The sequence below is a fragment of the Pristis pectinata genome, chromosome 35 (genome assembly GCF_009764475.1).
Source record: "Pristis pectinata isolate sPriPec2 chromosome 35, sPriPec2.1.pri, whole genome shotgun sequence".
NCBI classification, from domain to species: domain Eukaryota; kingdom Metazoa; phylum Chordata; class Chondrichthyes; order Rhinopristiformes; family Pristidae; genus Pristis; species Pristis pectinata.
Window position 1 is genome coordinate 9,304,452 of NC_067439.1, and position 60,948 is coordinate 9,365,399.

Consider the following 60,948-nt stretch of genomic DNA (forward strand, 5'->3'; position numbering starts at 1 on the left):
ATGAGGAGGAATTTCTTCAGCCAGAGGGTGGTGAATCTGTGGAATTCATTGCCACAGAGGGCTGTGGAGGCCAAGTCATTGGGTGTATTTAACGCAGAAATTGATAGGTCCTTGATTGGTACGGGTGTTAAGGGTTACCAGGAGAAGGTGGGAGAATGGGGTTACACAGAAAATCAGCCATGATTGAATGGCAGAGCAGACTCGATGGGCTGAATGGCCTAATTCTGCTCCTATACCTTATGGTGTTATGGGAGTCAATTACCTCACAGATCCAAGATGACCTTGGAGTGACTAGTCTCTGCAGTGTCCAACCTGGAAGCACTTTACGTAGTGTGGACACTTACTTTCACTCCCCCACAATCACCATGTTTCAACATCTCAGGGAGTTCGGATTACATTTGTCTGTGACATTTCCTGGATCTGGGATGACTGTGCTGTTTCAGGGAAATGGTGCCAATCACATGCTCTCCTTCATTGTTCACGGTCCTGTTAAACATAGAAGCAGCTTCTTATCATCATAGATATTTCATGTCTGGTCTGGTTTGGTCAGATAATGGATATCTGGTTCAGTCGATTTTGTAAGTGCCGTCCTGTCATAAGTATAAACAAAGCTAATTCCATTCCTCTGATGGATGGATTCCTCTGGGGTTGATCCAGCTGGTGGATGAATGCTATTCTGGTAATGGGAGATGGGGACTCGCTGTAATCCTCAGTAACACATGACTAGCAGCTCCACTCTACCCTGGAAGAACACTACTAATGATAGCCCAGCCCTTAGCAATCTGCTGCATTAAACAAAAGGAATTTTACAGGAGTACATACGTACAATTTAATTAAATTAAGAATATTTAATTTCCTTTCCAAATACTACAGGAATTAACAGCAATTTTTCACAGATTGAGTCTTCTTGTAACTGCACTTGTCCATGGTAGCACAGGGCCTCTGATTACAACTGTGTGAGTTCAATTCCCATTGCAGACATTAGAGTATTACAACCCAGACTGACAATCCAGTGTGGTGGTGAAGCAAAAGACAACTTTTGGATAAGAACCCTGCCCTGCTATACTCTTCCAAGTGGTCATAAACAGTCACGTGCAATTATTACAAAGGTGGGCAGGCCAGTCAGTTATCCCCTGAGACCAGACTATGCTTATTCCTTACTGAACAATACTGAAGCAAATCATCACATTACTGTCATTGGGATCTTGCTGAGTGCCAACTGACTGCTGCATTTCTTACAACAGTGAGTAATGCATTAGTTGTAACGTGCTTTGCCACATCCAGAAATTGTTGTAAGAAGTGCCACATAAATGCAAGCCTGTCCTATCAGTGTCTGAAGGTAACAGCAACGGGTGATACTTGTTAGCACTATCTGAGACTATAATGTAAGTCAGTCTTTGTTCCCATTCATGGTCTCTTTGGTAAATTGTTGTAACTGTTGTAATGACTGATGGTGCTTGACGGGGTGCATGTTCTTGGATACACTTGTACGAGAAAATGATTCACAAGAGGCTAAATAGAGACATAGGTTAGAGTCATAGACTCTTCACCAGAGAAATAGACCCTTTGGCCCACTGAGACCGTGCTGACCATCAACCACCCATTTACTCCGTTCCTACATTAATCTCACTTTTATACTCCCCACGTCCTCATCAACTCCCCCCACCCACCCTGCACACTCATGGTAATTTACAGCAGTGGATTAACCTACCAACCCGCACATCTTTGGAATGTGGAAGGAAATCAGAGCACCCAGGGAAATCCCACACAGTCACAGGGAGAACGTGCAAACTCCACACAGACAGCACCGAAGGTCAGGACCCAGGTCCCTGGCACTGGGAGGCAGTGGCTCTACCAGCCGCACCACTATGCTGCCCACAACTTTGCTGTAGCATCAGTTTGTGGGCATTGAGACAGTTGGGCAGGTAATGGCTCAGAGAACATCTCTGCATTTTATGGTAGGATATCAAAGCCCCAGGATCAACCATCAGCCTCTGACAGTTGAGGCATTAACCCACGGCACTGATAGTAGAGACTTCCACTCTAATTGCTGTTCATAGTGTTTGTCAAGAGTGGGTCTGATTTTAAGAGTTTGGATATCAGGGTTTGACCTCTCATATGCTAAAAGATGAACGTTTGAACTCTGATCTCCCAATCTATCTTGTTGTGGTCCTTGCAATTGATTTGTCCATCTGCACTGCACTTTCTCTATAACTGGAACAGTATATTCTGCAATCTACCTCGATGTACTTATGCATGGCATGATCTGTCTGAATGGCATGCAAACAAAAGCCTTTATCTCAGTATATGTGAAAATAATAAATCAATATCAAATCAGAAACTTCAGCTGTTGTTCAGGGATGACGTGTTTCAATGGTCAGCACTTTTGTGAATTTTAGGCCAGTAATTCACATAAAGAATAGTGCAGTGGTAAGTCACAAAAGGTTTTGAATGCGACCCACCAGAATGAGTCAACACCTCCAGGAGGGAAAGTGTGGAAGGGAGGTGAAAGAAGGGTGGGGATTCTTCTTTGGAATTCACACAATGCCAAACCCTAGAAAACCCTGAAGGAACATGAATCACAAACACATTTAGAGAAGACAAACCCTAAAGAGAAAGGAGAAATATATTGTTACATTAACCCCTTTTCATGTGAAATTTTCACTGTTCTTTGCTTCAGTTTTTACAGTATGTTAACAGCAAGTACGGTAGACTCCAAATCACAGAATCAGGCATGATTGCAACATGAACGAGGCCATTTGGTCTGTCTATTTTGTACTAGCTTTATGTAAAATCAATGCAATTCCCGCTTTCCCACCTACCCAAATCCCTGCAAATTCTTTCTATTCAGATACTTATCCACCTCCCCTCTGAACACTACAATTGAATCTCTCTCCACCAGCTAGGAACTCCAGATCTCAACACTCACTGCATCCCATTCTTTACCTCATGTTAGTTTTGTCAATCACCTTCATGCTATGACCCTAGTTCTTGACACCACCACCCCCTCCTTCACCAAAAGGCACAGTTTCTCACTGCCTAAACCATGATTTTAAATACTTCCATCAGATCCCCCCACAATCTCCTCTGATCCCAGGAAAACAATCCCAACTTCTCCAGTTCTCATCCCCAGAATCATTTTGATAAATCCCTTCTACACAGGCTTCAAGGTTCTTGCATCTTAAAGTGCCATGCCCAGAAGCAGACATTATACTCCAACTGTGATCCAACCGGTGTTTTATGAAGGTTCAGTGTGGTTTCCTTGCTCTTGTACACGCCTTGCCTCTGTTTACAAAACCCAGGACCCCGTACGACTTTCTCAACCTGCTCTGCCACTTTCAATAAACTGAGCACATATACTCCCACATATACTGGAATTGTGCCAACCATGAATCACTGCTCAGAAGCAGACATTTTGTGCTCAAGACTTGATCCTTCAGTGAAATAATGACAAATGTCGCATGGTCGGAAATGCCTGTCCCAAAAATTTATAAGAACTTGTTGGCTCCACGAGTATCAGTCGGTTCAGAGTGCAGGTTCTACTGCTGCCTCACAGCTCCAGTAACCCAGGTTCAATTCTGACGTCAGATGCTGTCTGTGCGGAATTTGCACTTTCTCCCTGTTACTGTGTGGGTTTCCCCCGGGTGCTCGGGTTTCCTCCCACATCCCAAGGACGTGTGGGTCAGTAGGTTCACTGTGCACAGTAAATTGCCCCCGTGCAATGGGTGGTAGGAAAATCAAGATTGGAGAGGGTGGGGGGATGGAGTTGATGGGCATGTGAGAGGGAATAGATTATAGGCTGTTCCAGGGTAACGAACAGATTCTATTTTTATGGGCATCCATAACTCAGTTTTGTCCGTAAGTCGGAAAATACACAAAAATCACTTGTTATAGTAACCATACCTCCACAGTATTGTAGTGAATGGCATCAAAACCACATTAAACTGATAAGAAAAAACAATTACTAAAAGTGGAGAGAGAGCGAGAGAGAGAGAGAGAGAGAGAGAGAGAGAGTGAGAGAGAGAGAGAGAGAGAGAGAGCTCATCCGTATGTAGGGGTGTCCATAAATTGGGCATTCATAACCCGGGGATGACTTGTACAAGGAAATAAGGGAGGAATAGGACTGATAGGAGTGCACTGAGAGCCAGCATACACTCCATGGCTGAATGGCCTCTTTCTACGTCATATGAGAATATGTTTCACAATAAAACTTGAAGTGCAACTTGCCGTTGGTTGATGGTGAAGCAAAATTGAACTTCAGTTGGTCAGGGTACTTGTGACTTCAGGAAGATGCATTGACAATAAACAGACTTGCAGACACTCCCACATTTACCCAAGTATTACATGTGTGTGTACTACACTAACTGCATCTTTTCACACCAGTTGCCTTTTGGTTCCTGTGGATGTGCAGCAGGACTCAGTTTGATGGTCCTGCTTTGGTGTAAAAAGCACACCATTACAGATATCAGAAAGTTGGGCTAAACATAGAAAGTGCCACAAATACTCAGCATTAGTGGAGGGAGAAACAGGGTTAAATGTTTCACGTCAGTGACCCTTTGTCACAATAGCCAGAGATAAAAAAAGGTTACAAAGAAGGGGAGGTGAATTAAGTGGTCCTGATACAGGGTTTCAACCCGAAACGTTGACAATTCCTCTCCTCCCATAGATGCTGCTCAACCCACTGAGTTTTTCCAGCAGATTGTTCGTTGCTTCAGATCCCAGCACTTGCAGTCTCTTGTGTCTCCAGTGAGAATAAGATAAGATATCCTTATTAGTCACGTACCCTCCACTCTCTGTGTAAAAAAATTTACCCCTGACGTCCCCTTTTTACTTTCCTCCAATCACCTTAAAATTATGTCCCCTCATGTTAGACATTGTCTCCCTGGGAAAAAGTCTCTGACTGTCCACTCGATCTATGCCTCTTATCACCTTGTACACCTCTATCAAGTCACCTCCCATCCTCCTTCTCTCTAAAGAGAAAAGCCCTAGGACACTCAACCTATCCTCACAAGACATGCTCTCCAATCCAGGCAGCATCCTGGTAAATCTCCTCTGCACCCTCTCTAAAGCTTCCACATCCTTCCCATAATGAGGTGACCAGAACTGAACACAATATTGAGCCTCACTGGAACAGAGCAGGAACTTCATGACACAGAAATCAGAGTGGGAATGAGATGTGGAACTCATGGCACTGGAAGTTCAGGATTGCCCTTGCAGCCTGAAGCAGAGTGGTCACCCAATCTGTGTCTGATTTCCTCGATGTAGGGGAGATGACATCACGAGCAGTGAGTGCCGTACACTGGGTTGGAAGGAGGGTGACTAATCACTGCTTCACCCGAACTGTTAGGTGTGGCTGAAAGAAATGAGGTAACCGTGCAGCTGGTGAATCCTCTGCAGTTGTGTGTAGGCGTATCTTGGTGATGGACGGGTGAACCAGAAGTTCCTGCAGAGAACGGTGTCTTTGGAATGCTAACAGCGAGGGGAGAGGAATGCGTGTCTGGTGGTGACATCATGTTGAAAGTGTCTAACGTTATGAAGGATGGTCCGGTGAATGTGGGTGGTGGTGGGGTGGACGGTGAGGAAAAGGGGAACCCTATCCTTGACCTAGTTGGGAGGAGAGGGGTTGAGAGCAGAAATGTAGGAAGTGGAGGAGATGTGGTTGAGGTCATTCTCAGATATGGCAGAGGGGAATGAAGAACGTTATGTGGGATATGGCATATGGCAAAGAAAGAGCCATTTGGCCCAAACAGTCCATGATGGTGTTTGTGCTCCATTTGAATTTAATCCCATCTTTTCTCAGCTGAAGCTATAGTGTGATCCCTTTGTCCCTTCTCCATTGTGCTTATCCACCCTCCCCTGAAATGCACCGATGTTATTCACTGCAACCACTCCCGGTGGGAGCACGTTGCACATTCTCACCACTCTGTGCTTGAAGGAGTGTGGTGGCGGAGGGGTCTGGCTGAGCCACTGCTCAGGGGAGGAGTGAAAGACCTCAAGTGTAGGGTAGAGGTTTAGAGGGAGTGGGCATTCATGGTGAAAACGAGTCAATTGAGGCCAGGGAATTGGAACTGTTGGGCAGAAGGCAATGTAAGTGCGAGGGACTGGATAATGGGAGAAAGGATGTAGTCAAGGTAAGAAGAAGTAATTTCTGTGGTGGGTCCATTGATCTAGGGAAGACGTAGTAGTGGGCCATGAAGTTGGAGACGGTGAAGGGAAAATCTCCAGAGGAAATGACTGTTTGGAAAACAGTGGCCTAATGTTCAGAGGGGGAGCTGGCATTTGGCCACCACAAGGTAGAGGTTGATGTACCACACAACAACATCACTGTCTTTGTCAGTGGGTTTGATGACAATGTTGGGGTTGGTCCTTAGTGAGCAGAGTGCAGAGAGTTCAGAGGGGGGTAGGTTAGAGTGAGTAAGAGGAGCGGAAAAATTGAGACGATCCATGTTGTGTCAACAGAAGGGGGTCAAAGGTCAGAGCACTCAAGACCCGCACTCTCTAAAAGATCAGGAAAACCAAACTTCAGCCCCCGAATGCCCCATAGCAGTTCTTAGCCAAATGTTTTTGAAGTATAGTTATTTTGTGATAGAGAAGTGGTGATAAAATGACCAGAAATTTTATTTGTGAATCTGGTTGAAGGATAAATATTGCCTAGTTCCTTGCGAATTCCCTATTGGGTATTTTGGTGACTGTCTCTGAAGGCCTCTGGTTGTACTTTTTCCCAAAAGGGGGAACATTTTTCCCAAAAGGGGGAACAAGAGGGGGCAGGCACGGTAATGTAGCAGTTAGTATAACGCTATTACAGCACCAGCAACCCAGGTTCAATTCCAGCCACTGTCTATAAGGAGATTGTACATTCTCCCCGTGTCTGCGTGGGTTTCCTCCAGGTGCTCTGGTTTCCTCCCACATTCCAAAGACGTACGGGTTAAGAAGTTGTGGGCATGCTATGTTGGCGCTGGAAGCGTGGCAACACTTGCGGGCTGCCCCCAGAACACTCTACGCAAAAGATGCATTTCACTATGTGTTTCGATGCACATGTGACTAATAAAGATAACTTATCTCTTATTTTCTTCATACCTGTTCTACAAAAGCCATTTCTCATGTTAAAGATCACCACTAAGTCACCTGGCAGCCTCAGAAGAAAAGGCCCATATCGGTAGCACCGATATGAAAAGTGACATCACCAGAGGAATGCATCGGAGGTGGAGAAACTGGGAGAATGGAATGGAGTCCGTTCAGGAAGCAGGGCGGAAGGAGTGCAGTCGAAAATAGCTTGTTGTGGTTACTGGTCACTAACCAGTCCCCTGAAATGCAGAGAGCAGAATAGAGGAAGAGGAAAGTTGCAGCTGGACTAGTGTCATAGAGTTACACAGCACAGAAACAGGCCCTTCAGCCCAACTGGTCCATGCTGACCAAGTTGTCAACTTGAGCCAGTCCTATTTCCCTGCGTTTGGCCCATATCCCTCTAAACCTTTCCAATCCACGTACCTGTCGAAGAGAAACAAGGGACTGTAGATGCTGGGATCTCGGTGAAAAAACAACAGGATGCTGGAGGAACTCAGAAGGCCAGGCAGCATCCGTGGAGAAAAGCAGGCGGTCAACGTTTCAGGTCAGGACCCTTCTTCAGGACTGAAGATAGGAAAAGGGGAACCCCAATGTATAGGAGGGAGAAACAGAGCAGTGATAGGTGGACTATAGAGGGGAGGCGGGATGGGCACAAGGTGGTGATAGGTAGATGCAGGTAAGAGATAGTGACAGGCAGGTGCCTGGGAGGAGGGGAGAGCAGATCCATCAGGGGAAGGGTCAAAGGTAAGGAGGCAGGTACCCCCTGGGGGCAGGGGAGGAGGGGGAAATAGGCGAGGAGAAAAAAGAGAGATAGGCTAGGAAAGGGAATAAAAGAAGATGTATGGCGGTGGGGTAGGGGTTTGGTTTACTTAAAGTGGGAGAATTCGATCTAAGTGTCTTTTAAACTCTGTAATTGTACCCACCTCTACCACTTCCTCTGGCAGCTCGTTCCATTTACCCACCACCCTCTGTGTGAAAAAGTTGCCCCTCAGGTCCTTGTTAAATCTTTTGCCTCTCACCTTAAAACTATGCCCTCTAGTTTTAGGCTCCTGTACACTGGGACAAAGACCGAGATCATTCACCTCATGATTTTATACAGGTCACCCCTCCTACCCTCTGGGGAAAACAGTCCCAGCCAATCCAGTCTCTCCTTATAGCTCAAGCCCTCCAGTCCCGGTAACATCCTCGTGAATCTTTCCTGTGCCCTCTCCAGCTTAATGACATCCTTCCTATCCCCAGGTGACCAGAAGCTCCGCACAGTATTCCAAGTGTAGTTTTGTACAGCTGTAATATGACGTCCCAACCCTTGTTGAATAAAGAGGTCAGGGCAAGAACCTGAACAGGACTGAAACAAAGAGTGTTCCAGTATCCCATAAAGACACAGGCATAGCTGGGACCCACATGGGTCCTTTTATTTGAGTGAAAGGAGAAGTTGTTCAATATCAGGGACAAGTTCCAAGTGCAAGGTCAGATAGGGGTAGGACATATACAACAAATGGTTGCACTGGTGAGGAATCGTGCAAGGGAAGACTGACACCAGCAGGGAGATGTGCCAGCAAGGAGTGGCGCATGTGACATAAAAGCAAAATACCGCAGATGATGGAAATCCGAAATGAAAAAGAAGTGCTGGAGCTACTTTGCGAGTTAGGCAGCATCTGGGGAGAGAAAAACATGGTTAACACTTCTGGCCGATGACCTTTCATGAGAACTGGGACTAAACAGGTTTAAGATCCTGGGATAGGAGAGAGGGGAAAGAACAAGAGGAAAGGTCTGTGATAGGGTGGGAGAGAGTGAAGGAGGAGAGGGTGACAGCACAAAGGCAACACACACCCAGAGGAGGAGACACAAGGAATGATTATCTGAACATAACAAAGGACGCAGGAGTACAGTGGGCCACTTGGCCCCTTGAGTCCTGCTCTGTCATTTATGGCAGATCTTCTATCTCAACACCATTTTCCTCTTCAATCTCCATACCCCTTCATTCTTCTAATATCCAAAAAAAGTTCAGTTTCAGTCTTGAATGAAATCAATAAATGAGTCTCCACAGCCGCCCAGGGTAGAGACTTCCAAACATTAACCACCTTACAAGTGAAATTTCTGCTCCTTTCAGGACTAAGTGGCTTACCTCTTACTTTGAGACTGTGACTTCTAGATCTAGGGTCCTTATCCAGGGAACCATCCTCCCTTACCTACCCTTTGGAGCCTGAACTTTGTAGGTTTCAATGACAATATGTCATCCTTCTACTTAAGAATAGAATCATTCCATGCAATCTCTCCGCATAGACAGACTGCTGACCCAGGAACCGGTCCGGTGAGTTTTCAGTGTGCTCCATCTACAGCAAGTACAGTAAAACTCCTGGCTCACGCATGAGTCCGGAATGTGAGGCAGGAGTCTGGAGTATAAGCAGGGTGTCCGGCCAAAGTCAGGGGTCTGGGACCAAGGTCTGGACTGCGTGCAGCCAGAGACAGGGTTGGGGTCCAGAGCAGCAGGGGTCAGACATGTGGGTAGGTTCGCAGCTGGAACCTTGGCTGGTATGTTCCCACTCCCTTTAAACTCACCGGGTTCACTGGAAAATATTACTGTGTACCATGCAAAATAAAACTGTGTTTAAGTACTAAAGTGTAACATCCAATAGTCTGGAAAATCTGCTGGGTCACCACAACCAGTCTTGACAGTGCTGGATTATCGGAGTTTTACTGTATATCTTTTTCTTGGGTAAGGAGAACAGAACTGTACAGATACTCTGGCTGCTGCCTCACCAGTGCCCCATATAATGTAGTCAACAGCTTTAGTCTTAGATCCATTAGCAATAGCCAACGTACCTCCCTGAGGGCCCACTGCACAAAATTACCGACGAATGTGGAAGAAATGCTGGAACTAGCTGAAACTGTCCAACTCAATATGCCTTGTCGGAGATGATGCTGCTCCTCATGTTTAAAATGAATGTCAGTAGATCACCATAGGTATCCACAGTAGCAGAATTAAAGTGACAGGTCACTGGAGGTTCGTTGGCAAACTGAATGCTGGTGTTCTGTATTTGCATTTGATCTCCACAGAGCAGAGGGGACCGTGAGCACTGAATAATCCACTAAACTGTAAAGAGAAAGTTAATCACAGCTTCATCTGGAAAGACTCTTCGGACAGCAGGGAGGGAGGAGGTGATGGGATTGACCATGCCTCTGACAAGAAATGACACCAGCACAGGAGGAGCACTAGTAGGGGCTGGTACCAACAGGAGGTGGCAATGGCTGTGAGTAATTGGTGGGTGGCACTCACAGGAAATGACACTGAAAGGGAGTGACACTGGCAGGGAGTGTGAAACTGGGAGGAAATAACACTAGGAGGGAGTGATACGGGGAGAGAGTGAAACTGGAAGGGAGTGAGATCAGCAGGGAATAACACTGGCAGTGTGTGGCGCTGGGTGGGAGTGACACCAACAAACTGTTAAGTGTATTTCTCACTTACTGACAGTTACATGAAGGGATAGACAAAAAGCATCATTTTTTCAGATGATGTTCACCAGATTGAGAATCACCCAAAGATAAGATATCTTTATTAGTTACATGTACATCGAAACACACAGTGAAATGCATCTTTTGCATAGAGTGTTCTGGGGGCAGCCCGCAAGTGTCGCCACGACCCAGGTCACTGGCGCTGTAATAGCGTTACGCTAACCCCTACACCACCGTGCCTGCCCCTTTCAAGGTCCATGTGGATATTCTTTCCATAAGCTGTTTGAGGATGTGGATATCTGAGGTCAATGGCCTCAAACTGATCAACCCATGTCATTGATTTTGTGTGTGTGTGTGTGTGTGTGTGTGTGTGTGTGTGTGTGTGTGTGTGTGTGTGTGCGCGCGCGCGCGCGTATGTATGTATATATGTGAGTGTGTGTTTTATCTGCATTAGACTCACCTTTCTGAAATTGCCTCATGTTGTCTAGTCCTCAATGTGAGACGTGTTCATACATGTAATCAGTTTTTCACCAGTAGAAGGAATCACTGTGGGACAGTTTGGAACTGAAACAGTAACAAGGAGATACCTGATACCGTGACCAGTGGAGCACTAAAACCTCTGTTGCTTGTGATATATATAAATGACTTGGACAAAATGTAGGTTGGCTGATTAGTCAGCTTGCAGATGACACAAAAGTTGACAGAGCTGTGGACAGTGAGAGAGGTTGTCAAAGGATACAGCAGGATATCGATCAGTTGGAAAAATGGCAGATGGAGTTTAATCCAGACAGGTGTGAAGTGTTGCACTTTGAGGGGTCAAATGTAAGAGGAAAGTGTACAGTAAATCAAAGTCAAGTTTATTGTCATGTGCACAAGTCCATGTGTGCACAGGTGCAATGAAAAAGTTACTTGCAGCAGTATCACAGGCACATAGCATCAGATAAGCAGCATTCACAAGAAAAAGATAAATTAAACGCAAATGATACAAAAATTTTACAAGAAAATAAAACACAATTAGAACAAAAAAAACCAAAGTCAGTTTTAGTGCAAAGTGATCAGAGTGGTCACAGTGTTGCTATAAACTGTAGTAGTGATTAGTGTTTTCCTGGTTGGTTCAAGAACTGAATGTCAGCACCATTAGGAACATTGATGTGCAGAGGAATCTTGGTATGCGGGTTCATAGCACCCTGAGAGCGGCAACACAAGTGGATAGTGTAATATAGAAGGCATACAGCATGCTTTCCTTCATCACTAGGGGCATGAGTATAAAAGTTGCTAAGTCATGATGCAGCTGTATAGAACTTTATACAGCTTAGGTTACATTTGGAGTATGGTGTTTAGCTTTGTTCACTGCATTACAGGAAGGATGTGGAGGCTTTGAGGGTGCAGAAGAGAGTCACTAGTATGTTCTGTATTAGAATGTATTAGCTATATGGAGAGGTTGCACAAACTTTGGTTGTTTTCTCTGGAGCATTGGAGGCTCAGGGGCAACCTGATAGAAGTTTATAAAATTAAGAGAGGCATGGATATTGTTGATAGTGAGAGTCATTTTCACTGATTGGAAATGTAAAATACTAGAGAGAATAGCTTTAAGGTGAGAGGGGGAAAGTTTAAAGGAGATGTGCGGGGCAAGTTTTTTTACACACAGAGTGGTGGGTGTCTGGAACGGGCTGCCAGGGGAAGTGGTGGAGGCAAACATAATAGCAATTTAAACAGATATATGAAAGCATTTAGACAGACACATGGACATGTAGGGAATGGAGGGATACAGACCATGTGCAGGCAGATGGGATTAGTTTAAATTGGCATCATGGTCAACACAGACATGGTGGGCCAAAGGGCCTGTTCCTGTGCTGTACTGTTCTATGTTCTATCAGTTCTATGTTCTAATATATTCTACTGTTTTTTGTTCTATCAGTTCTAATATGCAAAATCAAGATAGTAAAGGTTGGAACCATTGGAGAGATTGAGAAACGACAGTTTCGGGTGCATGTCCTTTCATCAGGACCAGAAGCTGGTGCCGGGGCAGGGAAACAGAAGCCGTGGAGAAAACAGAGGGGAAGCTCTGTTTGAGAGTCAGGGTGTGGGTTTACCAGCAGTGGGACACTTGCCCCCTCTTGCGCTTGTTACCCTTATCCTTTAAGGTTCTTACTTTCACCAGTAACTGCCCCTTTGATTTGGCCCACACTCCTCAGTCTCCCGGACTGGGATTACGCCAGTGGACTTTAGGTTTCCCAAAAAGAGAGTGCATGTTATATGTTATTGAAGGAATCGTAACACTTAACACTATGATAAAAGTCCTGGTGTGTGTAATTAGGTGTTAGCATACTTTGGGAGTAAATTATGTTTGACCAAGGGTGCAGGAATAGGTAGTTTAGAGTTCAAAGTGTTGAGCTTGTTTTAGGCAATGTATGTATAAGGGGCATGGGATCCAGCTGCTTACAAACAGGGGACTAATTTCATTGCTGTCTGACTGCCTGGCTATTTATTTTGGAAGTATGGATTTTAAGTCTATCTGTATTTATCTAAATTGCAATTGATTTTGACTGTTTATTAAATGGATTTGCATTTTTTCAATCCGTATCTCTCTGTCCTTTTTCCCTAAAGGGGTGGCCAGTTTATATTTGCTGGAAGATCTGAAATCCCAGGGTGGAGGTATACATTAGGGATAGGGCAGGGGGTAAGGTGCCAGTCTGCAGGCAGTCGGGCAATTGTCCCTCTTGTGTTTGTTATTCTTGTCACCCAAAACCATTAGCCTCACCGTGATAGTGACTGGCATTTAATGTGATGCTGATTATAATTAACAGTCACACACACACACACACACACACACACTCACACACACACATACATACAGATATACTTACACTCTCACACACACACACACACACTCTCTCTCTCTCTCTCTCTCTCTCTCTCTCTCTCAATGCCAACACTTGGGGCAGCACAGTGGTGTAGTGGTTAATGCTGCTGCCTCACAGCTCCCATAACCCGGGTTCGATCCTGACTTCTTGTTCTCTCTGTGTGGAGTTTGCATGCTCTCCCTGTGACCCCTGGATGATCTGGTTTCCTCCCACGTCCCATAAATGTGCTGTATGGTAGTTAATTGGTCACTGTGAACTGCCTCTGGTGTAGGTGGTGACAGGAGAACCGGGGGAGTCGAGGGGTATGTGAGAGGAAAAAGTAGAATTAGTCAAACTAATGGCCAGAGAGTCCACTTCCATGCTGTCTGACTGACTGACTGACTTCCTGAACTGATGGCTGTTATGAAACTATAATTCTATTTACAGCAGTCTCAAGGGTAGAATTGGTGACAAGTGTCACCAGCTCTCATCAAATGACCTTCCATTACAACCACCCTGTCAATCAGCCCTTAGATAAGTAGAGTGTTCAGAAATGTTTAATAAAATGTCCATATGTATATCCCAGACATTGCCCATAACTCCCTACTTTTGTATTCAACTCCTCCAGCAACAAACAATAACACCTTGTTAGTCTTATATTCTAAATTCTTCTCGTCTCATTCTCTCATCTTCTAAATAATATACTTCATTTTTTTATTTTACCTACTAAAACGGTCAATTTTACAATTTCCCACCTTTTGCCCCCTCACATATCGTTTCTGTCTCTGCAGCTTCCTTATGTCTTCTTCACCACACTCTCCTACCTAGCCTTGTTATCAGCCGTCACACACCAACACCAAATAAAGATCATTTCTGCCTATTTTCGGTTTCCTGTTAAATTGATAAATTAGTTTATTATTGTCACATGTACCGGGGTACAGTGAAAAACTTTGTATTGCATGCCATCCATACAGATCACTTCATCACATCAGTGCATTGAGGTAGTACAAGGGAAAAGCAATAACAGAATGCAGAATAAAGTGTTACAGTTACAGAGAAAGTGCAGTGCAGGCAGACAATAAGGTGCAAGGCCATAATAAGGTAGATTGTGAAGTCGCGAGTCCATTTTATCGTACAAGGGGACTGTTCAATAGTCTTATAACCCTGGGATAGAAGCCCTCCTTGAGCCTGGTGGTACGTGCTTTCAGGCTTTTATATCTTCTGCCCGCTGGAAGGGGGAGAAGAGAGAATGTTTAAGGTGGGTGGGGTCTTTGATTTGCTTTACCGAGGCAGCGAGAAGTGTAGACAAAGTCAATGGAGGGGAGGCTGCTTTTTGTTAACTCAATCCAAGCCAAAATGTTACCAGCTACATCAGCCCTGACTTCTGGAAGTCTAACTGCACTACATCAACTTATCCCCTTTTAATGCAGCTCGTGTTATTTCTTCAAAGAACTCCAGTAAATGATTATTTCCCTTATACAAAGCAATGTAGACCTTGACAATCTAAAAAAAAATGCAGATGCTGGAAATCTAAAATAAAAACAAAATGTTGGAAACACCTAGCAGGTCAGGCAGCAACTGTGGAGGAAGAAATGCGGTAGATGTGACAATATAAACCAATTACATTTTAGGTCCAGGACCTATCATTAGAGAGAAAACAAGTCGGTTTTAAATTACAGAAAGGGCAAAGGGGAGGGATGGAGAGGGCAAAAGGGGAATATCTCTTAAAAAAAGAAACAAGAACTCAGCGGGTCGAGCAGCATCTGTGGAGGCAAAGTGAAGGTCAACCTCTCCGGTCGAGATCCTACATCAGTACAGTAGTCCAAGACAGGAGAGACTGCAGACACTGGAATCTGGAGCAACACACAATCTGCGGGAGGGACTCAGCGTGTCGAGCAGCATCTGTGGGGGGAGAGGAATCATCGACGTTTCGGTTCAAAGCCTTGCATCAGTGTAGCAATCTCTTGTGTCTCCATCTCTGAGACACTTAATTACCCAAAATTCTACTGCTTTCTACATCTTTAATAACAGCTTCTAACATTTTCTCAGGAAATGTTAAACTGACTTGTGCTATTTCCAGCATTGGTCACCTTATTGCACTGCACTTCCTCTGTATCTGTGACACTTTACTCTGTACTGTTATTGTTTTTACCTGTACTACCTCGATGCACTCTGTACTAACTCAATGTAACTGCACTGTGTAATGAATTGACCTTTACGAACGGTATGCAAGACAAGTTTTTCACTGTATCTCGGTGCAAGTGACAATAATAAACCAATACCAACCTGCAGTGTTTCTTTATGGTCATAACACGGAGCCTGGTATAGTAGCCGGTACGTTCTCCGACGGCTGCTGAACTAGCCTGCGGCACCAGTCAAGACAAATAACAAGCACTCGACGGGTTACAGAGAGAGGAGTCATAGTTTCAGTCGCTGCACCTCTCGCTGCAACAGTCTCCACCCACGGTGGGAGGCGACACACAACCCCTTTTCTATCACAGAAGTTGCAGAACGGCCCCAGTTCCCTTGCAGGAACGTCTGCAAGCTGACAGGACTGTGAACCTTCGCCAGGGTGAGGCCGGCCTACTATGGAACTCCTTGTCACCGGGCTGATCATCGCTGTGACTGCGGTCCTCCTAGTTTACTCGTGGGGGAACAAGGTGAAGCACAGCCGGCTCCCTCCGGGTCCTCCTGCCCTCCCGTTCATTGGGAACTCTCTGCACATAGACAAGCGAGCTCCTGATCGATCTCTCATTCAGGTAAGACGCCCGAAGCTGCGGTTACTTCTGTGAATTTTTCCTGAATTGCCTGGAGGTTTGTTTCAGTTTTGTACCATTCCGGATAGACGGATAGATAGAAAGCAAAATATCACTGCGATGCTAAGACACCATGCACCTCCTTCGAAAGCAACCTTCCTTTAAACAGAGCTGCTCAGGGTAAAATGTGCCTGGTTCGGTGTTACCGCTCATTAAAGCAGTCACTAGCCACGTCCAGCTAACCTGGTGTGACACGAAGTATTTTTCTGGTTGTATGTTTAGGATACAGACTGTTAAGACTCCCCATTTTTAAACCGAACTTAAGTTGATTTCTTGCTGGGAGCTGCCCCATTACCGTTTTGTGCGAAGATCGGCTCCAAGGTAATATTCTGGCTGCAAATTCCGCTGGAAACGTGCCAGCGGGAAAAACAGGTTATCAGAAATTATTGGAATTTACTGCCCAAAATGCTTTCCTATTATTTAGTCCCTTGGGATCGGGGATGACTTGCCTCCATCCCAGTTACAGAGCCATATAGCAAGGAAACAGGCCCCTCGACCCAACTCGTCCATGCTGACCAAGATGCCCACCTAAGCTAGTCCCATTTGCCCGTGTTTGGCCCGTATCCCTCTAAACCTTTCCTATCCATGTACTTATCCAAATACTGTATTGTGCCTCCTTCAACCACTTCCCCTGGCAGTTCATTCCATATACCCACCACCCTCTGTGTGAAGAAGTTGCCCCTCAGGTCCCTTGTAAATCTCCCCCCCCCCCCCCCCCCTCACAAACCTATGCTCTCTAGATTTTGGTTCCCTTTCCTTGGGAAAAAAGACTGTGCATTCACCCTATCTATGCCCCTCATGATCTTATACACCTGTATAAGGTCACCCGTCAGTCTCCAACACTCCATGGAATAAAGTCCTAGCCTGCCCAACCTCTCCCGATAACTCTGGCCCTCGAGTCCTGGCAACATTCTCGTAAAATCTGAGGGTTCTGATGAGGGACCTCCAAGCACTGCTCCAGCTGGGATGTGGGAGTGCAGGACAGGTGGGTGGGTGGTTTGGGAGGTGGTTCCCCCATTTAAGCCGGATCCCAGGAGCTCCTGATGAATGCACTGGAGCTTCTCAGCTCCATCCCGAATGTTCCTTCCCCACTTTGAGCCATGAGGAGCCACGGATTCCCAGGAGTCAGTGAGGTGTTGTGTCCCTTTTTACAGAGGCTTTGAGCACATCCATGAATCTTTTGCTCTCTCTGACTGGTAAACTCTTCCCATGTCAGAGCTTGGAACAGTGTATTTGCTTTAGGAGTCTGTGGTTGGGCACCTGAGCGAAGTCACTGACTGAGAGTAATTAGTGCAGGGTGAGGAGACTGACACTGGTTCACTAATTCTGTGGTGCTGCAAAGGATAAGTAAGATATCTTTATTGGTCACATGTACATTGAAACACACAGTGAAATGCATCTTTTGCGTAGAGTGTTCTGGGGGCAGCCCACAAGTGTCTCCACGCTTCCAGCGCCAAAATAGCATGCCCACAACTTCCAACCCATACGTCCTTGGAATGTGGGAGGAAACCGGAGCACTCAGAAGAAACCCACACAGACACGGGGAGAACGTATAACCTCCTTACAGACAGAGGCCAGAATTGAACCTGGGTCGCTGGCGCTGTAATAGCATTATGCTAACTGCTATGCAGTATTGTTGGTATTGCCTCACTACTTTGAGATCCCTGCTGTATGCATCCAAGACCCTGAAGCATACAGGAGGGTCATGGCTGCCCATAGACCATGAGATTTGAGACCTTGATCATTTCCTCACAAGGCCAAAGGCTCTGCAGGCACACTGACGGTAATGGTGAATTACATCCTTAGTGTCTGAAGGCACCAAGAACAGGCTCCATGTTTCCAGGGCCTCATCATGGACTTTCATTATTTGTGGTTACCGGTGGAGAACCTTGGTCCTGTGGATGTGGAGCATAAGGCCCTTTATCTCATATGCCTCAGCGAACAGGTCAACAGTGGCTTGGATCCCGATCTCGGAATGCACACGTGTCATCAGAGTGGTGCAGCTTGATCACTAGAGCTGTGGTGACCTGGGTTCTGGAGTGGAGATGAATACGTTGAACAGATCCCAACTGTCCTGTAGGTTCGCTGCACTCCGGCGGGAAAGCCAACTGGAACTGAGGTACGGAAGCATGAAGAGAAATTGTGGCGACATTCGTTAGGCTGCAGCTTCCAGCAAGCCTTATCTCCATGCTCCTTCCTTCCTTATTCAAGGATGGCAGAAATTTTGGCTCAGATTCCCTTAGTTTATTTTCCAAATTTGCATTCTTAAGCTAACAGGAAGCAATTAATGAGCATGAAAGTTAGCAGACTCTGTGAATGTGTGCAAGGGTCTCATGGAAGCAAAATACAAGCAGGAGTAGGGCACTCAGCCCCTCCAGCCTGCCGTGTCATTCAATGTGATCATGGCTGATCTACCCCAGACCTCCACTCCTCTTCTGCACCAATTCCCCACAGCCCTCAACTCCTCGATCTTTCAAAAAATATGCCCACCTCCTCTTTAAGTACCTCCAATGAAATTAAGTTCATGTAATTAAATATGTCTAGAATTAGAAGCTAAGTGATCATCTTAAAACCTGCAGAAATATCCATCTGGTTCAGTAATGACAGGAAGGAAATCTGCCTCCTCTACCTGATTCATGATACATGATTCCTAAGTGTCCCCTAAGCAGACCCTCAGTCAGTGGTAATTAGGGCGATCCAAAAATGCTGGCCTTCTCAGTGTGAACAATGATATATAAATTATAAAGTAGCAAATGAACTTCAACTGAAAATTTATCTTTTTTCAAGATAAGTATCAATCTAAATGGTACAGGTGAACAGAAGGAGATTAGAATACGAATAGCTCAGAGCACCCAATAAGGTTATAAAGTGATAGTCAAATTCTAATGTGACTGAATTGATGAGTTTTACTATATTGAACCTTGGAGCGATTCTGGTTCCCATATTACAGAGGTAATGGAAGGGATGCAAAAGAGGTTTTCAATGATGGGAACAGAAAAATGCATTTACACTCATCAGGAAATAATAAATAGGCTGTGTCCCTTTTCCCACAAGGAAAATGTAGAGACCGGACCTCTCAGAGATCTTTAAAGTTGTGGGTAGTCATGCTTCCCAGAAATGAATTCCCTGTCAGTGATGCCAGTTGAACTCTCCCTCTAAACAAGTCCCCTTGACATCACATTATCACTATACCGATGCAGGGTTTCGACCCGAAATGTCAACAATTCCTTTACCCCCTACAGATGCTGCTCAACCCACTGAGTTCCTCCAGCAGATTGTTTGTTAGCCCTCGATTGACTCCTGTTCATGACGGTTATTCCAGTCCTGACACTTGGGATGAACTCCCATATCTGCCAACAATAGAATTTATGATACATTTGATTCGACTAGATACCAGTTATCTGTTGGACTCATCCATTTTTTCACAACAGCAAACAGAGTGGGTGAATCATCAGCTTATCAGCAGTTGGGAACTTAAATATTCTGAATGGAAGGTCATAAAATCATAAAGTCATACAGCATGGAAACAGGCCCTTCAGCCCAACTAGTCCATGCCAACCAACATTCCCATCTCAGTTAGTCCCATTTGCACACATTTAGCCCATATCTCTCTCAACCTTTCCTGTTCATGTATCTGTCCAAGTGCCGTTAATGTATCTGCCTCAATCACGTCCTCTGGTGGCTCATTCCGTATACGGACCACCCTCTGGGTGAAAACGTTGCCCCTCAGGTTCCTATTAAATCTCTCCCCTCTCACCTGAAACCTGTGCCCTTAGTTCTTGATTCCCCAACCCTGGGAAAAAGACTGTGCGCATTGACCCTATCTATGCCCCGCATGATTTTATACAGCTCTGTAAGATCACCCCTCATTCTCCTACGCTCCCATGATAAAAGTCCTAACCTACTCAACCTCTTTCCATAACTCAGTCCCTCAAGTCCCGGCAACATCCTCATAAATGCCCCCTGCACTCTTTCCAGCTTAATGGCATCTTTCTCTGGCAGGGTGACCAAAACTGAACACAATATTCCAAATGTGGCCTCACCAATGTCTTGTACAACTGCAACATGACATCCCAACTTTTATACTCAATGCCCTGACTGATAAAGGCCAGCATGCCAAACACCTTCTTCACCACCCCGTCTACCTGTGACACTACGTTCAGGGAACCATGTACCTGTAGTCCTGGGTCCCTCAGTTCTACAACACTCCCCAGGGCCCTATCATTCACTGTGAAAGTCCTACCCTCATTTCTCTTCCCAAAATGCAACCCCTTGCACTTATCCAAATTAAACTCCATCTGCCATTCCTCGGCCCACTGACCCAGCAGATCAAGATCCCTCTGTAAATCCCGGTAACCACCTTCATTGTCAACCACAGCAACTATTTTAATGTCACCTGCAAACTTACTGACCATGCCTTGTACATTCTCATCCAAATCACTGATATAGATGACAAATAACTATGAGCCTGGCACTGACCCCTGAGGCACACCATTAGTCACGGGCCTCCAGTCCGAGAAACAATCTTCCGCCATCACCCTCTGCTTCCTACCATCAAGCCAATCATATATCCAATTAGCCAGCTCTCCCTGGATCGTACACAATCTAACTTTCCATAGCAGTCTACCATGCGGAACCTTTTCAAACGCCTTACTGAAGTCCATATAGATTACGTCTACTACCCTGCCCTGATTGGCCTTCTTGGTTCAATGGCAAAAAGGATCAAAGGGATATTAATGGGTATGTGGGGGAGAGAATAAGTTGCAGAGGTACAGGAATGTAAGGGGAGCGGCAATGGGACTGATGGGATTGCTCCCCTGGGATGAGCCAAATGGCCTCCTTCCATGTCATTATAGAAACTAAAAGGAAAGGAAGAAATGTGCATTCTATTAATGATATTTTCATTCATGCAATATCACACGTTCTGGATGGGGATGAATAATAGGTTAATCTGACAGGTGTGGGATAAACACTGAAACCTCCCCCACTCGTCTTTGAATAACATGAAGGAATTATTTACACAAACCTAAATACATTAACGAATTTACTGTGTCAGCAGTGGCTCACTCAGGATTTCCCACCACTTAATCATCTTTGAATCCTCCCTCCGGAAATTTGAGCTGTGGGTCTGTGCCAGTGGAGTGCTGTGCTAGGAGAGCTGGACACACAAGAGACTGCAGCCTCTGGAATCTGGACAACAAAAAATCTGCTGGAGGAACTCAGTGGGTCAAACAGCATCTGTGGGGTGAGAGGAATTGTTGACGTTTTGGGTCAAAACCCTGATTCAGATTTTCAACGTCAACAATTCCTTTCCTCCCACAGATGCTGCTCGACCCACATGTGCTAGTAGAGCCACTGTCTCTCAGCTCCAGCAACCCGGGTTCGATCCTGACCTCCGGTGCTGTCTGTGTGGAGTTTACACGTTCTCCCTGCGACCGCATTGTTTTCCCCCGGGTGCTCCAGTTTCCTCCCACATCCCAAAGACGTGCAGGTCGGTGAGTTAATCGACCACTGTAAGTTACTCCTAGTGCAGTGGGTGGTAGAATTGATGGGAATGTGGGGAGAATAGGTTACAGGGAAAATTGTTAGGGGGAGGGGGTTGCTCTGTGAACCAGCATTGATACAATCGGCTGAATAGCCTCCTTCTGTGTCCTAAGGAAATAGGGAATACACCACCAGAGTTGTTGTCTTTGAACAAGAGGTCCCACTAGGTACACATACACAATACCAAAGCCGTATTTATCCCTTGTACAACATCACTGAGAATCAACGATCTAAAACCTTGCTGTGTGCTGATTGGCTGCTACACTCCTCCACTGACTGGACTGCAGTTGTACTTCATGAGCTGAAAAGTGCTTTGGGATGTACTGGTGTCACTATAGAAACATAAATCTCAGCCTATCACGGAAACCAGCTGTAGTATGTGTCACGAACCAGCAACAAAAGAAACACACTGAGCATGATTCAGTGTTAAAAACTATTTTATTAATCACTACTTATGATAATACGTAAAATAAAAGTAAAAATGTTAGTATGTTAGAATTCAAAAATGTTAAACCTCGAACGTTAACCCCAAAACTAAACTCTTCGTGTGTGTGTGTGTGACAAAGTCCAAAACTCCCAGTTCCGGAATGGTTCTTAAAGTTCAGTTCCGCAAGCCATAAGGTGAAACATGAGCAAGGGCTTCTTCAACAACCACCGTTGTCTGAAGATAAGATGTAGATGTAGAAAAACATAGAGAGAGTACATACGAAATCCAAATGTTCCACGATGGAACCCAAACGACACTTCAGTGTTTACTCGGTAGTGACTTCCTCACCCCGAAAAGCATCCGAACCGTGGTCGTCCACACACAAATACCTGTTTCCTTCTACAGGTCAGCAACAAAGTGAACTCCACCGGATTACTTCCAACTTCCATACATGGATTTCAGTGGCAAACACAGTTATTGTTTCTCATCCATCGATAGAGAAAACAAGCAGGCTGGTGTCTCTCTCCCTTCTCTCTCTCTTCTTCTTCTTCTTCAACAACGTCATTACGTCCTTTATCTTCTATTGACGTAAGCACGCCCCACACACACATACACACACACTCTCTATCTTAAAGGGACTTTCACTGAGTCCGTAACACCTCCCACCTAAAAAAAATTTTTCCCAAGAAAAATTCAACCGCGCATACAGTTAGTAATGTTAATAATTATCATGCTACACAACTACAGACTATCAGATTAGTACAGATACATGTTTCCCATTTAACATCGGGAAAGACAATCAGCAATCACATTATCTTTGCCTTTAATGTGAGTTATCATGAGATCAAACTCTTGCAAAATTAAACTCCAGTTTAACAGCCTTCTGTTCTTGTTTTTGACTCGGCTCAGAAACACCAATGGGTTATGATCTGTATACACAGTCAATGGTTTCTGAGCGGTGCAAACATATACACTGAAATGTTGCAAGGCTAAAACAAGCGACAGTAATTCTTTCTCTATGGTGGAATAATTCTTTTGATGCTCATTAAATTTCTTTGAAAAGTAAGCTACAGGATGGTCAATATCATCAAGGTCACCCTTCTGCAACAACACAGCTCCTGCAGCTTCATCACTGGCATCTACTGCTAATGAAAATGGCTTTTCAAAGTCAGGTGTTCTGAGCACAGGATGGTAGCATAAAATGGCTTTCAGCTTCTTAAATGCTTCTTGACAAGAATCTGTCCAAACAAACTTTACTCCCTTCTTCTGAAGATTAGTTAGGGGAAGAGCAATATCAGCAAAATTCTTACAAAATTTTCGATAATATCCAACCATTCCCAAAAATCTTCTAACAGTCCTCGTACCTGTGGGAATAGGGAACTCAGATATTGCTTGAACTTTTGCCTGAACAGGAGCTTGCTTGCCTTGACCTACAACATAACCAAGATACGTCACAGTGGCATGGCCAAATTCACTTTTAGCCAAGTTAACTGTAAGGTTAGCCTTGGAAAGTCTTTCAAACAACCTTTCTAACGCAGAGATGTGATCTTCCCAAGTATCATTCCCAGTCACTAAGTCGTCAATGTAGGCATCTGTATGTTTTAACCCATGAATCACTGAATTAATCATTCTTTGAAATGTTGCCGGAGCATTTTTCATTCCAAATGGCAAAACATTGTATTCATACAATCCAGAAGGGGTTACAAAGGCTGAAATTTCCCTTCCTCTATCTGTTAATGGAACACACCAGTACCCTTTTAATAGGTCAATCTTTGTAAGAAATTTTGCCTTTCCCACTCTATCTATGCAATCATCCACTCTAGGAATAGGGTAAGCATCTGACTTTGTTACAGCATTCACTTTCCTGTAATCTGTGCAAAATCTAACAGTTCCATCAGGTTTAGGTACAATAACACAGGGCGAACTCCAATTTGAAGTAGAATGTCTAATAATATCATTTTCCAACATGTATTTGATTTCCTGATCAACAAGTTTACTTTTTTCCACATTCATTCGATATGGGTGTTGTTTGATTGGTTTTGCATCCCCAACATCAACATCATGGGTAATTATCGATGTTCTGTTTGGAACATCTGGGAACAGATTTTTAAATTTTAAAATTAATTCTCTCATCTGTTGTTTTTGTGAAACTTGTAAATGGTCCAACTTCGTTTCAAGGTTCTCCATGATATTTTGGTTTTTCAGTTTCGATGGAACAATATTTGGTCTAAATTGGCCTTCCTCAACATCAACATCAGGCATTCTAGAAACAACCTTTTCACCATCCACCAAGGCCACAACTGAATCCCTCTCATAATAAGGTTTTAGCATGTTTACATGACAGAGTTGTGTTTTCTTGCGTCTATCTGGTGTTTTGATTATATATGTTAGATCAGTCACTCGAGATTCAATAACATAGGGTCCAGAAAAACGAGCTTGCAAGGGATTATTTTGGCTAGGGAAAAATACCAACACCTTTTGCCCCACTGCAAATGTCCTAGGCCGAGCACGTCTATCAAAATATGTCTTCATTCTTATCTGGCTTGTTTTCAGATTCTCTCTCGCTAGCTGGCAGACTCTCTCCAACCGAGTTTTAAATTGTTTTGGACATGGGGAGGTCTCCATTTCCTCATTAACACTCCATTTTTGACATAGTATCCAGTTGGCACCTTTTCAATCTCCTCACATGAGAGTGCTTTTTCTTTCAATTCTGTCAATTCAGGGTCCTTTGTCTGTTCCACCATGAAATCCTTCCTCGACAAAGACAAATCTTTAAATTCAGGCTCACTATAAGGATGTTGATCCTCCAGTGAAGACAGAAAAGTCTCAGATAAGGCATCAAAATTTTCTTCCTGTTTAGGACTGTCACAAGGAACTACATCAGACTGCACCGGACTGTCTGTCTTGGCTAATTCTCTAGCTTTAGCTCGAGTCACCGCACATGATGGGTAAACATCTGGATCATTCTCAGACTCATCAATCCTTGGTTTGGTTGTTAACCGTACCACAGGATCACTTTCTCCATCTGCAAGGTCATTTCCCAATAACAAAGAAACTCCTTCCACTGGCAAACTAGGTCTTATCCCTATCTCGACTGGTCCTTCTACGAACTTTGACTTTAAAATCACCCTGTGAAAAGGGACAGACATGGTCTCACCTGTAACGCCTCGTACTAGATTTACTTCACCAGTGTCACTTTCTTCACCAAAATTTAAAACACTGTCCAGCAAGAGAGATTGACTAGCCCCAGTATCTCTAAGAATTTTCACTGGCACCTGGGGTGACTCATCATTCAGTGAAACAAAACCCTCTGATACATACGAACGGAATTCCTTTCTCACCTCCTCCAACTTTTCCGCTTTTCCCTCTTGCAAGGACTGATCTTTAACAGCATCTCCTAAACCTTTTTGATTTTTAATTGCCTGAAAGCAAGCATTGGGCCCAGCTTCCTTCCTTTTCTTCAAAAGGGCACAATTAGCTATCACATGGCCAGGTTTCTTACAGTAATAACAAGTACGCTCAACAGGTTTCTCCAGCCCTGGCTTCTTTTCATCTTTTCCTTTTTGATTACCTCCCAATTTAATCTCCGGTTTACCTGGATTGTCCTTGTAACTCTTTTGAAAGGTTTTAGGTTGTCCCCATTTTGATTTATGGGTTAAAGCATAATCATCTGCCAACCTAGCAGTTTCTTGTAAAGTTTCCACTGCCTTTTCATTTAAATATTTTGTTAATTCAGCTGGAACACATCTTTTAAAGTCTTCCACCAGTATCAATTCTGTCAATTTATCATAATCCCCATCTACATTTTTAGCCAGGCACCATCGTTCAAAACATATTCTCTTTCCATTGGCAAATTCCATATAAGTCTGATCTGCAGATTTCCTCAAGTCTCTGAATTTTTGTCTATAAGCCTCAGGGACCAATTCATAGGCCTTCAAAATAGCTTGTTTTACCTTGGTATAATCAGCTGCATCCTCAACAGACAAAGCAGAATAAGCTTTTTGAGCTTTACCTTTAATCACACTCTGTACCATAAGAGCCCATCCTTTCCTTGGCCAGTTTGAACTCACAGCAACCTTTTCAAAATGTTGGAAATACTGATCAACCTGATCTTCTTCAAACGGAGGGACTAATCGAACCTCCCTGCTGGCTGAAAAACCATCATCAGAATCAGATTCCGAACTCCTACGCTTCATTTATAACTCATGCTGCCTCTTTTTCTCCTCGTTATCCAGCTCCATCTGCTTCATTGCTAGATCAGCCTCTATCTTCATCTGAGTTAGCTTTTGTTTGGCCTCTATCTTTAACTGGGTCTGTTCTCGTTCGGCCTCTAATCTCTTTTGTTCTCATTCAGCTTCTAATTTATTTTGCTCTCGTTCAGCCTCTATCTTTGCCAGCTGCACCTGTGCCTCAGAAATTGCTATTTCACTGCCAGGAAACTGTTTTAACACTTCCTCCTCAAACACCTTCTTTTCCACATAATGGCCAGCTATCAGTCTCTGAATATCTGCCTTTCTCATAGACTGCTTTACTTCTGTAAGGTTTAGCCTTGTAGCAATCTTTATCAAATCATCCTTTTTCGCCACCTCCAATCCCTTTTGGGTTGGTGACTCCAAAAATGCCTTAATATCCATTGCTGCTGGTTTCCACACACACAAGCCAATTAAAAAGAATTTATCAGACCTCCCTCAAAAATCTTTGGATTGAATCTCGAACTAATCTCGTCAATCTGGGGTACAATCCCAGACGACACTCGTTAACCTTGGGAACTCTCCCGGACGAGCCCCCAATTTTGTCACAAAATCAGCAACAAAAGAAACACACTGAGCATGATTCAGTGTTAAAAACTATTTTATTAATCACTACTTATGATAATACGTAAAATAAAAGTAAAAATGTTAGTATGTTAGAATTCAAAAATGTTAAACCTCGAACGTTAACCCCAAAACTAAACTCTTCGTGTGTGTGTGTGTGACAAAGTCCAAAACTCCCAGTTCCGGAATGGTTCTTAAAGTTCAGTTCCGCAAGCCATAAGGTGAAACATGAGCAAGGGCTTCTTCAACAACCACCGTTGTCTGAAGATAAGATGTAGATGTAGAAAAACATAGAGAGAGTACATACGAAATCCAAATGTTCCACGATGGAACCCAAACGACACTTCAGTGTTTACTCGGTAGTGACTCTCTCACCCCGAAAAGCATCCGAACCGTGGTCGTCCACATACAAATACCTGTTTCCTTCTACAGGTCAGCAACAAAGTGAACTCCACCGGATTACTTCCAACTTCCATACATGGATTTCAGTGGCAAACACAGTTATTGTTTCTCATCCATCGATAGAGAAAACAAGCAGGCTGGTGTCTCTCTCCCTTCTCTCTCTCTTCTTCTTCTTCTTCAACAACGTCATTACGTCCTTTATCTTCTATTGACGTAAGCACGCCCCACACACACATACACACACACTCTCTATCTTAAAGGGACTTTCACTGAGTCCGTAACATATGAGAGCACATGGCTGTCACGTGACAGTAACAATTCTGACCCCTCTGGTCAGAGGACAGCATTGCTTATCAGATTGGAAGTGACACCACTGTCAATCAAGGTTTGGCTCCACCCCACCCATCAGGTGTGGGCATAGGGATTGGCCTTGGAGAGCACCCTTGTTCCTGAACCTGCCTGACCATTGGCCTTGGCAGGCACCTTTGTCCTTGACCTCCAAGCCATTGGCCTGTCTAAATTACCTGGCTGGGCTCCACCCAGCCTTCCAGCACTATAAAGAGTGTTGCACTTCCCTGGCCTTTTGACTTCCCCAGGAATAGTGAGACAATGCTGCAGAGACCACTGGTAAGTGTGTGCACCACCACGTGGTTTGGGAGCATCTTAGACAGATTCCAGGGAGTGTTAGGGCCAATGCTTGTTTGGGTCAAAGTATTCAGGCATTGAAGTGTTTATCCCTTGATAAGCTGTACCTTGTTTATTGTGTGTTTGTGTGTGTGAGTGTATGTGTGTATCTCATCCTCGTTGTGATTCCCCCTCATGTTTGCGGTCTCCTGCGTGTATGTGTGTGTGTGTGTGTGCGAGTGTGCATCCATTCCCATTCATTCTGTCCCTGTGTTTGCCTTTGTGATTAAACTACTTTTAAAATCCAAAGCCTGTGTCCAGAGTCCTCCATCTTTAAGATTCTAAAAGAACCTTTTCACACAACACTAGCCTCCCCCCCATGGACTGTCTACACTTCCCGCTGCCTCAGTAAAACAGCCAATATAATCAAAGACCCCACCCACCCTGGACATTCTCTCTTCTCCCCCCTCCCATCGGGCAGAAGATATAAAAGCCTGAAATCACGTACCAGCAGGCTCAAGGACCGTTGTGATAAGACGATTGAACAGTCCCCTGGTACAATAAGATAGACTCTCGACCTCACAGTCTACCTTCGTTATGACCTTGCACCTTATTGTCTGCCTGCACTGCACTTTCTCTGTAACTGCAACACTTTATTCTGCATTCTGTTATTGTTTTCCCTTGTACTACCTCAAAGCACTGTTGTAATGAAATGATCTGTATGGATGACATGCAAAGCAAAGTTTTTCACTGTACCTCGGTACATATGACAATAATAAACCAATTTACCAACTCTCTCTTAACTGAAGGGGAGACCTCTGATATTGAAGCACTGCCTGAAAGAAAGAAGCTGTACATGAGCACGAGAAAGTGTGGTAGGAAGAGGGTGACAGCTGTGAGTTCTGTCTGGGGAACATCTCACCTCCTGTGGACAAGCGACAGCTTTAACAAGTATAAAATTTCACCCAAACCCTAGACAGTGGAAGCAGATTCAACTGCAAATTTCAAAAGGGAATTAAACACAGAGATGAAGTAGGGATTGTTTTGCACGCCATCCATACAGATCATTTCATTACAACAGTGCATTGAGGTACTACAAAGTAAAACAATAACAAAATGCAGAATAAAGTGTTACAATTACAGAAAAAGTGCAGTGCAGGCAGACAATAAGGTGCAAGGTCATAACGAAGGTAGACTGTGAGGTCGAGAGTCTATCTCATTGTACCAGGGGACCGTTCAATCGCCTTATAACAGCAGGATAGAAGTCCTTGAGCCTGGTGGTACGTGCTTTCAGGCTTTTGTATCTTCTGCCCGATGGGAGAGGGGAGAAGAGAGAATGTCTTAGGTGGGTGAGGTCTTTGATTGTGTTGGCTGTTTTACCGAGGCAGTGGGAGGTGTAGACAGACTCCATAGAGGGGAGGTTTGCAAGGGCTAAGGGGAAAAAAGCAGAGCAGTGAGGGGTGGCACATTGGCACAATTAGCAGCACCAGAGACCTGGGTTCAATCCTAACCTCCAGTGAGATGGCTCCTTCTCCCCGGAACAGCGTGGGTTTCCCCCTGGTGCTCTGGTTTCCTCCCACATCCCAAAGATATGTGAGTTGGTAGGTAAATTGACCACTGTAAGTTGCCGCTAGTGTGTAGCTGAGTGTAGAATCTGGGGAGAGTTGATGGGAATATGGGGAGAATAAAAAATGCGAATATTATAGGCTGAGTGTAAAGGGGTGCTTGATGGTCACCATGGACAAGATGCTGTATGACTCTCTGAATCTAGGGGTCTACTTTGATTATTGCTCTTTTCTCACTGTCCATTCCAATGTGATGGCTCACCAGGAGAAAGGCTCCAGAACTGGAAGTCTCAGAACACCCTCAGGACACTATCACGCCAGAAATATTTGGGTCTCATGCCTTTCTAGTTTCTGTGGTAAACAAGTGTTTGTTTTCCTGGATGTTTGTTTACCCACTGCATCCTGTGGAAAAACTTGTTCCTTCTTTACTTAATCTGTAAATTCCCCATGTCTGGATAGAGCACAGCTGTCCACTAAACAATTACATTTTTCATCCCTAACTCCTGCTCATTTTGGAGTTTGCAGAGTAGACAAAATAATCAGACAGCAGTCGGAAGCTTTGAACTTTGTTGAAGCAGGTTCCATGTGTGTTTGCAAATGTTTGAGTGGCAGGACTTGGCTTATAATGCCAGGGTTGCAGACGGAATCTGACAACCAGAACTGATTTCCTTCAGGATGCATGATTGAGCAGGCATGTTCACCCCACAGCTAAGTACCTCACTGTTGAACCTCCATCACAAGCACACAGTGCCTGAAATGTCTACTGTCTTGGAGATGGCCCACGGCAAATCATCAAGGCTCCTTTCAAACTCATGACCCCCAGCACCCAAGCAGACAAAGGGAACATGTGCACAATGACATCACTTACCAAGCTCCTTTCAAATAACTCACCATTCCATATGTATCACCATTCCTTTATCATTACTGGATCAAAATCCTTGCAATCCCTACCAAACATCACTGGCGCGAGCAACAGACAGTCTGCTGGAGGAGCTCAGTGGATTGAGCAGCATCTGTGGGGGGAAAGGACAGTCGACATTTCAGGCTGAGAACCTGCATCAGGACTGAGAGGGGAGAGGGGAGATGGCCAGTATACAGAGGAGAGGGGGAGTGGTCCAAAAGGGACCAGGGGTGATTGGTGGACTGAAGGAGGGGAGGTGAAGGATGACGGGCAGATTGAGCTTGGTAGGGGAGGGGGAGGGGTGGAGTTGGGAGACAGAGGAGGGTGGATGAGGGATGGAGGCAGACAATTAAAAGAGAAGGTGGAGCCAGGAGGGAAGAGGGAAGAGGGAAGGGTGGAGGTGGAGACAGCTGCTGGTGACCAACTGCGATACAGAAGGGGGCCATGCAGCCCATTAGATCTTTGCTAGCCCCCAGCAGAGGAAACCCATTTCCCCCTCCTCATTTTCAAGTACCCCTGCAACTTGTTCTCTCTCACACATGCCATCACCTGCCCTTTGACTGTCACTTACCTACACTAAAGGTAAGTTCCAGCGGTCAATTGTCCTTCCAAATTCCTTTGGGTGTTCCAGTTTCCTCCCACATCCCAAAGACGTGCAGGTTGGTAGGTTAATTGGCTGCTGTAAATTGCCCCTAGTGTGTGGGTGAGTGGTTGAATCTGGGGGAAGTTGATGAGAATGTGAGGAAGAATAAAAAATGAGATTAATTAGGATGTGTGTGAATGGCTGCTTGATGGTCAGCACGGACTCAGTGGGCCGAAGGGCATGTTTCCCTGTATCTCTCTGTGGCTCATGATAGACCTCACTGGATATTCTCTCCAGCCACAGGCAGCACTCCTGCCTTTCCCTTGGCTGAGAACTCCAGACCAGGGAGTGAGTTTGGGAATCCTAGCTCAGCTTAGGGCAGCTATAAGTCAGTGGGGGTTTGGTTGAGGAAGGCAGGGGACAGTGTGTGGAGCTAGTGACCCAAAGGTGTCTCACACAGGCAGGGCTTAGTTATAACAACTGTCAGCAAGATAAAAGAGCTGGTCATTGACTTAAGGAAGTGGGGCAGAGCACACACCCCTGTCTGTATCAATGGTGCTGAGGTCGAGATGGTTGAGAGCTTCAAGTTTCTAGGTGTAAACATCACTAATAGCCTGTCCTGGTCCAACCACGTAGACGCTATGGTCAAGAAAGCTTACCGGCGCTTCTACTTCCTCAGAAGGCGAAGGAAATTCTGCATGTCCCTGTTGACCCTCACCAATTTTTATAGATTCACCATTGAAAGCATCCTATCCGGATGCATCCCAGCTTAGTACGGCAACTATTCTGCCCAAGACTGCAAGAAATTGAAGAGAGTTGTGGACACAGTCCATCATGAAAACCAGCTTCCCCTCCATGGAGACACGAGAGACTGCAGACGATGGAATCTGGAGCAACACACAAAGCGCTGGAGGAACTCAGCGGGTTAGACAGTAGATGAAGGATCTCGACACGAAACGTCAACTGTCTATTTCCCTCTATAGATGCCTCCTGACCTGTTGAATTTCTCCAGCACTTTGTGTGTTGTTCCCCTCCATGGAGTCTGTCTACACTGCTCGCTGCATTGGAAAAGCAGCCAACATAATCAAATACCCCTCCCACCCCAGACATTCTCTCTTCTCCCCCCCTTCCACTGGGCAGATGATACAAAAGATTGAAAATACGTACCACCAGGCTCAAGGACAGCTTCTATCCCACTGCTATAAGACTCTTGAACAGACCTCTTGTATGTTAATGATGTAATAATAATGTAACCTCACAATCTACCTAGTCATGACCTTGCAACTTATTTGTCTACCTGCACTGCACTTTCTCTGTAACTGTAACATGATATTTTGCATTCCGTTATTGCTTTTCTATTTGTACGCCCTCGATGTGGTTATGTTTGGAATAATCTGTATGGATGGCATGCAAAACAAAGCTTTTCACAGTATCTTGATACATGTGACAATAATAAACCAATTCCAATACCAGTTCCACTGCCAGTGAACGCCCCTGCAGTTCTCTGGGAGGCACTGACTCCCAACTCTTTGTTCTTGCAGCTCAGCAGGAAGTATGGACCCGTGTTTACCGTCTGGCTTGGTCCACGTCCTGCAGTGGTGCTGTGTGGCTTTGAAGCCGTGAAGGAGGCCCTCGTCAACCAGGCAGACGATTTCGGAGCCAGGGGCACGGTTCCTTCAATCAGGAAGGTCACGAATGGATATGGTAAGAACTAGGCTGATATTGATCCTGTGACCCCTGACCTAATAACAGCAGAAACTTCTATTTATATGACATCATTAAGTTACAAAAGGTGCTTCACAGATATGTAATCAAAACAACAATGCAAACAAAATATAATCTCAAAGGAGGAAGTAGAGGTAGGAAGGTTTGGGGTGAGAAGTTTAGCACTTAAGCATCTGTCAGCACAAGGTACAGGCATACATGGGGGGAGAGACTAGATTCCTAAAGGCCAAAATTTATAAGATTGAGAATATGTATGGTGGGAGGAGGTTATAAAGATATGGAGGAGTGAAATTCATGGACGGATTTGCAAAGAAGATAATTTTATTGTTTTATTGAATCATTTGATATGAATCTCACTGGAAGCACCAGTATTTATTACCCATCCCAGATTGTCTCCAGATTACTACAGAGGATAGTTAAGGGTGAACAAATTCATGTGGGTTTTGAGTCACCAGGTAAGGAGAACAGGTTTCCCTCTCTCGAGGTTATAGGTTAACCAAGTGGTCTTTTCTGACCACGATTTTCCATGGTTACTAGTGCTGAGATTAGATCTTTAAACATTTCAGTTGTCTACTCGGGCTTAACTTCCCCAGCTGCTATGGTGGGATTTGAACTCACGTCCATGGGATCAATTGTCCGGGTCAATAGGGCGGTAACTTACCTATCACTTAGCCAATAAACTGTATAGTGCAGCAAGAAGAAGGGTGAAGGGTGAGTGATAGCTGGGCAGGAGCATTTTGACTGAGTTTTCTGGACAGAAGAAGGGAGACAGGACCGGAGTACATTGTAACAGCCAATCCTGGACGTAACAGAGGCATGGGAGGGTTTCCGCAGCCGGAGCCGAGGTAGGGTGTCTTCAGGCAATGTTAAATTGGCCGTCGGGTACGGTGTGGATTCTGAGCTTCACCCAGTGAGTTCCTTGGTGGAGGGACCTGTGATGGGGACTGGAGATGCTGGCTTTAGCCTTCCCAACATTCAGCTGGAGGTAATGCCTTCTCATCTCACCCTTTGTGTCAGACGAGCAGTGGGATAAGGAGCTGACGGGGCCCAGAGAACTTCCAGCTCCCAGTGCCTGAGCAAAACGGAGCTGAGACATCAATCTGCCAACTCCCACCTCCCACCTCCCCCACACCCCTCCCCTGAATTTTCTCCTTCCTCGATATCTTCCCATGGTCCAGTGCCTATACTGCCACAGCTCCCTCACCTTCTCCCACTTTGGATACTGAATGAAACCATTAATATATGTGTTCAAACATCTTGTGGGGATTAAGTGGGTCTCTGCCAATGTTCCCAAACCAGCTCATTGCAAAATCAACACAACAGAATCATGGCTGCTGAGTAAACCCTCCAACCTTACCTGCTCCTGGAACCCTTTCCCGATCACCCCCAAACCTCTGCCACCTCCTCCCGACATGGTCCCTCCTACACCCACACAACACCCTCAATTCCATCATTGAACCTCATGCCATGGTGCCCCCTCCCTTCCCCTCTCCACTCCCTACCTATTACTTCCACCGTCCCATACATCCACCCCTCCCCTACCCCTTCCCAACCCTTTACCCTTCCCCTGCCTCTCCAACCCTCCCACAACCTTCCTTCTCCAGATGTCCTGCCCCGTCCTCTCCATTTACTTGCGGCCACTTGCCCTGTGTTTGGGTATCCGGCATTTCCAGTGACCTGGAGATGATGTTATCAGGAGGGGGCTGTAACGCTGATATAAGTCCAGGAGCTGAGACTGACGTCTATAGACAATCCCCCTCTCACCTGGACTCACCTATCACCTGAAGTCACCTCTCCCCTGCCTGCGTGTGCTCCTCGCCCTCTCCCCACCTTCTTATTCTGAACTTTGCCCTCTTCCTTTCCAGTCCTGATGTCTCGGCCCGAAACGTCGACTGTTTATTTCCCTCCATAGATGCTGCCTGACCTGCTGAGTTCCTCCAGCACTTTTTGTGTGTTGCTCCAGATTCCAGCATATGCAGAATTTCTTGTGACTTGACTTCTGTAGATGCATGTTTAGCCCAGAGCGTACTCTGTAACAGGTCAGCCTCCTGCTCTAACTATCTGTTGCAAGTCAGTATTCAGCTCCCTGGCCAGGTGAGATGAGACATGCCAGAGCATGTTGCACAGGGCTCAGGCATCACTTTCCCTGTGGGATGTCAATGAGGTGTCTGGGTAAACTCACAAGGGACAGAGGAGGCTGGACCAGATAGAATGCCCACCCTTGCTCCAGGTGAACTTACCGAGGCAAGCAACAAACAAACTGCTGGAGGAACTCAGCTGGTCGAGCAGCATCTGCAGGGGGAAAGGAACTGTCGATGTTTTGGGTCAAAACCCTGCATCAGGACAACACCAAGGCGGGACACTTGTAGGGATGATTTAGAAGCCAGTCCCCAAATGTGAAAGGTCAGATTTCGCAGGCTGACCAATCCTATCCCAGCTGCTGGTTGGTTCATAGTCAGAGTCATACAGCACAGAAACAGGCCCTTCAGCCCATCTGGTCCATGCTGACCAAGATGCCCATCCAAGCTAGTCCCACTTGCCCGCGTTTGGCCCATAACCTTAAACCTTTCCTATCCATGTACCAACTGTTCTTGAAATGTTATTAATGTACCTGCCTCAACCACTTCCTCTGGCAGCTCATTCCAAATACAGACCACCCCCTGTATAAAAAAAGTTGTTCCTCAAGTACCTATTAAGTTTAGGTCTGATTCAGATGCAGAACAACTTGGCCTAAAACACAGAGTGAGGGAGATCCACACAGAAGCTTCAGCTTGGCCAATATATTGTAAACAAGAGGTGCCAGGGAAACCCCAGAACATTGCCTTGCCCCCTTGGAGGGGTAACAGAATTCTTTAAGTGTTTCGTAGCTCCTTCTCACTGCTTTCCTGCTCTCAGAATCACACCAAGCTCTCCACCCTCCCGTCCCACAGGAATCGCCAGCAGCAACGGGCATCGGTCCCGTCAGCTTCGCACCTTCGCCATCTCGGCCCTGAGGGACTTCGGGAATGGGATCAAGACTTTGGAAGATTTCATCCGGCAGGAGGCTGAGTGCCTGGTGGAGGTCTTCAAGAAGACTGGAGGTTAGTTGCTTCTCTCAATGTTGTACCAATGGCAGAGGTGTAACAGCAATGGGCGTAGGTTCATGTGGACCATAAGATACAACATCTACCGTGTGGGCCAAATGGCCTACCTTGCAAGGACCACCTCCGAATGGCAACTTCCAGAATCCGGGGTTTAGAGGACAGAGTACAAAAGCACAGGTTCATGTCCTGCTGGAATATTGTGTTCAATATCTTTGGGAAGGATGAGAATGATTTGGAGAGAGTTCAATTACAAGGAATGATTCTGGTTTCCTCCCACATCCCAAAGACATGCAGGTTGGTGGGTTAATTGGCCGCTGTAAATTGTCCCGAGTGTGTAGGTGAGGGGTAGAACCTGGGACGGTTGATGGGAGAGTGGGGAGAATAAAATGGATTGGGGTAAGATGGCCATAAAAATGGGTGCTTGATACAGATTCAGAGTGCAGAATGCCAAAGACATGCAGGTTGGTGGGTTTCCGTGCTGTATCTCTTTGCGACTCTATGATTCCAAGAAAGGGGGATCGTACGGAGAGAAACTGGGGTTATTCTCCATGGAAAAGAGAAAGCTGGGAAAGCTTTGGATAAAGATGTTTAAAATGATGAAGAGTTTAAATTGAGTAAATAAAGATGAATTGTTTCTGGGGGCTGCAAAGGTCCACGGTTTCATTGTGATTGGCAGCAGAACCAAGGGGACCATGAGAAGACCGATATGATGGTGCCGAGGGTTTGGATCACATTATCTGGTAGGGTGGAGATGTAGAATCAGCTGTAGCCTCCCAAAGGAAACCAGATAATTTTTGTCAGAGGAGAAAGGTCAAAGTAGGAAGGGTGAGGCTAACAGGATTGTTCATCAAAGCTTTGGGTATGGACCCAATGGGCTGAATGGCCTCCTTCCTGACTCTATTCTAATATTCTGTGAAGGGAAATTGCCTTTCATGCTGATAGACCTTCTCAAAGAACTTAGCAACCCTGAAGTGTAGTCATTGTAACAATAGAGAAAATTGTGACAATGTAGGCAATATCAGCCAATTTGTGCACAGCAAGCTCCCACAGACAACAACATGGCAATGACCAGATCACTTGCTTTCAGTGATATAGGTTGAGGGATAATATTGGCCAGGACACCTGCCCTTTGAAATTGGATGGGGCAGGATGCCAAGGGATCTTTTCCATTCATCTGAGATTGTAGACAAGGCTCGTTTATTGTGTAGTCGCACCCCACTGCACCTCTGCCAGTGCAGCACCCCCTCAGTACCAAAATACCAACCTTGGGTCTCTGGAGTGGGAATTGAACCCACAATGCTCAGACTCAGAGGGGATAAGGTACTCAGCCTCCGTTGCGGTTTCTCCGTCAGTTGAACATTTACTGGTATTGACAGAACTTACCCTCTAACAAAAATTGAACGATGGGACTAGATGGGTGACATGCTTAGTTAACCTCTTGCTTTAGATTACCCCACAGTCGAGTCTACTCCCACTGTAAATATCTTCTATTCTAATTTCTCTTCCTATTGCCTAAGGTTGCTTTAGCACACCTACTTCTATCAACCCACTAACCTCGCCCTTCCGAGTTGCTGACTCTGCCTGTAATCACTATCAATTCAGAAAATTCAGAACACAAGGTGTGTTGAAGGGAACAAACTTCCCACTTTGTTCCAAGGGCTTGCCTCGTTTCAGTAATTGTTAATCGTTGTCATATGTGATTGCAACATTGCTCGCTTTTTAAGCTGTGACACACTCTGACAACAAAATCTTTTATTTTAAAGGTTTAATGTTAAATCACTGGAGGGCTTTCAAGGGATTACTGCTAAAAAAAAATTCAAAATTATTACTTTGGAAATACAGGAAACATTCAGATCAGAGATTATGTTCAATTGTCTTTCTGTAAAGGGGCCATTTCATGGAATCTTACAACACAGAAGGAAACTTTTCAGCCTATGGTCTTTGTGATAGCTGTTGTAGATAAGGTCTTGGAAAGAGTCTATCATATTAATAAGAAAGAAAATTGGGTTGGGTTTATGATGGTGGACCAATCTGATATCATAAATGAGCTTCCAAACAGTAAGTAAACGTAGTGTAGGGAATGACAAACAGAGATGCATGTAACAAGGATATGACAGTAATCAAGTGCTACCTCACAATCTACCTCATTATGCCTTTGCACCTTATTGTCTACCTGCACTGCACTTTCTCTGTAACTGTAACACTTTATTCTGCATTCTGTTATTGTTTTACCTTGTACTACCTCAGTGCACTATTGTGGTGAATTGATCAGTATGAACGGTATGCAAGACAAGTTTTTCACTGTACCTCGGTACATGTGACAATAATAAACCAATTCAGTTCAATAATCTACATATAGACTGGTCGGCACAGTAGCGTAGCGGTTAGCGTGACGCTATTACAGCGCCAGCGATCGGGGTTCGATTCCCGTCGTCGTCTGTAAGGAGTTTGTACGTTCTCCCTATGTGTCTGCGTGGGTTTCCTCCGGGTGCTCCGGTTTCATCCCACATTCCAAAGATGTACAGGTAGGTTAATTCGGGTTTAAAATGGGCGGCGCGGACTCGTTGGGCCGGAAGGGCCTGTTACCACGCTGTAAATAAAATTTAAAAAAAAACAAACTAGCAATAATTCAGAGGAAGATCAATTCTTGGAGGGCATAAGGGATGGGTTTTTAGGTCAATATGTTGAGGAACCAACTAAGGAACATGTCATTGTAGATTGGATACTGTGCAAATGAGAAGAGGTTCCTTCATAATCTTGTTGCTTGGGGTTCTCTAGAGAAGAGTGACCATAACATGATAGAATTCTTAAAATAGAAAGTGCAGTTCTGTCTGAAACTAGGACCCTAAATCTAAACAAAGAAACGACAACTGTTTGAGGAGCGAGCTAACTGTGGTAGATCAGCCAGGGAGCTTCACTGAAATGTAGGGTAGTTGATAGATAATAGCTCACATTCAAGGAATGAATGCAGTGATACATTACTTTGTGGTGCAAAAACACAAGTGGAAAAACAACCCAAGCATGACCAACAGCAGAAATTAAGGAGAGTATTAGATCCAAAGAGGAGTCAGATAAAGTCGCAAGAAAAAGTAGCAACAAAATTCAACAAAAATGGAGCAGAAATGGACTAAGAGAGAAAAACTAGTGTATGAGAGTAAACTTGCAGAGAATATAAAAGCAAACTGTGTAAACTTCTACAAGTATGTAAAACAGAAAAGATTATGAAGATAAATGTCAATCCCTTAGAGCCAGAAATGGGAGAACAAAGAAATGGGAAGGCGGTTAAACAAATATTTTGTTTCTGACCACAGAAGAGGACACAGGTAACTAGGAAACCAAGAGTCAATGAAAAGGAGGATACAGATGAAATTAGTCTATGTAGAAGAATGGTGCTGGAGAAATTAATGGGGCATAAAGCTGATAAATCCCCAAAGCCTCTAAATCTGTCTCCCAGAAGACAAACAGAGGTAGCCGTGAAAATGGTCAATACATTTGATGTCTGCTTCCAAATATCTATAGCGTATGGAATAGTTCCGGTAAAGCAGAAGTTGCCAAATATAACTCTAAAATTTAAAAAGGGAGAGTGAGAAAAAATACAAACTGGTTCAGAGTCAGTAGCGGGGAAAATGATTGAGGTATTATAAAAGGTATAATGACAGGATACCTGGGAAATGTCAACATGATAAGACAAAGTCAACATCGACTTATGAAAGAGAAATTGTGCTTGACAAAGCTACTGGAGTTTTTTGAGATAGGTAGTATAGATAACATAGAACCAGTAGGTGCAGTGTGTTTTGATTTTCAGAAGGTCTTTAATAAAGTCCACATGACACTGCACCTGTAGTAGTGTGAGCTGCCTTGGTTTCCTTCCCTAGTTAAGGATGTACTTGTTGGAGAGGGAGTGCAAGGAAGCTTCACCAAACTGGTTCCTGAGATTGCAGGACCATTGTATGAGGAGAGATCTGGTTGCCCAGACCTGCCTTTTCATTAGAGTTCAGAATGAATTGAAACCTGCAAAGTTCTGACAAGGTCTGACAAGCTGCATGCAGAAGAAATGCTCGAGGGGTCAAAATCCTTCATTTCAGTGAAGCTCCCTGGCCATGAGATATGATGTTTAGGACAGAGATGAAGAATCTGTGGAATTCTGTACCATAGAGGGCTGTGGAGACCAAGTCACTGGAAAAAATTCAAAAAGGAGGGACATGGATTTCTAAACACAAAGGGCATCAAGGTATATAGGGAGAGAGCAGGAACATGGTATTGCGATGAGGGAATCAGCCATGATTGATTGTATTGACTGATGGAGCAAGCTTGAGCAAGCAGATGACCTGCAGTTAACTTTGTCAGCCAATCAGATGCCAACTGTGCTGCACTATCAACCAATCCAATATTCTCGTTGTGCATTATCAATCGATTAAAAACGTTGTCACTTGTTTCACACTCCAGTGTCACCAGTCTTACAGCAGCAGACAGTTTGATGTGGCCTGTTCTCCATTATCGTCCAATCCAATGCACCTTGTTTCACACAAGCAGCCCACAGGGTACTGAAGCCCTCCCTCCTCTCCACTGGCCACAGTGTACTCACTAAACCAGTCTGAGTGTGTTCCTTACTCTCTCACCAGAGTCGCCCTTTGACCCCACGTTTCAGCTGACCTCTGCCACGGCGAACATAATGTGCGCCATTGTCTTTGGAAACCGTTTTGACTACAAGGATCCGAAGCTGCTCACTCTGCTGAGCATGATCGACGAAAACATGAAAGTCATCAGCAGCCCCTGGGGGCAGGTAAGTCCATCAGTCACTATCTCCTCTCCCTCTGCCTTCACTTGTTCGCTGCTGTTTTATCTTTGGACTCTTGACCCTTGAACTCCCTGCCCCTCTCTACTCATTCTGAGGCTGACCCCTTGTTCCAACATCCTTGCTCCCAACCATTAAGAACACACTTGTTTTTGATGTGTGTGGTTGGGGGAGTGGGGACAGATTGGGACAGAGGTGTGGTAGGAGTTTATGGGGCAAGAGTGGTGTGTGGGTGTGTTAGGGGAACGATTAGGGGCCTGAGGGGAAAGTGTGGGTTTGGGATGTGGGTGTGTGGGTGGGAGTGCAGAGGGTTATGAGATGGATGTAAGGCAGGGGAGAATGGGATGTGCAGTAGGGAGGGGAATGGAACTGCTCTTTCCGGAGCTAGCACAGATCTGATGAGTTGGATATCCTCCTTCAGTGCCCTCGTAAGCAAGTATGATTCCTCCCTTGAAATTCTATCCTTGGTGGAGGTGAATCCACCATACGGTGTTATCACAGAGTATTCTGCATCTGAAGTTTACAGCAATGAAGGCTAATTTGAGAGACAGATGTCCATCATATAGAGGTAAAGGACTGCATGCACACTTGGGGAGAAATGCGGGGGGTGGGGGCGGGGTTATTCCCTGTTTGTTCAAAACATGCACAAGCAGATTACCCTCCAATCCACCCAGCTGTTTATGGGTACTAGTTGTCCACAAAATTGGTGACTGTGTTTCTTCCAGTGCAACACAATGATTGGGTTGTTTATAGAGTGCATTTTCAATTGGCTGGAGACTGAGAAGGGCAAAGTATAAATACAGGTTTATTCGCCTTTTTTTATATAAATTACAAACCCATATCTGGTGTTGGCCAATAATAGACTGGGCTCTCATTACTGAGCCCTGATTCCGCCCCACTCACCACTCACCGAAAGCCGTGCTTCCCAGCTCGAATTAACTGCTTGTCATCTCCTTTCTTCAGTTGTATGATCTGCTCCCAAACCTTCTGGACCGCCTCCCAGGTCCACACAACAGGCTATTCGAAAATGCAGATAAAATTAAAAACTTCCTCAGAGAAATGATCCAAGTTCACAAGGACACGCACACTGAAGGCAAGCCTCAGGATTTCATCGACAGCTTCCTCATCAAGATGGAGGAGGTGAGTGAAGAACCAGTGCTGATTAACTGAACCCCTGGGCTTCGAACTGTCAAACCTTCCATCCTCTAAATTCAGGCTCAGTTGGGGTAATTACAAGTCTTTTTGGATAAGTGGAGACATGAACAGTGATTTGAAGGGGAAGAGGAGGATTGGGACAGTTCCTGCTCACAATGATTCATTGAGGTAGGACAGGGTAAAAACAATAACATTACAGAGTAAAGTGTCACAGCTACAGGGAAGTGCAGAGCAGGTAGACAATAAGGTGCAAAGTCAAACAAGGTAGATTGTGAGGTCAAGAGTCCATCTCATCATACAAGGGAACCGTTCAATAGTCTTATCACAGTGGGATAGAAGCTGTCCTTGAGCTTGGTGGTATGCGCCCTCAGGATCCTGTATCTTCTGCCTGATGGGAGAGGAGAGAAGAGAGAATGACCCGGGTGGGTGGGGTCTTTGATTATGTGGAGGCTTTGGAGAGGAGGCAGAAGAGGTTCACCAAGATGCTGCCTGGATGAGAGGGCACATGCTATGAGGAGATGCTGGACAAACTTGGGTTGTTTTCTCTGGAGTAGTGGCAGCTGAGGGGAGACCTGATAGAAGTTTATAAAATATACAGCTGGTATCTTTTTCCCCAGGGCCAAAATGTCTACTACTAGAGGGCAGGCATTTAAGGTGAGAGGGGGAAAGGTCAAAGGCAATGTGTGGGGCAGAAAGTGGTGGGTGCCTGGAATGTGCTGCCAGCAGTGGTGGCAGAAGTAAATACAAGAGAGCCGTTTAAGAGGCTCTTCGACAGGCACATGAATGTACAGACAATAGAGGGACATGGATCACGTGTAGGCAGAAGGGATTAGTTTAATCAGGTGTCGTTAGCTTAATTAATTTGGCACAACATTGTGGGCCGAAGGGCCTGTTCCTGTGCTGTACTGTTCTATGTAACAACTTCTCCGTCTGTATCGGTCATCGATCTGTGCTATTGGCTCAGCTTGTTGTGTTTCACCATTTTACCCTTGTTCTCTCTGGGAGTGGAAGACGTCCCCAGCCTGTATTGTTGGGCCTGACTTCCTGCTCTGATCTCACAACTCCCACGTTCTTCTGTCCATGTTCTTTTGTCGATGTTCTCACTCTCTAACCGCTCCCATTCAACTCACTGACCAGAAAACCCCATTTACAATTTATCCCCATGGTTACCCCAGTTTTGCCCCCTCCCCCACCCTCGCTGCACGGTTATTTTGCCTCCTTCACCGTTCTGACAAAGAGTCTTTGTCCTGAGGCATTGACTCTTGTTTCTTTTCCCATGGATATTAGTATTGGTTTATTATTGTCACTGGTATCGAGCTACAGTGAAAAGCTTGTCTTGCATACTGATCGTACAAGTCAATTCATTACACAGTGCTGTTACATTGAGTTAGTACAGAGTGCATTGAGGTAGTACAGGTAGACAATAAGGTGCAAGGTCACAACAAGGTAGATTGTGTGGTCAGAGTCCACCTCATCGTATAAGGGAACCGTTCAATAGTCTTATCACCGTGGGATAGAAGCTGTCCTTCAGCCTGGTGGTATGTGCCCTCAGGCTCCTGTATCTTCTGCATGATGGAAGAGGAGAGAAGAGAGAATTACTCAGGTGGGTGGGGTCTTTGATTATACTGGCTGCTTCACCAAGGCAGCGAGAGGTAAAGACCAAGGAGGGGAGGCTGCTTTCCGTGATGCTCTGGGCTGTGTCCACAACTCTCTGCAGTGCAGCCTGACCTGCCGAATATTTCCAGCATCTCCTGTTTTTTTATTTATGATGTGACTGCTTCAGCCTTGTCTGCACCACTCACATTCTGGATCCTGCCATTGCTGAGGATGGAACCTTCCCCTCCCAGGTGGTTAACTGACCACCACCATTTGGGACTGGTGCTGGTCGGAATGCAGAGTTCCGATCGGATCCATTGGTTGTGGGATCGTTTCTCTCTGTATGCAGCCCTGTGTGACAGCTCCACAAGGCTGGCACCTCCCAGCGTTCCTTCCTGCACTCCTCATGTGACCAGGGTTAATCCCCTGACCTGACAGCAGTGGTAGAGTATGGGATGTGTGGGGCATGAGGTGGGGGGCCGAACATTTCGCTGCTGCTGGTGGTCCACAGCACCCCATGAATGCCCCAGATTTGAGCTTCCAGATCTGTTCTGGGTCTAAAACCAAACTGCTGGAGGAACTCAGCAGGATGAGCAGTGTCTGTGGAGACAGAGGGATGGTTGACATTTCAAGTCAAGTCCTTGCATCAGGTCTGATAGTGGAGAGAACTGTCCCTCCATATCTGCCCTCCAGCCCCCCCATCACCTTTTCACCCCCCTCCCCATCCTGAGTCCATCCATCCCAGACTTCACCTACAGGATCTCTTCCCCCATTTGGTTCCAGCTGCCTGTCCCTCCCTCAAATGGTTCCCATTATCACCTTCTTTACTTTGCAGATTCCAGCGCTGATAGCCCTTTGTGTCCCCATTCATCACCCTCCTGCCTGTCTCCACCTTCACCCTTCCCTACCCTCCCCCCCTGCCCAACCGCCCCCCCTTTCCACCTGCCCATTATTTCTCACCCCTCCTCCTCAGTCCACCAATCACCTCCTGGACCTTGTCTCACCCACCCCCCCCCCCCCTCTGCTTTTGATACCGGCTATCTTCCCTCTCCACTCTCAGTCCTGATGCAGGGTCTTGACCGAAAACAATTCCTTTCCCTCCACAGATGATAAGATAAGATCTATAAGATTTCTTTATTAGTCACATCTACATGGAAACACACAGTGAAATGCATCTTTTGCATAGAGTGTTCTGGGGGCAGCTTGCAAGTGTCACCATGCCTTTGTGCCGACCAAGGCGGCTGTCTAAGCCGACATTTAACCCATATCCCTCTAAACCTTTCCTTCCATGTACCTGTCCAAATGTTGTTATTGTACCTGCCTCAACCATATCTTTCGGCAGCTCGTTCCATAACTGACCACTCTCTGGGTGAAAAAGTTGCCCTTCAGGTTCCTATTAAATCTTTCCCCTCTCACCTTAACTCTGTGCCCTCTAGTTGTTGACTTCCTTTCCATGGGAAAAAGACTGTGTGCATTCACTCTAACCTCGCCCCTAATGATTTTATACACCTCTAAAAGGTCACGCCTCAGTCTCCTACTCTCCAAGGAATAATGTCCTAGCCTGCCCAACCTCTCCCTATAACTCAGGCCCTTGAGTCCTGGCAACATTCTTGTAAATCTTCTTTGCATTCTTTCTAGCTTAATGACGTATTTCCTATAACAGGGTGACCTAAAGTGTACACAATACTTCAGGTGTGGCCCTACCAACGTCTGGTACAACTGCAACATAACGTCCCAACTTCTAAACTCAGTGCCCTGCCTGATGAAGGCCAGTGTGCCAAATGCTTTCTTCACTATCCTGTCTACCTGTGACGTCACTTTCAGGGAACTCTATCTGTACTTCTCCGTTCCTCTGTTCTACAACACTCCCCAGCGACCTACCCTTTACTGTGAAAGCCCTACCCTGGTTTGACTCCCCAAAATCAGCCCACTTACCCAGCTGATCAAGGTTATTTTTAATAACCACCTTCCACTGTCAATGATACCACCTACTTCAGTGTTATCAGCAAATTTACTGACCAAGACTTGTACGTTATATAAATGATGAATGGAAGAACTCAAGGGGCTGAGTGATAACCAGAATTATAATACCAACCTCTTGAATCATCAGACAGGCGAGCATGTCACCAGTGTGTGTAATGAGATCCTTGACTTTGGTAAGTAAGTACTGTTGAGTAGTCAGTGAGATCACATTAAGTTATTTACAGTTCCAGAGGGTGTTTGGGAGTGTCACTGTGAAACTAGCAAACAAGCCGCTCTGTAAAATTCTTATCTCCTTGATCAATCTCCCTGGTTACTTCAAATAAATTTTTTTTACAAACAGATCTTAACTACATTTATAACTAAAGAGGAACTCATGAAGTGGGGTAACTCAAAGTTCTGTTCTACTTTGCATAGGAGAAAGATAACCCAAGGTCTGAATTCAGTGATGAGAACCTTCTCCTGTCCACTTTTAATATATTTCTTGCTGGGACTGATACCACCAGTTCGACCATGCGGTGGGGGCTACTGCTGTTCCTGAAATATCCAGAGGTACAGGGTGAGTACACATAACAACAAGCTCATTTCTGTGTATTATCCATGCTCCTTTCGGAATCCAGGGGAGCTCTGCGTCTCTGGGGATCATCTGCAAGTAAAGTCCCATGCGCCAGTTAGCAATTCACTTAAGAGGTCATTGATTGGAAACCTTAACTCTCTCTATAGATCCTGCCTGATCTGCTGTTTCTGGCATTTCCAGTTTTTGTCTCAGATTTCCAGCATCTGCAGTTTTTTTTTGCTTCAATTCATTGCCTTCTATATGGAAATCTTCTTCCCTGCCAGTTAGCCCAGTGGTATCCTGGACACAATGCCCTCGGTGAAGCTAAGGTTGAGGTCAGTTGTGTTTGACTAAAACGCAGGAGTTAAATTGGTCTCAGTGTCACTTCAGTGAACCTGAGATAAGCTGCTGCTCCCCAAGGGCTCAATACTCACCCCCTGCCCTTGACTGAACCCTTGTCTTGAGTGCACAGAGCACCCCGAGGTGCCAGAGCTTGGATGGGCTGGAAACTGGTGCCCTACACCACCCACTTCAAGTGACCTTAAATAAAAAGAGTCCCTCTGCAACAAAGAGCGGGGAACTTTTCTGGTGTTCTGGCCAACAACCAACACCATCACACAGCATTATCTATGGCTCGGAGGGTGGTACACTCATCTCGCTCAGAGTGCTGTGGGTTCCAGCCATCTGTGGTTACACTCCAGCGCAATAGACCCTCAATATTGTTCTGTCAAAGACAACAGCCTTGAATCCGAGGTTGAACCAAGGCCCATCCACTCCACTGTCGGGATAGAGTAAAACTTCCATCACTCAGCACTTTGGTGGTGCCAGATTAGCAAAACTTCCCGAATATTGGATGTCCCAGTGAGTCAGACGAGAGTGCAGCAAACATTACCTAGTGAGCCAGATGCTGAACTGTTGGAATTTCTGACTGGACGGATAACGGATTATCACTGTAAAATTCCCAGGGCCATATATTGAAGAAGAGCATTGCGGTCATCCCCAGGCTCATGGCCAAAGTTTATCTCAATAATGACCCTACAAAAACAGATGCAATAGCTATTTGGAGCCTGCAGTGTGCTCTATTACAGTGGCTGCAGTGTGAACCATCTACAGACTGACTGCAGTTGCTCACTCAGACGACTCCGACATCACCTCCCAAACTGTGGCCTCCGCCACCACAAGGAGAAGGGCAGCAGATGCAGGGGAACACCACCCCCTGCAAGCTCCCCTCCAAGTCATAAATTACCCTGACTTGGAAACACATTGTTGGTCCTTCATCATTGTTGAGTCAAAATAGAGTCATAGAGTCATACAGCACGGAATTTGCCATCCCTCGGCCCACTTACCCAGCTGATCAAGATCCCCCTGTAAGTTGTGATGACCTTCTCCACTGTCCACTATACCACCTATTTTAGTGTCCCTGCAAACTTACTAACCATGCCTTGTACATTCTTATCCAAATCATTGATATAAATGTCAAACAACAATGGGCCCAGCACCAACCCCTGAGGTACACCAGCAGTCACGGGCCTCCAGTCCGAGAAACAACCCTCCACCATCACCCTCTGCTTCCTACCATTGAACTGTGTACACAATTAGCCAGCTCTCCATATGATCTAACCTTCCAGAGCAACCTAGAGTGTGGAACCTTATCAAAGGCCTTCCTGAAGTCCAAATAGACCACATCTACCACCCTGCCCTCATCAACCTTCATGGTCACATCGTCAAAAAACTCAATCCTGGAATTTCTTCCCTAACAGATCTGCAGAATTTCAATGTGTCTCACCGCCGCCTCAGGAGCATTTAGGGGTGGGCAATAGGTGCTGGCCTTGCCTGCGATGCCCAGATCCTGAAAAAATTACAATTACACTACACACAACAATAGGAATACTTGTGGCACTGCTGAATTTAACCACAGAGGCCTCTGTAACACAATCATGTTACTGAACATTACCAGGTTAACATTGCCTCACCTCCCCACCAGTGCACACTCACTAAGCGAAGATAAGAAGGAAAATAAATTGTATGTGTGGAACCACAGATCAGTCATTGGAACTGCTTTCTTTGTTGAATTTTCCTCGCCATTGTCTGCCCCCAACAATGTCCTCCATTCATTCAAGTTCACAATAGCCTAAAAATTGAGCCCAAGCTACACTTCACAAACTGTGATCTTGAACTCAGAGACTAGCTTTCCTCCTGTTTCATTTTCATTGGACAGAAAGTGCCACTCACTGTGTCAAACCTCAGTAACCACATTGATCACAGGGAAGTGCTGAAACTACTTTCATTCCCTTTTAGCCTTGCATAATATCCAGTTGTTCTTTAATCAGTGTTTTACACACTTGCCTATTTCTTCAGGGACCAAGACTAACTGAGGGCACCAGTATCTGAACCACTCTGAAACTTTCAAATCGTTGTCATATTTCCTGACAGTGTACAGGGAGGCCATTCAGCCCGTTTACGCCTGTTCAAAGAGCAATCTCATTCCCCCACTGATATTTTTCCTGTTAAATGAAAAACATGACGATGCTGGAGGAACTCAGCAGGCCAGACAGCATCCGTGGAGAAAAGCAGGCAGTCAACGTTTTGGGTCAGGACCCTTCTTCAGGACTGAAGATAGGAAAAGGGGAAGCCCGATATATAGGAGGGAAAAGCAGAGCAGTGATAGGTGGACAAAAGAGGGGAGGCAGGGTGGGCACGGGGAGGTGATAGGTAGATACAGGTAAGAGATAGTGATAGGCAGGTGCAGGGAAGGGGAGAGCAGATCCACTGGGGGATGGGTCACAAGTAAGGGGGGGGGGGGAAAGGGCTAGGAAAGGTTAGAAGAGAAGAAGCCTGGTGGTGGGGTGGGGTTGTGGGGAAGGTGGGTGGGGTGTCTGGAGCTGTGAGGCAGCAGTACTATTGTCTGTGCTAGGAAATGGTGATGTTTCTGGTTTCACCCTTGTCCCTCCTCGGATGAGCTGCCCTGTGAGGCTTCAGGCTCTCCTTCCAAATACTCTCACTGATGGGTTTGGTACCTATAAAATCCTGGAATGCTAAGTACTCAGAGGCCATTCAGGTTCTCCTCAATCCCTCTTTGATCCTTTCTGATGATCACGTGGAGTCCCTGTTCCTCTGGTCACCTGTCCCCCTGCCACAGGAAACACCTCCTTACTTATTCAGCCCAGATCCATGATTTTAAAGACTTCTGTCAAACCTTCGCATCGCCTGCTCTTTTCTAAAAGAACCACCTCATTTCCTGAACTTGTTGGGAGAGTCCAGAATCGTTCAACTCTTGTAAACTTCTACTGCACTCACTCCACGACCTTGATCCCTTTCCTAAAGTGTGGTGCCCAGAACTGAAGAGAATGTTCCATTTGCAGCTAATTAGTGTATTCTTTTTAATATAAAGATTTAGCAGCTTTTATACTCTACACCTTTGTTTATAAAGCTATGTTTTTTTTTAAGAGCCTTTATACTTGCCTTGACATATTTAAAGACTTGTGCAGACAGACTCCCAGGTCACTCTGATCCTGTTCCTCAGTTAGACCCGTTTAATCCAGCTCACCTCCCGTGGATACTCCAACCTTGTACCCCCGCCCAAGATTTATAACTCCAAAGTCTGCACCCCGCTCCAGGTCTATTTAGATCTTTCCTCACAGGCAACAATTGTGCTTTTACAGAAAAGATCCAAAGCGAGATTGATAGGGTGATTGGGATGGAACGCACACCGTGTATTGGAGACAGAGAGAAGATGCCTTACACCAACGCAGCCATCCACGAGATCCAGCGATATTCCAATATTATCCCACTCAATCTCCCCCACACCGTTACACGAGACACAGAGTTCAGGGGGTTCCTGATTCCAAAGGTAACACTTCCAGTGTCTTTGATATTCTTCTTCTTATACTTTTTTAAAATTTTATTTACAGCGCGGTAACAGGCCCTTCTGGCCCAACGAGTCCGCACCTCCCATTTTAAACCCAAATAAACCTACCTGTACGTCTTTGGAATGTGGGAGGAAACCGGAGCACCCGGAGGAAACCCACACAGACACGGGAGAACGTACAAACTCCTTACAGACAGCGACGGGAATCGAACCCTGATCGCTGGCGCTGTAATAGCGTCGCGCTAACCGCTACGCTACCGTGCCGCCCCTAAAACCCTAAATCTCTGGATGCTACTTCCAGGATAAAAATTAAGGTCTAATGAATCTCATAAGGTCAATTATACAATCAGATATATCAGGTAATATCCCTGGTGTAATAAATCAAGAGAGGTAGTCCACAAATGCATAAGCACCTCCTACATTACAACAGCAACTACAGAAAGTAGCTGGCTTAGGGAAGAAATTGAGGCAAATGCTGTATCATTGCAAGTCCCAAACCAAGACCTTTTTTAACTTCTGACCTCCTTTATCAGGGAATGATTGTGATCCCACTGCTCGCATCAGTTTTGTACGATCCCTGTTGTTGGGAGACTCCAGAATCATTCAACGTGGATCATTTTCTGGACGAAAGGGGACATCTGAAGGAAAAGGAAGCCTTCCTGCCGTTTTCAATAGGTTTGGCCAATACTTATTCCTTGTATGCTTGTGTTCCCTATTTGTATTACAAAACTGAACTGAGGGCCCCTGGTTTAGCACCAAAGTTGAAATGATTAAGAAGGGTGACCCGGGTTCAATCCTGATCTCTGGTTCTTCCTGTGTGGCATTTGCATGTTGTCCCTGTGACCATTCTGAAGGTATGCTGGTTGGTAGGTTAGTTATCTTCTGCTGTAAATTACCCCTCGTGTACGTGGGTGATAGGAGAACTGGGGGATTTAATGGGCATGTGCAACAGAACAGGTTATAAGGTGCAGAAATGGGATTGATGGGACTGCTCTGAGAACCAGTATTGGGTGAATGGGCCAAATGGCCTCTTTCTCTGTCATAAGGGAAATGGGTGAAGCATTCACAACATGCTTGGACTTCCATGAGCCGGACAAGTATAGACATCTAAATGTGTATTTGAGACAATGGCAGGAATTGCTGGGGTAGACAGATCAAAATTATTTCTTCTAATGATGAGACCCTAGAACAAAAGGGGTGAGGTCTTACAATTGGAGCCAGAGGGTGACAGAAAGCACGAAAGTTGCTTGAAACCGGGAACTTCCTCCCCGCACTGCTGTGTGAATGGGATCCTCAGTACTGATACTACTCTTGGCCAAGCGTTACAGAACCAGGGCATGTGGCATTAATACACAGATGAACCAGGGGAAAAAACATTCTCATTGAGAAAGATAATATTTGAGATTTAACCCCAAATTATTTCCCAAAATGCTACTTCAAATTATTCACTAACTGCCAATGTTTGACATCTGGAAATCTCACATCAGGAACTGGAGATCCTAACGTAACTCATAACATTAACCAGAATGGTACCTGGTACATTGTGGAATCCAGATACATATTTCTGTCTCTTCCAGTGTGAATTCCGGTAAAAACTGTTATTGATTAAAACATAACACATGTAGACCAAGGAGAAGAAAAAGCAAAATCCCTTGCTGATTACTAGGAGATACAAGAGAGACTGCAGATGCTGGAAATCTTAACCAACACATAAAATGCTGGAGGAACTCAGGGGGTCAGCCAGCTTCCATGGAGGGAAATGGACTGTTGACGTCGTGACCCAAAACATCGACTGTCCATTTCCCTCCATAGATGCTGCCTGACTCGCTGAGTTCCTCCAGCACTTCGTGCGTTGCTGATTACTGTACAGCTCTAAGAAGTGGTGTAACTGTGGGGATTGTCTGAGGCTCCACCTGGTGTTTATCTTTATATCTGTACTTTGGTATAAGTGTTAAAGTTTATCTCGCAAAATAAAAACATTTAATTTTCACAGTGAGGAAAAACTTTAACACTTGTATCAAAGAACAACCATCTCACACAGCCCTCACACTTACGTGGCTTCTTGAAGGGACACTTCCTCTTAAAGTATGCAGTTCTGAAACTTTGTTTCACAGTAAGTAACACAAAACCTTTCCTTCAGTCACATCCTATTCCCTGGGAGGTATATTATAAATTTCCTCTCAACATAGAACTTGACAAACACCTTTCCCCTCTCTCTCTCTCTCTCTCTCTCTCTCTCTCACTCTCACTCTCACTCTCTCTCTCTCTCTCCCTCTCTCTCTCTCTCTCTCTCTCTCTCACTCTCACTCTCACTCTCACTCTCACTCTCACTCTAAAACAACAGGAACTGAAATGTTGCTGAATTATATTCAATGCTTTAAAACTCGCTGGGTATTCACAGACTTTAAATTAGTTCAGAAACAAAACATAACACTGTCAAGCAGACAGGGCAGCTTAAAATACCATCACACACACTTCAAGAAGACTTTTAAAATTTTCAGATTTTGGAATGCTTGAAGTTATTTTACCACATTTAAATCACCTCTTTAAGGGGTGTCACAGATGAAAGGGTGCAAGGTCCTTCTACCAGGTTGACAGGTTTCCCTTCCTGGGGTCCCTAACTCTGACTTAGCAAGTATCCACATTTTTCAAAGTGACATTAGAGTCACAGAGTCATACAGCACAGAGACAGGCCCTTTGGCCCATCTTGTCCGTGCTGACCAAGATGCCCATCCCAGCTCGTCTCATCTGCCTGCATTTGGCACATATCCCTCTAAACCTTTCCAGTACCTGTTCAAGTGTCTCTTAAATGATGTTGTTGTACCCACCCCTACCACTTCCTCTGGCAGCTCATTCCATACACCCACCACCCCCTGCGTGAAGAAGTTGCCCCTCAGGTCCCTTTTGAACCGTTTCCCCTCTCACCTTAAACCTGTGCCCTCTAGTTGTTGACTCCATTTCCTTGGGGAAGGGATTGTGTGCATTCGGCCTATCTATGATCCTCAAGATTTTATAAGGTTGCCCCTCAGTCTCCCGCACTCCAAGGAATAAAGTCCTCGCCTGTCCAACCTCTCCCTATAACTCCGGCCCTTGAGTCCTGGCAACATCCTCGTAAATCTTCTTTGCACTCTTTCTATCTGTCTTTCCTATAATAGGCTGTACATAATACTCCAGGTACGGCCTCATCAATATCTTGTACAACTGTACACTTTACTGTACAACAGTACAACTGTTAGTTTACCCCTGTAAAGCATTCTCACTGCAATGCCCCTGTAGCACCCTATAAATTACAGGGGCACTGGAGCACTTTTGTCATTTCCTTCTGACATAGACAGAGACCTTTTGGCCCATTGAATCTATATCAGACCAATTCCATTCCCCCACTAATTTTCCTGTAACCTATTCCCCCCACAAAAATACCATCAACTCCCCCCCTGCCCCCCCTCCCCCCGGATTCCACCACTCACCCACACACTAGGGGCAATTTACAGCGGCCAATTAACCCACCAACCTGCACATCTTTGGGATGTGGGAGGAGACCGGAGCACCCGAGGGAAACTCGGGCAGTGACAGAGAGAACATGCAAATGCCGCACAGACAGCGCCAGAGGTCAGGATCGAACCTGGTTCACCGGAGCTTTGAGGCAGCAGCTCTCTGTGGCACTGTGCTGCCCTAATTTTGGTGGGGACACAAGAGACTGCAGATGCTGGAGTCTGGAGCAGATGACAGGCTGCTGGAGGAACTCGGCATCTGTGGAGGGACGGATGACGTTCTGCGTTGAGACCCTTCATCTGGACTGAAAGAGTAGAGGGGAGATGGCCGGTATAAAGAGGTGATATTAACTGGAGGGGTGGCTATGGAAGGGATGGAGTCAGAGCTGGCAATTAATTTAATAATTCTTATTTAATTTTTAATTATATCATATAATTAAAATTCAAAAAAGTACCTACCTCAACCACTTTCTCTGGCAGTTCATTCCATACACTCACCACCCTTTGTGTGAAGAAGTTGCCCCAGTGACCCAGGTTTGATCCTGACCTCAGGTCCTTTTTAAATCTTTCACCTCTCACCTTAAGCCTAGTTTCTTTAGGAAGCTTTGAGCGTGACCTTGAATCTTTTTCTGGGTCCATCTGGTAATCTGCTCCCATGACAGAGCTCAGAAAAGAGTGTCTGTTTCAAGAATATGGTGTCCTGCATGCAAATAGTGTAGCCTGTGCAACAGAACTGACTGATATTAACACACCAAGATACGTAGTGGTGTTCCCCAGGGGTCGGTGCTGTGTCCATTGCTATTTGTCATCTATATCAATGATTTGGCCGAGGAATGACAAATGGAGTTTAATTCAGATAAGTGCGAGTTGTTGCATTTTGGGAAGACAAATGAGGGTCGGACTTTCACAGTGAACGGTGGGGCCCTGGGGAGTGTTGTAGAACGGAGGGACCTAGAAGTACAAGTACATTTTTCCCTGAAAGTGGTGTCACAGTAGACAGGGTGGTGAAGAAGGCCTTGGCACGCTGGCCTTCATCAGTCAGGGCACTGAGTATAGAAGTGGGATGTTATATTGCAGTTGTACAAGACGTTGGTGAGGCCACATTTGGAATATTGTGTTCAGTTTTGGTCGCTCTGCTGTAGGAAAGATGCCATTAAGCTGGAAAGAGTGCAGAGGAGATTTATGAGGATGTTGCCGGGACTCGAGGGACTGAGTTATGGAGAGAGGTTGGGCAGGTTTGGATTTTATTCTTTGGAGTGTAGCATCATAGAGGTGTATGAAATCAGGAGGGACATAGATAGGGTGAATGCACACAGTCTTTTTCCCAGGGTTGGGGAATCAAGAACAAGAGGGCACAGGTTTAAGGTGAGAGGGGAGAGATTTAATGGGAACCTGAGGAGCAACCTTTTCACCCAGAGGGTGATCAGTATATGGAATGAGCTGCCAGAGGAAGTGGTTGGAACATTTAAAAGACACTTGGACAGGTATCTGGATAGAAAAGGTTTAGATAGATGTGGGCCAAACGCAAGCAAATGGGACTAGCTTAGATGGGAATCTTGGTTGGCATGGACCAGTTGGGCCGAATGGCCTGTTTACATTCTGTATGACTCCATGACTCTATGCTGCAGGCAGACCTCACTATAATCAGCTGGTCATGGTCTTGTTGCTTCCAATTCATTAGGCCTCAGACCTTGGGTATTAGTACAGCAAGCTAACTTCCCAGTGTATTGTCCTTGCATAGTGAATCTGAGAGAATGTTACGTTAGGTTTTGTTCCTTTTCTCATGCTGATCTGGTTCCAGAATGTTGTTATGTTTATTTCACAGAGAGTTAATTGCAACTGATGGCTTCTCAAAACAAGTACTGACTCAGAATCCTGTCATCATTCAGTGCTGGAGATTCAGTCCTTCGATTAAGTCATTAACAATTCCATTGCTTCTGCTTTCTTTACAGAGGGGAAAGATTTAAAAAGGTTCTGAGGGTCAACTTTTTCACACAGAGGGCGGTGGGTATATGGAACGAGCCGCCAGAGGAAGTGGTAGAAACATTTAGGCAGGTACATGGATAGACACAAGAGATTCTGCAGATGCTGGAATCTGAAGCAACACACACAAAATGCATGAGGAACTCAGTAGGTCAGGCAGCATCCATGGAGGGAAATAAACAGTCGATGTTTCGGGTAGAGACCCTTCAACAGGACTGGAAAGGAAGAGGGCAGGAGGAGGAGATACATGGATAGGAAAGGTTTAGAGGGATATGGGCCAAGCGCAGGGAAATGGGACTAGCATGGACAGACATCTTGGTTGGCATGACGAGTTGGGCCAAGGGCCTGTTTCTGTGCTTTATAACTCTGTAACATTCAGAGAACATTAACCACCCTTGTATATAGAACATAGAACAGTACAGCACAGGAGTAGGCCCATGATGTTATGGCAAACAAATTAGACTAATGACACCTCATTTCTTCTGCCTGCACATAGTCCATATCCCTCCATTCTCTGCATATTCTTATGCCTATCTTAGAGCTTAAAGGCCTCTATTGTATCTGCCTCCAGCACCACCCCTGGCAGCACATTCCAGGCACCCACAACTCTCTTTATAACTTACCCCGCACATCTCCTTTGAACTTACCCCATCTCACCTTAAATGCATGCCCTCTGGTATTAGACATTTTAACCCAGGGAAAAAGATACTGGCTGTCTATCTATGCCTCTCATAATTTAATAAATTTCTATCAGGTCTCCCCTCAGCGTCTGCTGCTCCAGAGAAAACAACCCAAGTTTGTCCAACCTGTCCTTATAGCACGTGCACTCTAATCCAGGCAACATCCTGGTGAACCTCTTCTGCACCCTCTCCATAGCCCCCACATCCTTCCTGTAATGGGGTGACCAGAATTGAATGCAATACTCCAGATGTGGCCTAACCAGAGTTTTATAAAGCTGCAACACAACTTCCTGACTCTTGAACTCAATGACTTGACTAGTAAAGGCAAGTATGCCATATGCCTTCTTTACTGTACGTGGCCACCTCCAAACATCTGTTGAGACAGCACACACGGTCCAGCTGTTTTAACGCTCTGACTACCACAATGGTTGTAAGAAAGAGAGAACAATATGGGATTAGTATGAGTTCCCCAGTATGGTTTTTGGGAAACTCCTGCGAGGCATTGTAACTCCCACTAGTTCCAGGAATTTAAGATCATTGCCAGCAATCCCATGCAAAAGAAAGAAAATCAGCTTAACATTTTTTAAAGCATGTGAATGCCCTGTAAGCTTCAAAACATTGTACAAGTTGTGGCAACTTTTGATTTCCTGTTGTTTTAGACAAGGAGGGTGAGGAGTGAAGTAGCCATGAGGTGTTCTCAATGTCTTTGGACAGTCATGTCCATTGGTTAGAAAAATGTTGGAGCTGGGGGAAAGTAAACTGATTGACTGACGTTGATTGACCTGCTGAGTTCATCCAGCATTTCCTGTGTATTGCTCCAGCTTCCAGCATCTGCAGAATCTCTTGTGTGACTGACACCTAAGAATCATCCATTTAGGTCATGAGGAGTATGTTAATGTTTGGAGTGCTGTGGATGGGCGGGGCACAGCAGTGATTGACTTGCCGGACAACCAATGGTGGGTTGTGGGGTGGATTGGTTAGCACTGAGAGGGAAGAAAGAGTTAAGGCACAAAGAGGTCTTGGGGCATAAATTAAAAAGCAAACTGCAGATGCTGGAAATCTGAAATGAAAACAGAAAATGCTGGAAACACTCAGTAGGTCAAGCAGCATCTGTGGAGACAGAATCAGTGTTAATGTTTTGGGATTGGGAGGGGGTAGAAATCAAACACTCTGAGTTGCAGAAAAGGCAGAGGGGTGGAGAGAAGAAAGGGAACATCTGTGATAGGGTGGAGACTGAATGGCAGATGTGGTGGGTGGTGTCTGCTGAGAGAGGGTGGCCTGCATTTATCTCATGTGATATGGACTCCAGGAATTCCTCCAATTCCCTGTCTGCAACACCAAAGCACACTCTGGTGCTGAAGTTCATATCTGTCGCTTTGATTCACCCCCTGTATTCCCATCACCAGCTGGGGATAGCTCTCCCACCACACTCTCCCCTTGTCTTTCACCCTCCTCTCCCCACATCCACTTTGAGATCAAATTGTATCCCCCTGAGGGTCTTCTTCCAACCCTTAAGAAAATCAGCTGTGACAAACAGCAAAAATTTGAAATATAGTAATAAAATTCTCACACAAAAATAAGAAAGGAAACATGCAAAATGATTAGTAACATTATAATACTACAGCAGAAGGGAACATTATCCCTTTGATCGTTATCACAGATAAATAAGTGTATCTACTGTTTTATTTGCATTATTGAAGCTCTATTAGAAAACCAATATTCAATTGTGCAAAAGGGACATCTTTTGACTTTGGGAAAGAAGTGGAGAGAGGAGGTGGGGCAGACAGAGATAGGGAGTGTGGGGAGTAGAGAGAGCTGGGTTAGGGAGAGGGGATTGAGAAAGAGAGAGTGGGCTGAGGGGAGGTGAGAGAGAGTGAGTGGGGTAGAGAGAAGGGATGGGTTTAGAAATGGGTAGAACGGAGGAGTGGGATCTGGAGGGAGGGAGGAAATGGGGAGTGGATTAGAGGGGCAGGAGAAGGGAGAGTGAGGAGGGCGCATTGGGGGCAGAGCACAGGTAGTGAACCAAAGCAAGGCTAGCTTTCACTGAAGGGAGCAGAGTCTGCGTTCCTTATCTGGGCTTTGCTGCATTTCCCCTCTCTCTGTATATATTTTCCCCAATATTTAGGTTCTTAAATAATATTGGAAAATGGAGTCAGTAAGGTATCCAGAGGAGCAAACAGACAGGCACTTGTAGCCTGTGATCAGACTGAGCTTGCAAATCATGCTGAGATCTCCTCTCTCGTGTATCGGTCCTAACTTTGTGCTGCTGCACCAGCTCAGACCATCGTTTATTGTGCTCGTCTTGCTGAGGATCATACCCAACACTATCAACCTGTGTCTTTTTTTTTGCCAATTCCTCAGGAGTCTCCTACAAATTCTGAGTTGTGGGACTCGTCTCTCCCTCCTCCTCCTTCTTAACATGTTTACAGTTTGTAATTAATCAACCACAGCTTGCGTTCCTACTAATAAAGACACTCCTGCTGGCCTCTCCTCTATCAGCCTTGTCTCACTTACAAGGATTGTTACTATCCAGTCAACCTATTTTCAAGGCTTCCATTGTTTGTTTGTTTGTACCCTTCATCCATGTCCATCAGTCTGACCTTTGTACTTTTTCCAAGGAGTCATAGTTAGCACAGAAACAGGCCCTTCAGCCCATTGAGTTCATGCTGACCATCAACCACCCACTTACACTAATTCCATTGAATTCTCCCCACGTTCCCATCAACTCCTCCTAGATTCCACCCCTCACCCACACACAAGGGGCAATTTACAGCGGACAATTAACTTACAGACCTGTACGTCTTTGGGATGTGGGAGGAAACCGGAGCACCCAGGGGAATCCCACACAGTCACGGGGAGAGCGTGCAAACTCCACAACAGGCAGCACTGGAAGTCACGATTGACCCTGGGTCGCTGGAGCTGTGAGGCAGCAGCACTACCCACTGCACCGTCTTTGGTTCTGTACCTAATGAGTAACAAGAATCATAAGACATTCATTCCCGGCCTGCCTTACCAACAAGAGTTTGCAGACAGTTCAAGTACTTTGTTGTGGGCTGAGCTGAATTCTTAAACAAAAGTGCCCCTCCTCTTTCTCTCTCCCCCCTTCACTCTCTGTCCATTCCTCTCTCTCTCCCCGCCCTATCCTTCTTCCTCTCCCATCTTCTCTCTCTCTCTCTCGCTCCCCTCCCCCCCCCCCCCCGCCATGTTCACACCGACAACAGCAGGAGTTGGGGCCTGTTAATCCTGGACGTTGGTGTTTCTGGCTCAGGTTGGTTCTGCCTTCAATCCCACACCTCCATCTGTGGCCCTGACAAGGCAGCGGAAGGCAGGTTACGGAGGAGAGGAGTGGGGTTTGCTTGTGATACCCCTGGGCGAGGGACTAGCCTCAATCTCGGTGGGTGAGATCATGGGAGTGCGTCCGGCCTGGGGTGTAGGTAAAGGGGAAGGAGTCACAGCCGCAAGACTCCCTCCCCACCAGGATCTTGCGCAAGACTTTTACACTGCAAGAGTCCAAAGCCTTTAATAAATGGGGCAGCCCGTAAGACTGGACAGGTGGGTTCTGGTTGCCCACACCTCTGGGTTACTTGTGCATGTTTTGCAGGGAACCGAATGTGCATCGGTGAGAAAGTGGCCCAGATGCAGCTCTTCATCTTCCTAACCACCCTGCTGCAGAACTTCACCATCGGCTCCCTGGAGGAACCGTCGGCCATTGACATCAGCCCCCTGTCGAGTGGGTTTTCCACACTGCACCGCCCCTACCAGCTCTACTGCATTCCTCGCAAGTCAGCCAGAAGGCCAGCCAGAGAGTGACATTCAGCGGACACCACACCACCTGAAACCGTCCATAAAATGTCATCGTATGACAAATAAAAGCAGAAAATGCTGGGAACGCTGAACAGCTCAGGCACAATCTGTGGAGAGAGAAACAGAGGAAGTGTTTCAGGATGATGATCTTTCATTCGAACTGGAAAATTTTGAAAACAGGCAAGTTGCAGAGAGGTGGGGAGGGGAAATTATGGAAATGTAAGTGGTACGGTGGAGTCCAAGAGAAAATGGGCACGGTCTCACCTTCCAGCCATTCTCTTTATTTTGTATTTCCAGCAACTGCGATGTCCTCTGTCCAATTGTACCAACAACATTTTTGTTCTGTTTTCTCTCTCCCTCTGTTTGCACCTCTTTCAGAGAGTTTAGTGCCATTAACAAGATTTGACCACCTTCAATCAGCCAACATCAATCTGTGCCCTTCATTTTCCCTTGGTCTCCACCCTATCACAGACACTCCTTCTTTCCCCCTCATCCCTTTCCTCTCTTGCAACCTAAAACAAGCTGATTTTTCACTTTTTCAGTCTGGTAAAGGGTCCATGATCAAAAACATTTCTTTCTCCGCAGATGCTGTCTGACCTGCTGAGCGTTTCCAGTATTTTCTGGTTTTATTTCAGATTTGCAGCAGCTGCGTTTCTTTTTGACTTTTGTTCATTGTGTAACGATCTGTCTATATATGTATTTTTTTACTGGTTATTTTTGGGATGTAGACATTTAGAAACTCCACAGTCCTTGGTTATCTAAAATCCTTTGGAATTAAAATGAAAAACATTAAACCAAACTAATATTTTTTTAAGCATTCTCTAAAAAAATTTGTTCTCTGGTCCAAAAAGTCATTGTAAGATAGAGAATCTAAATGAGATGATTAGAAATGGGAGGTATCATGATGAATATCTCCTGTGAGAGTTGGCAGCTTGACCAAATATATCATAACCCATCCCTGAGGCCGGTGAGTCAGTCTTACTGCTTGGGATTCAAATCATATAAGTGGGACTGGAATCCTTCTCTTAAGGATGTTAGTGAATTGGTGAACTGGTGAACTATACAGGCAGCCCATTGCTGAGAGTGAGTTCCACCTTTCAAAGGTTTGAACTATCACTCTGAGTGAATTTTATGATAATGTGAATTATCTGTTGATGATTCATGAAGCAATACTTCAGTGGCATGGTAGTGTAGC

General features: G+C 45.4%; 1 protein-coding gene across 1 annotated transcript; it reads left to right on the forward strand.

Moving 5' to 3' along the window:
* The first annotated feature begins 15,900 nt into the window (after positions 1-15,900).
* On the forward strand, positions 15,901-60,528 carry LOC127586288 (cytochrome P450 2F3-like). The gene is made up of 9 exons (XM_052044097.1): positions 15,901-16,120; positions 32,579-32,741; positions 35,693-35,842; positions 40,468-40,628; positions 41,604-41,780; positions 45,789-45,930; positions 49,590-49,777; positions 50,329-50,470; positions 59,551-60,528. Exons 1-9 carry the CDS (start codon positions 15,950-15,952, stop codon positions 59,757-59,759), a joined length of 1,503 nt encoding a protein of 500 aa, XP_051900057.1. The 5' UTR covers positions 15,901-15,949; the 3' UTR covers positions 59,760-60,528.
* The last annotated feature ends 420 nt before the right edge of the window (positions 60,529-60,948 follow it).

What these genes read in the sequence shown, in the direction of transcription:
- LOC127586288 (XM_052044097.1), top strand. Translation starts at nt 15,950, where the DNA reads ATGGAACTCCTTGTCACCGGGCTGATCATCGCTGTGACTGCGGTCCTC. An exon ending in GAAGGTCACGAATGGATATG is followed by an intron (nt 32,742 to 35,692) that starts GTAAGAACTAGG and finishes CCCGTCCCACAG; the next exon opens with GAATCGCCAGCAGCAACGGG. An exon ending in GAAATATCCAGAGGTACAGG is followed by an intron (nt 45,931 to 49,589) that starts GTGAGTACACAT and finishes GTGCTTTTACAG; the next exon opens with AAAAGATCCAAAGCGAGATT.